At 35.8% G+C, this 59,232-nt stretch overlaps 1 protein-coding gene across 1 annotated transcript; it reads right to left on the bottom strand.

Annotated features, from left to right (window-relative positions):
- Nucleotides 1-5,804: 5,804 nt before the first annotated feature.
- Nucleotides 5,805-58,833, bottom strand: DPY19L1 (dpy-19 like C-mannosyltransferase 1). The gene is made up of 23 exons (XM_067291266.1): nt 58,507-58,833; nt 57,394-57,462; nt 52,907-52,931; nt 51,520-51,607; nt 50,764-50,901; nt 45,562-45,682; nt 43,776-43,869; nt 34,782-34,839; nt 29,795-29,886; nt 27,563-27,662; nt 26,235-26,312; nt 24,141-24,227; nt 23,694-23,753; nt 22,238-22,318; nt 20,743-20,844; nt 19,902-19,973; nt 19,312-19,361; nt 18,201-18,225; nt 16,500-16,619; nt 11,524-11,698; nt 10,620-10,719; nt 9,176-9,301; nt 5,805-7,751 (listed from the first exon to the last, which is right to left on the bottom strand). Exons 1-23 carry the CDS (start codon nt 58,793-58,795, stop codon nt 7,595-7,597), a joined length of 2,307 nt encoding a protein of 768 aa, XP_067147367.1. The 5' UTR covers nt 58,796-58,833; the 3' UTR covers nt 5,805-7,594.
- Nucleotides 58,834-59,232: the final 399 nt, after the last annotated feature.

The following is a 59,232-nucleotide window of genomic DNA, read 5'->3' as shown; positions in this document are numbered from 1 at the left end:
CTGCCACTGACTGTGCAAAGAGAGAGCAAACAGTAGATACAGGTAATTCAATAAGCATGAGAACACCTGTGGAAGATCTGGTGAGGAGTCAGGGACTGGCAGAGTACAAGGTAGCATGCTCAGCGTGTGAAACTACACACTGACCAAATTCCCATCAGGGCCAGGCATGCATATTCCATTTTGTCAACAACGTCTAGCTGCTTCCCGGGCAGTAGTTTCTCAGGGTTAGCACAGCTGAGATAAGGAAACAGTTCTGGTAGATTTAAGGGGCCCTTAGGAACGAGTCGAGTCCCGTCCACACATCCAGCCTGTGCGTTCGACCCCTGCCTCCAGCAGCATCCCGTCAGCGACCTATCCTTGCAGTTCCTGGGGCTCCCTGTGCAGTCTGTAGTGTAAGTCCTCTATTAAATCTATCCTGTTTAACCCCTTATGAACCTTGAGTGTCTCTCTCCGCCGGTATCCAACCCTCTCTTGCCCACCTTGCGGTCACAATGAGCCAGTAAGAGATTTTGGCTGTTTCACCTTTTACATCTTCAAATGGTCTCACTGCTCATTTATTCTCTATTATTAGCTCAGATGGCAATAGCAAAGTCTGGCCTGCAGTCACACTGTGCCCTAAGAAAGAAAATATGAAAGGGTATTGAAAGATCAGAAATTGATGAAGAGTCTCTGTACCCCTCACTTTCAGTTGTGAGTGGGCTGGTTTCATTCACTTTTACTGCTCATCCAGACTGCAGGGCTTGGTATCATGGCTCTTGGAGTATTTCAGCCTGACTGCATTGGAGCCTTGTCAGAAATGAACTATATTCATGTGCTTCCTTTGCCGTTGATTACAGAGTGAAATCTGATCCATCAGAAATAGATCAATGTTATCTGTTATCAGAAAATACCTTTTTTGGGGGTCACTTTAACATTATCAGAGGAAACTGCTTTGATTTGTGAAGCTTTCAGTAAATTCTGCATGGATCTTTTCTGTATTTGCTTTTCATAATTTGCAGAAGCAAGTTCCAAAGGAAAATATGGGCATTTACAGAATGACAGAAACATGCGGAACTACATCATTGGTATTATTTATTTGTTAAATGTAAATAGGGTAGTACAGAGCAGATAGCTTTCCTTCATAGTTGCTTGCTTTGCACGTGTGGACTTTAAAACTGCTTTAGTCACACGGGCTGTGGAGTGGATCTATTACACAAAGACATTTGAATGCTGCAGTGAGAGATAAAGCACGATGGTAATAAGGTAATGAAGGAAAGGGTGAAACACAGTGTCAGGTAATAGGGAACACTGGGGTCCTATGGCTCACCACACAGATAACAAAGATGACAGCACCCATATATTCAAAACGATAAGATTTACCCAAGAGAGTCAAAACAACTTGGAAAGATTTATGAAGGATTCAGAAAGCACACCAGTACAAAAATAAATGATGCAGCTAAGCTGACAAAAAACAACTCCATATAATAACATTGTGAACTGCAAATAATTCTAGTTTTCTGTTTACAAACACCCCAGACGTCATCTTCTGCTCCAAAGACTAAGATCAGAAGGGGTGATTTCATAGGTTGCATGTTCATTAAAGCAAGCTCTTCAGCAAAGTTTGCCAACTGAACTACTTAGAATAGCAAGACAACATCTTCCTGCTTCTTCTTCAGTGACTTGTCTCAATTTGTTTTAGCATCAATCTTAGAAAGGGGAGGGGGAAAAAAAAAGAAGCCTTGGAGCAGAAGTACTGTGCAATTCTCCAAGGGGCAGCAAAAAACAATCAGCACACTCTAGTCCTACGTTCAAAACACCCGTGAGTAAACAGCAACTTGCAAAAATACCCACTGAGGACAGAGATATCGATGTTCTGTGATCGGATGATTTTTTTTAATTGAAAATTCTTGTAACACTTCCAAGATATGCTGTAACTACTTACTGTTGTGCAGCTAACATGAAGTGAGTTAGTAAGTAGGATTTCTTTCTCTCTCCCTCCCTCCCTCCTTTCTCTCTCTCTCCCCCTCTCTCCCCCTTCTCTCTCTCTCTCGCCCCCTTCTCGCTCCCTTCCCTCTCTCTCTCACCCCCTTCTCTCTCAAGATTTGGGAGTTAAAATTTTGCTTTACATAGCTCATTTTGAGTGACTGTATTGACCAATCTTTCTTTCCAGAAGTTAGGCCAAGATTACATATCCTAAAGCGGAAGCACACAAAATCATTCACTGCTTTTGAAAAGCCAGATCTTCACCTCTTTTGTGCTAAAGTTTGTCTCATTATGTTCACATCATTAGCAACACCAATAATCCCTCATTTTTCTGCTACAACCTTGACAATCATCCTAATTCTAAATAGTCTTCGGTAAAATTGGTAATAAGGTAAGTTAGTTTGAATATTTTGAACACAGCACATATGGCAGGATGTTCTGGGATCTCCAAAGCAACTCCTCTGTGCTCTTTTAGTTAGTTACATACAGTAGACAGATTGGGTTACACTACTATGGAATACATCATGACACAGCATATGACATTTGTCCACAGGATGTTGAAGCTGCAGTCAAAGTCTGGGGGAACTTGACCAAATCACCACTCTGACATAACACAGATGTCAGTCTAATTTATAGTAGTTTCAATGAATACTTTGCTAAAACATACTTCTGGACTTACTGATTAAGTTCATAGCAACATACTTAGTCCTATTTGAAAATAAATCTAACTCCTACTAGACAGGCAGGAATACCAACAAGCATGGACAGCTCCCATTACCTATTTTATCCACATAAGCCAAGCATTTGGACAGACAAGCTTTAGAAGAAAAATGGTCATATTTGGAAGACAAAAGCACCTTCTCAGTTTTCAGCTATTCAGTTTTACTCCATTTTATTCTATTCAGTTTTATTCCATTTTCCAATATGAAAGGGAAGCAGAATCAGACAAAATAGAACACACAAAAACCCCACAACCCGTTCCAAGTAAGGTCTCAGTTTATCGAAACTGTGTTTCCTTTCAGCAGTTCTGCTGGACCTTGACATGGCAAATATTTATGCTTTTCAACTTATTTCAATTGGAACTTTATTGTTTCACTACTTCTTTATATGCAAGGATAATCCTATCAAAAAAACCATCAGTGCTGACATATTTCTTTCTAAACTCATTTATCAGTTCTGCTGCATATTGAGGGTTAAAAGGAATGGAACAGATGTTGTCACAGGCTCCAAATTCAAATGTGTCTTTACAATCCCTTTTTATTTTTGGTAAAAACCTAAACTTTCAACAGTTCAACCAAACAATCAAGAGCTTAGTTTAAAAATCAGGTCCAGTTTCTGACAGCACTACTTACTGAATAACATTTGATAGGTTTCTAAGCACTGAACATAGTAAAATCTAAGACAAAAGTGCTGGATCAGGAGCTCTTGGAATACAACTACTTTTGATCATTAACCTACCATTTTAAGTTCTCTTCTCAAAATATTTTATCTATTTAAATTATGTAATAACACAAAAATGGCCAAACAAAATGAAGCAGCCAGTAGCATGATAGTTGCAGCTAAATCAAACAAGGTTCTAGAACAAAGGAAACAAAGGTTAAGGAAAATATCTACTCCTGGCCTTTTTATGCAACTTGAGTTGAGTGACCTTTGGAATACTCCAGGAATATGAGAATTTTCCTCAACTATTAAGCTAGGTAATTTTCCCTCCATAATCAGCATAAGTCTTCTTGTGCAGCATCTCCGTTTCTTGGCCTCTCAGGCTCATGAACTCATCTCACACAATTCCTTATGGACAAAGAAATCCTTTGCCCTACCCATGTTATTACCTTGCTCATTCAGGATCTTCTGCATTACCCTCTTGTCTTTTTGCTTCTAACTTTAACTTCCAGTGCTCATAAAAATGAGCTAAACTTTACCAAACATAGATGCACTGTATTCTCATAATCAAAACCAAAGAATAAAAGCAATGCAGTAATTCAAGTACAATCATAAAGTTAATTCAGGAAAAAATAGGATGCATCCTATCCTAGGGTATTTTCAGTCTTTGCTACCTTTCATCAGCTAAAAAAAAGAAAATATCAATTTTTTAGAAATAGTTATATTATAAAAGTCAATACTTCAGAAGAGGCTAGGAGTTTTTCCTAGTACTCAGAGACATGCAAAGCACAACACTAACTGCCTGTTTTATGTTCCCTAAACTGCATCCTGAGATGCTCTAAGGCCTGGTAATCGGGGCAGCTGAGCACCCAGTTGCTCAGTAATACAAAGACAATACTGCTCAGGTGTCTAAATACACCAATAATTAGTAATAAAAGTAAGAATTTTTGGCATTGAAAATAAGCTTGGTCATGCCAACTGAATAAACTCAAATGACTTGTTTTCTTCCAGATGAACACCAAAAGGTTAGACATTTTCCCTTTAGAAGTTTTTCTGTTTCAGGCCAAAAGCTAGATCTCATCCTTCCTGCCAACCAGGGAAGACAAGTGCTGCTTGCACTCAAGAACCAATTTATACATTGGTATCTTGAGTAGATGGAAGACTGGCCACAGAAATACTCCCATTTGCAGGAATTTTACAGAATAATCAAGCAGTATTTTCTCACCTAACAGCAAAAGGAGAAGAAACTTTCTAATAAATGACTTCCTGTGTATTTCTGACATGGCTGGGGAGGCCATTAAGCTGCGGCAGCTGTAATGCCTGATCCAAAGTCCAGGGAAATTGATCTGATATTCAGGAGAAGGCTCAGTTGGCATCATTATGGTCTCTTCTGATATCATTGATCAATGTTGAAATGCAGGATATCCTACTTGAGGCCTCAGCCAGATATCAAGTTAGAGTTATTCATTCATCATATTTTCTATCTATACCCCATCATCTATTGGCAATAGATGTTCTATACATGCTCTGACAAGAACTAATAAAGTTGTTGGACAACTACATGATGAGTCCACTCAAAAAGCTGACATTTTCATACATTATTTGGACTTCAGTAATGGAGAATTATAGGACAATATCAGAAACAGAAGTCAATTTGCTGAGGAGACTACAGGGATTTTAAAACTGGGAAGTGTAGTTTTAAAATCATTTGGAAAATGCACATTGTCCTTTCAAGATAACACTAGCACTGTTTGACCTGATTTCCCTGTCACTTCACACATGAGCAGGGTGGATCAGTTTTTGAAAAAAAACATTATTAAAATGTTAACTTTGTTATTTAAATAAGCATCTGATTGTTCCTCATCTGTTAACTGCGCCATGTTTAGCAACTTCTTCAAAAAACCTATACTTGAACAGTTACGTTCTATCAAAAACATTGTTTATGGAAACTGTGCAACAATGGAATTTGAATACACAGGTCCCAAGCCATAATTTGCAATTCCTAATTGCTTTCAACAATGCTGATTTCCAAAAACCCTGTACTCTTCCTTATGTATTTACTTTTGCTGAAGGAGCTTCCTTTACTTATCTTGGAGTGAGACCTGTGCTGTGGAACTCGCATCTTAATTGAAAATCCAAGTGAAACTGACCGACTTAGTTTCACTGTTTAAGCTGAACTGCAAAAAAAGGCAAAAGCAAAACAATTTTTTTAAATGGTAGATAAGAATGACAAAGGGCCAGGCAGCACTGAATAGGTCTTGGCATCTTTGTCTCGCAAAGGTGCCTCATTTTATCTTCATACTAAATGTTACAGTTGGCACAATTATCAAAAGTGAGATACTGAATTATAAATTGTGCCCATTGTACTGAAGAAATTTATTGCACTCAAAGCGAGAAGTATTTCCAATTCCAACAGATAAATCAGGTAAATAAGAGCAGAAATGTAACATCAGAAACATGAAAACACTTTACATATTCTTTTTTTATTTAACCACATATAAGTACATGTCAACAGTTGGCATAAACCTCATAAAAATACAGTACCTCTTTGTGCTGTAACACTAGTCACAATGTTCATATAAAGATTTTTTTTCCTGCTTCCTTGAGTTCAATTAACATTTTAAAAAGCGACTTCCTGAAAGCCCTTTTTGTGATAGTTTCCTTATAGAAATTTTTCCAAAATCTACTCTGTAAAAGTTAAAAGGCTAATGCATTTTCAGCCATTTTCCCTCACCCTCTCGATAAAGCAGATTAAAAAAAATAAAAGTTTTTGAATACTGATCAGCTTTTATAGTAGTACTTTATCATAAGTTCTCATTTAATTGTTACTGTTTCAGGTGTGACAGATACTACTTCTATAGCACCTAATACTGCTAGATGCTATCAGGGCTGAAAAAGACCAGTCATGTCAATAGACTGGTGTCTGAACAAAAAACAAACATGAATGATATCCAGAGGATCTTTAAACTACTACAATCTTAGACTGTAGAATCACAATTACTGTAATGCTTCCAATGGCTATTTATACAAAAATTCTGTCAAGTTAGTTAAATACTACAGGGAGTCCTTGCACTGAGTATATTGGAAAGGAATTCTCTAAACCCTTTATAATGTTGGTTTGACACCAAGACAACAGAAAAACTGTAGAACCATTCTAATGTTGTGGAATGATTATGTCCACACCACCATTTGACTATACTCATATCACAACTGGGGTAAATTTCATTTTTCTTTAGAGCTGAAGATCCTTCAAACTATCTGAAAAATTAGCATTACATTACTAAAACTGGATGAACAATGTACAATAAAATCCAGGCAGGATGGATCTAATACATGGGGAAAGAAAATTGGGCATAAATTTTGAAAGTCATTTCTTATCAAGTTAGGCGCTAAAGGTCTAGTTAAGGCAGTGAAGAGTTTATTTTAGTATCTTTCTAAGGCTATGACAGATTTTTCCTGAATAAAGCATTTTCCCTTAAAAATTTCACATACGTTATGTCAGCTTATTCTGAATGCGTAAGAATGCCAAAATCCTTGAACACTGAGAAGCTAAACTATTGCTCACTGCAAATATTACCCTTGTTAGTCCTTTTTAATATCAATAAGGTTCCAGAAAGATGCATCTAAAGAATAAAGTTTCAAGATTGTTTACAAACCTTTCCATTTCAAAAGCAAGCTTAAAGCATGTGTTTAAGTGATCCAAAATGATCAATGTTCTTAATCCTCTCAAAGAAGAAATGTATTTCTCAGAGACATGACTAATGAAATTACATGACTTAAAAGAATTTCTGGCAAGTATCACATTGTCCAGAAGAGAGATGGGTAATGTTAGTGACATGAGAAATGCGATGCCAGATGCTATAGCACTATTCCTTTGCTCCTAGCTGATAGCACCAACACTTTAAACAAACTTGCTTTGCTAAAACATTCTGACAGTCCCATTTCCCAATAGTACTGGTTTTGCGAATGGAGTTTCTTTCCACAGCTACTTTTAACTTTTTTGGATCAGTGTTAAATAAAATGTGCAAACATATAATCATTTGCATAGCAAATCTCAAGGGACTGACCCTGAAATAGAAATCCAAACTGTTAGGTTTAAGATACTTCTATAATCAGAATTCATTTAAAATGGTAAAAAATAAAATACACATTTTTCCATTTCAAGTTTAGTAGAAAAGGTATTTCTGATTTAGAATTCTTAGAGTTACTAGTTTAAAAAATTGAAAGACTGGTGGTTCTTTGCAATGAGATGTTATTCCTTTGGAACTTTCAGGACTTTGTAATTGCTGTTCTCAAATACCATGATGAAATACGGTCTGGAATCCTTGCTCATAAGGTTACATAAAGGAATTTTGCCACTATTGGCAGGATCTTCCACATCCCAAATTTCAGGCATACTGCAACCAGGCCTAGAAAACATTTGAATATGTAAACAGAAATTAAGAAATGCCATCAAAAAACATGCAGCTCTTTAAACTCAGTTGCATAAACTTTCTTATGAATATTTGATTATGCCTTCTCTAACTTTTTAAAAGTTTGTTTTCAAGCTATAAATTCTTATCAGATTAGAGAATTAATAATTATATTAGTAATTCAAGAAAAAGTATTTAGAACATATAAAATTTGTCAGCTTTTGGGGTTACACAGTTAATAATTATTAATTTTGAAGAGGCAGTATATATTACAAAACAACTCTTAAATTATGCAACATACATCGCCAAAGACCCTTAAAACTTCCTAGAAAATGGAAGGCAAAGTTCACACTCCCAAAACTTCCAAAGAAAACTCAGGAAATAAAAAACCTTTTTAAAAAAAGTGGTATCTTCTTGCTTTTTTATTAAGGTACACAACCAACATCAATTCCTTATAGGGTTATCTTTCAAAGTTAAAATTACTGAAAATTTCCTAATTTTGTCAAAGATAAATCTATGCTATTTCTTAGATATTATTTCATTCTATCCTAAATACGTAGAAAATCAAGTTATCTGAACAAACGGTGTTTTAAAGGGTAAAAAGAAAAATTACGGAAAAAAGCATAGCTTTTTCTTGAGTACAGTCTAAACATGGCAAAATATTCAGGGATCTACAATGGTAATATTACGATTCTCAAATTATGTTTTATTCTGCATCTTTTAATCATACTGGACTTTTATTATACACACACATCTGCTCTTTCCACCACGGAATTAGAGGGATCTTAGGGGAGATCTTATCAATGTGTACAAGTATCTGAAGGGAGGGTGTCAAGAGGATGGGACCAGACTCTTCTCAGTGGTGCCCAGTGACAGGACGAGAGGCAACGGGCACAAACAGAAACACAGGAAGCTCCATCTGAACATAAGGAAAAACTTCTTTAGTGGGAGGGTAACAGAGCACTGGAACAGGTTACCCAGAGAAGTTGTGGAGTCTCCATCCTTGGAGATATTCAAAAGCCATCCGGACACAGTCCTGGGCAATGTGCTCTAAGTGACCCTGCTTGAGCAGGGGGGTTGGACTAGATGGTTTCCAGAGGTCCCTTCCAACCTCAACCACTCTGTGATTCTGTGATTCTGCGAATTATAACTTGTTTCTTTTGTGAATCCCCTCTATATTGTCCAGTGAAATTTAAAAATAGACACAACACAGCTTTCTAAGTGCAAATGAAGACCACAGTGTTATTAATGTGTTACTAATGTTAGTTATACATATTAGTGTCTGGAGAAGCTGGACTAAAATGTACTTGGGGCACTTTTAACAAAGCATAGATCAGTATTTCAAAACTACTGCTTTATGTGAATGCTAGACTACGTATTTGAGTGGCATACTACTCCTGTGAGAAAGACAGATTACTCACTTTGTTCTTCTTATGCACCATGACTCTTCTAGGATGTAGTAATCCACGCCTAGTTTTATCAATTTTTTTTTTACTTCTTTTGCAGGTTTTCGACTGTACATGGAATATACTATCTTAGTTCTGGCCCTTCAGAAAGAGAAATGCCATAAATGTTAGCTAACAACATGGCAAGAAAACTGTAAGCTTCAATTTTAGGCTACACAGGAAGGCTTATTTCACAAGGCAACTAGTCTAAAACAAAGTTTAAAATAAGAGTGTCATTTGCTTTAATGCAATGATTTCTTCACAAAGAGAATTATTCCAAGAACAATATATACAGTCCTTCCATTTTTCTGTAGCAGGAGACAACTTTGTAACAAGATCTGTGGTTACTGGGAACACAAAAGGTAAAGATGTCAAATCAATGTATTCAAAATGTAGTATTCAAGGCTAGATAGAAGACATCAGTACAAGCTTGCTTGGACTGGACATGATCAGAAGAAGTTGTTTGCTCAGTCCCCTTTGCCAAAGGTAATTCTCATTGCTCTTGTTTAGACTATTCTTAAATGTAGAGCCCAAGACCAAAAGTTCACTCTGAAGTCTGTCTATGCTGAACAGAGCAAAACTGTCACTTGTAAACCATGGTCTTGTTTGTATTACCCAGTAATATCCTTCCTTGATTGTGCAAAGCATGACATTGTTAACTCCTGTGCATTTTCTGATATCATCTCCAGCTTACTTTCCCCAAACATGCCCTGTCCTACATTTTGGACTTAACGCCAGATACAGAACTAAGGGCATAAGGCACGTAACGTTGGTGTCCCCATTACCTCCTTTATCCCTCTCTATCTTGTTTTTACCAAACAAATGATCTATGACATTAAAATTAAAAAAAAATAATAAAATCCAGAAAGTTCATGAAAAGTCAATTTTGATTTAGAAAACTTTCTGGATTTTGAAAATAACAAAGAACACAACTCAGTGCTTCAAGTTCAATGTGGAATGAACTGGTAGAAATTTCATTACAAATTTCAACTTCAGCTAGTCTTAGTATCTCCACAATTAGATATAATAAGATGAAAAATAACACTCAATTGCAGAAAGGTGAAAGGAATAAATAAAGTGGCTCTCTTGAGGAAAAAAAAATCTGTCTATCTACAATGTCATGGGAAAACAGAATGAAGAAAGGATATATTAGTACATGTTAATCCCAGTTCCAGAATCGTATTCAGATTTTTTTGGATATAAGTAAATTTGAAGCTGTATCTATCCTACAGTACATGCTGGCTGATGAATAAAAATCTTGAAAGAAGCTTCACGTGTTTTCAGTCTGACTAAATATCAAATCAAGTTTTACAAGTTATTAACAAGTTTTACTACATAACATGATGACAGTCCTACTGCATATTTCCAATGTTAAGAGAGCCAAGGGCTAATAAAAAAAACTCTCAACCTTTATATTTACCTTAATCCTGCATCTTCGTAATGAGGATGATTTACAATAGGACGAAGAGTAGACAGTTTAACACTTGCCATTGTAGGCATTGCTCCTGCAAAAACTGCATCTGAAACATATAATGAAAAAAAGTTTGAGATTAAGAATCAATCAGTAAAAGCAGAGAAGTGATCTTCAGATAACTAAAACAGTATTCCTGTAGCACAAAACAACAGAAATGCAAGGAGGGAAAGGTGCTCTTTTGAAAAGGCCTTATATGGCACCCACAGGATACACACAAAATTCACACCTTTTTATTTTTTTTTTCAATCTTGACCCTAATGTAAGTCATTAGATAACTAAACATCTGATAAGGGGTATTTAATGCATATTATTTTTCATTCTTGAATGGGTACTACAATTTATTCATTATGACAACATTTGTTTATTTGTCCCTTCTTACGCCACTGCTAAATGAGTTAAAAAAAGCAAACCCTTACAAGTCCTTACTGGCTGGAAAGTTATTTTCCCACTAAAATGGTAACTATTTTTTTCCAGCTGGTTTTATGACACTTTTATTCACTTTAGTAAAAGACAGGAGAAACCACAACACACAAACTTTGAATCCTTCTCTAGCAAAACAACAATCTTCTATCAGTACAGGATCAGTGTCATGTAAGTAAAAAAAATGTTTTAATTGGACTTTGCACAAACACTTCTGTTGCAGGAATACTACAACAGTGGTTAGAACTTCCAGACTGGTAGGCTGGAGTCTAACAAAACAAGCATTTTGCTATTTTTTCATTTGAGACAACTTCTGCCTGGGCGAGTACACATGACTAAATAGCCACGGATAGTAGCAGTAACTTTGCAGTCATTCTACCAAGTCCTATCACATCAAACAGGGAACATCAAACATTATTAAATAGTTTACCTTGTCTGGTATTGACTTTTATCCATTCTAAAAGTTCCTCCTGTGGCAAATTGCTAAATTCCCCCATGATGTTCCATTGAGTTTGAAGGTTTGATGATCCTTCTATTGTCATCAATGCTAAAATGGCAAAGACCAATATTTTGGGCTGGATTTTACAGAAGAGCCATCCAAACAACTGAAATAGAAGAATCAATTAATTCCTAGAGAAGAATTTGGTAACACTATAAGCAGGACAACTGATTTTTATTTCTCTGTAAGGAATCTAACATATATTACAATATGAAACTGTTCTTCTATTGCTTCTCCACTATAGTTTGATGAGACCTCATAAGAAGTACTCACATTTAATGAATGCAGTGCATTATACTTTTTAATACTACAAAAAAAGAAAATTGACTTTAATGCAGCTTCTAAAGTTGTAGTTCAGATGTCAAATTCTGCGAGTAAAGACCATTCAATAATGCTAGCTGCACTTATGCAGTATTTTATCTTCTCCTTATATCAAGAGTTTCTGGCTCTAGTATATGGATTAAGTAGACGTTATTATGCAAATTTCTGAAAATATATCAAAAAAGCAGAATTTTAGAATATGGGCTTAATATTGCTTTATATCCCATGCTTCCCTTTCCTGAACCAAAAAAGATTGCCCTTGCATTTTTCCCTAAAGACTATATGCTGGAGGCTTAAAGCAAATACTAACAAATCTGAGAAAAGTACCAAATTTGCTGTGTTCTTGTTCGGTTTGAGCAAGGATACTTTAACCCATCCATATCTGAACTAAATCTCAGAACACACTAAAATGTAAAATGTTTTTTAGCTATCTGTAGATTGGGAAGCTTTACATTTCAAAATATCAAACCTGCACTAAACAAGCACATTCCACTTGGAGTACTTTTACCCACTTTTTAATTAAAGTATGAAATAACAAAGTTTCCCAGTAAAATCTCCCACTAGTCTGATTACACCAATTAAGTAGCATATATTATTTTTGGTATAAACTAACCTTAAATTATTTTAGATTATTTAATTTCCCAAGCCACCTCCAAAATACAGTGTACTCCACTCTTATCCTAAAAGACTTTCTGCTGAACACTCTAGCAAAAACAGCAGCATTTTCCAAGGAAATTTAATATACCAAATATGTCTGACCCCTGGCACAGGTATGGAAGGATGGAAGAAAAATGAATTCATTTGTATGCTGGTCCACATGAGCAAACCTCCTATTTTAACAGCAGTTGCAATAATCTCAGTTCAACTAAGAACGCATTAGAAGTTCATAATTCTTCAAAAAGCTTTTCAAATCAAAGGAAATCACATACATACAATGCTTTTTTAAAACATCAATAACGTTAAGAAATACCTCAATTTAACAGTATTTTGTTTATATAAAAAGCCTAGAATGGCTGAACTCATATGCAGTGTAAAAGAAGCATTTCTTTCTCCAGGATGTTGTTTCTTTCTCTCTCTCTCTTTTTTTTTTTTGGTATCAAGGTTTTTTTTTTGTCAAATAAACAAATAAGTTTTAAATCTCTCTAGCTGTCCATCAGATGCCACAAGCTGCTACACTGAGATAATGGAAAGTATACAAATTCATGAAATGGTCTCAAAGAACATTATATGCAAAATTCCTTTCCATTTACAGATTACTTCTGGTATATCCTCTTTACAAAACTCCCCCTCAGACTGATGTTCATTAATAAAAGGATACATTTTTACTGGCAGCTGATTAACGTGTCTCAAAATAAAGCAGTTATATTAACATACCCCTTGCAGGTAAATTAAAAAGGCCTGTTAGAGGATAGGATAGTGCTGACCTCACTTAAAATGAGATAATTACATATGTTTAATTTGCTTAGAATTTTTTTTTTCATCTGTGAAGACGAATTGTTGCTTGTCAGCATATCCTCCATGTAAACATCTAAAACTTTAAACAATGAAAAATACAGCAGACTAGTCAATCATTTGGTCCCAAGTCCTATCTTCCCCTGCTCACCCCCTCAATCACAATAATTCCTCTATATCATTATTACACATACAGAGTCAGATCTTTCAATCTCAGAAAATTATTTCTGCTCAGAAGCCAGCAGGGCAGAAGAAAAACTTAGGAAAAACCAATGATATTTTCCTGAGCCTACAAAAAATAAAGAGTTTTCTCAGACCTTTGTTTGCTTAAGTCAGAGTAGTCTTAGAAGTGGTCTGACAGTCCTATGGGTCAGGATGTCAGAGTTTCTCTCTCATGCTCAAGCCGGTCACGTGTTACCTGGAAAATTATCAGCAGCTCCACACTAAAAAAAGTGTACATCAGTCAGGCTGGAGAGAATCTAGCTTGTCTTTTACAGGTATCAATCAGCATCAACCTAGCGAACATTTTAAAGGCAAAGAACCTTCACTGACAGCAACATGAGATTTTTTTTAAATTATTTTTATTTATATTACAGCTGGTCATTTACCTTCTTCTATACGGAACAACTCTCCCAAACTACAGCAACCTAAGCCTTATTTTTCCTAGCATTCAAGACCTAGTTCTTTCAATCCAACTACTCCTCCACGATGCTGCAAAGAAGGGGGAAAAAGTCACTGGGCCTGAGCCATCTGGTCCAACAGGAACAGCTCCCAGAATAGGTGATCATTTGGATTTGTACCGTCCAGAGAATCTTGCTCTCATTCTATGACCAAAGAAATAAGAGCAGGACAACCAAAGGACCAAAAAGCTTTTGGAAGCAGAATACACCTCGTCTTGCACTTTTTTGTTCTTTCCAATCTCTTTCTCTTTTTTAACACAATCAACAATCTTTCCTACTGATAGACTGGACAAAAGTTAGTGGCATAAACTAAATCCTAGAAAACTGATACAACTTGAAAGGAAATAAATACATATTGATAAATTACTCTGAACTTTTCCTTCTCTTAAATATTTACATAGTGCTAACACGGCCTCCTCTAAAATCCAAAAGGCAATGTTTACCGAAAGTACCATATTTCATTAACTGGCACAATGAACTTAGTTGCAATAGTACAACAAAAACACTGTTATCCAAAATGAATTTTGAATTATATTCAAAATGAATCCAAAAATATTGCTTTGTTACTAAAACAAACAAATAAATAAAGTTAAAACTTTTGCTAATTTGCCATGTACTAGCTAGCTTACTATATAAAAAAAGCAAAGGAGACAATCTATTACCAGAAACCTTCCTATCAGCTCATCTTTCATCATTACCAGTTACAAGGTACCTTTTCTTATCTTTCAGAGAATACTCTCTCCATACAACAGAAAAAGAGTAGTTCAGATTTTCTCAAGTAATACATTTGTCAATTCTCAGAGGTTTGACAGGGAGCATCAGGCCTTTTCCTGATGTACAGAATACAGAAATAGTACAAAATTGAAAGTTCACCTGCTACAAAATTACACAAGAGTTTTAACTCTTTTTATATTGTATTCTATATTGTATACCAAATGCATAATGGGGCAGAAAAGCCTACAAATTTTCTTTTAGGAACACAAACAGTTAAAACAAGAATTAAGAACAAATTACCTCTGGACAGAATTCACTTGTGTGATAATTTGTTATCGACAAATTACAACAATATGTCAGAAGAACATAAACAGATTTTTTTCTTTTTGCTTTTCTGATGTTTTAAAAGCCATTTCATTTCAAAATACTGTACACTGTCATTTCCACTGCTAGTATAAGACAGGGGCACCTTGTGAAAGTCCACTTAGAAAATTTTAACTGCAGTGTAACTCCTGTTAATTACTCCACAAACAACCAGACCCCCTAAGAGGACACCAATACTACAAGATCAAGTAACCAAAAGCTGGGGAGTGTCATAAGAGCACCTGCCTACCTTACAGAATGGCAACAGAACACAGGAAAAATAAGTTTCTATTAAGTCTGAATACTCAGTTCCAAGGTGAGTAAATGAATTTACTTTTTAAAGAGTATTTCACATGTTCATAGCATTTTATATGTTCAAAGTACAGATTCCTTTGATGTCAGCAAGCACTCAGCACTTTTGCATGTGAAGGCCCCAAGTAACAAAATAGGCACCAAGAAAGTAAGGAGCACAATATTAAACCAGATGGATTACTATGTAGCCTGTACAACATTATGGAAAAACTGTCCTTCCCTGGATTCTTTATCCCATTGATCCTCATGATGGTGCTCTTCCTGTAGACATTCCCATTAGTTCCCTGAAAGTTCAGGATTAATCATCATCTTTCACTCTCTCAGTGTGGGATATTTACTTCATATGATGTAAGTAACACTTTCCAGACAGAAGACTGCTTACCCTACTTTTGCAGCAGCTGCAAAGCTTCTGAAACAGCTACCCAGACACAGATTCAATCAAGTTCACTTCTCAAAAACACAACTACTGAAACATGGAAAGCCAATTCTAACAGATATTCTATATGTGGAAACCAATCTAATAACATTTTTGTGTTATGGATGATTTCAAGCTAGAAAAATTAAATCTGAGTTAGGCACATTTATTGTTTAAGTTTAAACTGTTTTCAACATGCAATGATATTTAGAAAAACTATTTAGAAAGGTCTTTTTAGAGTAAATTAATAAACAAAAAATATGGAAAGCAATCCAAAAAGCTGCGAAAACACAACGTAAATAAGCTTAAATACCTAAAATCAGTATTTGATACAAAGCTTGCAATGGCATAGAAGTGTTCAAATAAAACAAAATCTAGTATATGCCTCCCTATGCTCAAGCTCAATTCACAGTGTATTAATTTGTATAATAATGCAGTTGGACAAGTTGCATAACACAAGATTTTTGCTTTATTTGGGCTGAGGAGAGAGGGGAAAACGTGTAACCTTATTTTTAGACATACTAACTGGTTTATTTTTAACTGGTATACTCAGATTTAGCAATTACAAACACATAAATTTGTTTTAAAACAAATATCTGGGTAATCGTAAAAGTGCTGAGATAGTTACAGAATTAAAAAAAAGATCTTACCTGCTTTGAACACACTAAGGAAGCCATAACACAAAGATGTGGCGTCAAAAACAGTTTTAGTCTCATAATTAAAATCGCTAGGACACTGTATGCCAACAGCTGCAATGCATGATACACCAGCTGCAAAAACAAACATACCACACAGAAGCATAAGCTAGTGTTTGCATATGTTTCATTTGTATCTTAAATATACAACTTCTTTTTCAGTATAGCTTAAATGACAAGCTTATTCAAAAAAGAGTCCATGCCAAAATAAAGATCTTCACATTTCAGAGAGTGATAATGACTTTGCAATCTTCTTTTCAAAAATGTGTGTAGTATGTTAAGGTACGGAACAACAGGAAGGAGAAACAGTAACAATAAGACTAAAAGCAGCTAGAGAAATGACTAACTATCCAAAAGATCCTGAAGCATGAGACAAGCAATAATATATGCAAAATTTCTTGTATAATTTCTTTATAGGAGTGAATAGATCTTATTACTTAATATCTAAAATACTTAACAAGCATGAAATGAAAGAAGCAACTAAAATCATCCTCAGTAATCACACAACCACAGATCTGATTATAGCACCAGACTGCTTTAGCATTCTCAAAAGTAAAAGCTTAGGAAGTTCAACAAGCAGAGTTCTCACTCAACACTCCTAACACTGAATCTATGCTACCTGTGTAAGTGCTGTAGTTAAACATTAAGTATTGATTGCAAAAATACCTGTATCTAATTGATTGATTAAAATATTTTGAATGGCATGAGATTTCTCTCATAGCACAATCCACAATAAACTGCTAAAATACCCCAAACAAAATAGAAGCTCTTTAGGAAATCCTTGGTTTGCATGGGAAGTGAGAGTTCATTCCTTCCTATCTGAATCAATTATTGTAAAGCTGATTCAGTATTTTTGATACATCACTCCATAGTTATATTTTCCTAATTATTGAAATAATTCAGTAATTTCATACTCTAATGAATGAAGTATTTGGCTTTCCAAATGCCACCATGTGCATATTTAAAACTGATCTTCAGTGAACTGTTTGCTTATTCTACTCTAGAGTTATAGTAGGTTTCCTACTAAAGAATTTGAATAAATGGGTATGAAGATCAAAAAGGGTTATAAAAAGCCTTTCTTGTAAGCTTTGACCACATTAGCTGTTAAGTCAGCACGGACAGTGGAAATTTTTCTTAACTGCAAATAAAAAAGAAATCACAAAAGAAAGCTACCATTCAAGTATACTATTTAGGTAATTTTATTAAAAGAACCATAGGTAGAACTATTTTCATTGTAGCATATTTAAAAAGGAATTTTAAAAGGATAATATTATTTGTCAAACAATGACAAGCTTTGTCACCGCAGACAGGAAATTATACCATGAAACTACATATAGTAGCCATTCACCTTCTCAGTCTGTATGGGGAAACTGAAAGGCCCAGCTTAAGATCAGTGTTCTGTGCCTCTACAGCAAAAGCCCACAAGATTCCTCTCCTGCACCACCTCCGCTTCCCACTAGCTAGTACATTTTTTTGTTCAACATTCCAGAGTTATTTTGGTGATATACTGGACCCAATATAGAACAAGGGAACAGAAGTAGATGTGAATACTTAGCTTCAAATAATCACCTATCAGCATCAGACCACTGCAATTTCTATTTCAATATTGAATATTCACATTAACATAGGAACAGAACTGTGCAGAACGAGTCCTACCTCACCGTGGTTAAAACGTTCCTCTCTGAATAAAAAACAGAAAATCAAATTATTTATCTCATACAGAAGCAGTCGTTTTACTTTAGAATCATCTATGACAGTTCTAAACAATTGAACTAACCTGGTAAGCATGACTCAGCACCTGCATAGCTATTTTTTTCTTTATAACAAGCTTTGAAACATATTGCAAACCAGTAACTATTCTCCATCCCTAAGTCTATTTGCAATCTGAAAATTAATTTTAGTAGTTTTTTAATTACTTCCATGGATTATTTCACATATAAAACAGCTTATTTAGAAAATATCTCACTAACATAAAAGAGGCAGAACACTGTCACCAAAGAGTCAGTCATTTACTCAGTTACTACATATGTGATCTTTGGCTTCTTAGAAGAAAATACAAATGTGAATATAATCAAAGTTATGTATAGCTGCTGTTCTGCTAAAACATCTGTGAGGACAGGATAGTGAATCCTGCTCACATCTGTTGAAATTTTGATAAAGGCCATTAGACTATAGAAAGCAGAGATCACTGAAATGATTAGAGGTAAATAAAAGAAAGAAAATGCAGCAAAAGATACGTCAGGGAAATGAACAACACTCAGTTGGCCAAATTCCCCATTCTTGAGCCTAATATCAACAACTGATGCCAAATGGACATAATAGAGCAAGCATTACACATATTTAGTAAATAAAACGAATATGGTAGGGATTCCTTTCTAAAGATGAAACTTAAGTATCTTGATAACAGGAAAAAAAAATAATGGGGAGGAACATGTTTGCATTCACTGTTTATGAGAGAAAAGTGAATAGGAGCATAAATAAATACTGGTTTAAGAACATACAGCAGAAAAACATATTATGAAAAAAAGATTTGGGGCAGGAGGTTAGGATGTCTAAAACTAAGTTCAGCAGCTAAACTTAGTTTTAGACATACTATAAAAACATGCTAAATAGTACATCCAAGAGATTCAGTTATTGAACTGCAAATAATCTATACTTCAAAAAGGGCCACCACAATGTAAAATTCTAAATTATCTAGCATATATCAAACCAAATAAACTTCCAGCAGAAAATTCTGTTTTATATTCAAAAAGAAGACAACATTTACCTTTCACATTGGCCTTTTTGAGATAAGGCCCACACGAGATATTTAATTGCCTGAAGAAAGTGAAAGCCAACAAAAAGCATGAATAAACTTTCAAAAGCATTCCTAAAGCATTTTAAACATTTGCAAAATTAAATTGCACCTGGGCAATCCCATTCTGAGATTATACTAAGATAAAAACATGCTATATTTTAGCTAAAAATTCTTTGTTAGCATGTTTAATTAGTCGGGCAGTTTTCAGTTATTCCATCTGTTCTTGTGTAAACTGTAGGTTGTTTTTACATAAATTATGCATAATGAAATCTACAGAAACAGTTATAAACTATAGTTATAGTTCTCCTCAGCTAAAGGACAGAAATTTGTGTTTGGCGCTTTAACATCAAAACAAGTTTTGCCACTGACTTCTGGACTGCACTTCTGCAAAATCTATGTAAAGAGAATAGAGAATTTTATGTAAATAATTTTAAAGAATCATATTTTTAAAGAATCATGTTTTATCTAGCTTTCTCCTACCTCAAGATAAATAGAGGTCCCTTCGAAAAACCTAAAAAGCAAATTCAAGGTAAAGGCCATTCACTAAATCAATCACTTACCCTTTTAAGGATTACCGCCAAAACTATCAGAACAATTGGTAGTAGCAGAGTCTTGGTGTATCTCACTGGAGTCTATAACAGAAATAACCGTATTAACTGCTTTCCATTCATCCATCATTACTACAATGGTCATTTTACAGAAAATAATAAAAAGACATCCTTCCTCCAGGCAAATGTAAATTCAAACATACAACAAAAACAAAGCAAGCTTAAAAGAGACTAAAATTTCAACTCTACCCAGAAATCTCAGTAGGGATTGTAATACTAGGGTCATGAGCAAATGTTTCTCATTTCTTTGGCAAGCTTCCGTCAGGCTAAGAGTAGACTGTATGCCATGTGAATTTGAGTACTATGGTTTGAGGAACCTATAAAATTTCTAAATACATATCTGGATACTGATTAATTACCAAAGTCCACTAACAGCAAGTTAAAAAGCATCAGTGCTCCTCTGTAATCTAAATCCACCACATAGGACCTTTATAGCTCTAATTACATTTTCCCTCTATTCAAAATCAGTTACTGACAGCCACATAAAATCTTAAGTTTGCAAAACTGTAAATTTCCATTTGTCCCTGAACCAGCACTTCTTTCATTCAAGCAAGTATGTTTTCTAGAACTGAAATCAAAATATTCTTTTATTTTTAGTTAATTTAAAAGTAATAAAGCTAGCTAAATTTAGCTGAAGTCCATTTATGTCTCTAACTTCACCAGTAACCTCTTGAATTCAAAAAAGAAAAGTCTTATGATGCAAGCAGGAGACAGCTCTCACATGTTTTAAGTTACAAACTGATATAAACCAAAAATTTTCCAGTTCCACGGTGATCTGATCTGATCAGATTACCTCTTTTTCCATGAAGTCAAATTCTGCAGCACAGGTGTACATCAATGTATCAAAATCCTTGTAGCCAGTAAATTTAGATTTTAATAGATTACCTATATGAGCCTGGTAGGAAATAAAAAACAAAAGCAGTAGTAAGTAAAAATTGGCCTACGTTCTGCAATGAAGTAGTTGAAATGTAAATGTAAAGATTTTTAATTAGAACAGAAGTCTATAGGATTTACAATATTGTGACAACAGCACCAAAAATTTATTCAGGTAGATTAAATGAGGTTTTCACATATAAGAGAGCTTGGGCAAAATAAAAAGTGGAAAGTGGCAGAAAAATGGGGTTATCACTGGGACTGGGCTCAACAAGAGTATGGGTTTGCATACTCATTTTAAGCTATGAGCTGGCCACCTTTTGCCCCTTGATATAGCATCTGCACAGATAATGTCTAAACAGTAGAATCCGATAATAAAAGAGCCAAAGTGCAATGAGGAGTCCTAGTTACAACAAAGATTTCAAAACTGTCTTCTTAAAAATTAGCTTCACAGAAAAATAAACTAAAAAATTGAGCAAATACAGGAAAAGATATCAGAAGATATCAGAAATGCCCAAAGCTCTACAAAGCCACATTTACAGACAAACAAAGCATTTGTTAAATCAGTAGTAAAAACCTTTGTCTTTTCACAAACTTAGGTCATAGCACCTCAAAGTGATAATTCATAATGAATGGAAAGCAATTATACAATCTCTCCTCCACTTCTGCAAAAGTAATCTTGGAGTTTCAGGAAAATACATAAGATGATAAAAATCAAAATATTAAAAATTAGGAAGTTTTCTAAAGAAACCAACCTAAATAAATGAAACACATCAATATCTGTCTTGTAGCCTCCATTGACTTCAGCTGATATGCATTACTTTCTGATTTGTCATTAGTTGATTATTTATACAGTTTTATTACTATACCGTTTCCCTTCCCCAATGCTATACAGTTTAATATAACATCTTTCAAGTGAGTTTTTTTTTTTTTTTTAAACTAAAAAATCCATAATGGTAGAACAGAACTGTAGGAAAATAAAGGTTCCAAGTATAAAGCAATGCTCTTCCACAAAACATAAAAGAGGTTTTCAAACATAAATTAAACTTACTTAAAAGTCTGAGAATAGTTTTGTTAACTGAGAATAGTTTAGGCCTAAAATATCTTATTGGACATCTGTACTCCTAGGCTAAGGAAAATTTATTTTTTTCTGTGCTAACTTACCTTCTCTCAATATCACGCTTCACTGGCAAAATAATGTTAGTTTTTAACCTAACTCCCACTTCAGTTTCATTTAATTTAAAAAGGGAAGAAAACAGAATCATAAATGAGTTATCATATAAAATATTATCATAAATATCACTATCACATAAATCTACTATGAAAATAGTACTTAAAAGTGTTACATAATAGCAGACAGCTTTCTGAACAGAAATCAAAATGCCAGATATTAAGCTAAGAGAAAGAACACTTACATCATCAGCTATTCCAAATGCTAAAGAAGTCAGATATTTCAAGGTGACTGTCCCAAATATCCAGGCACATCCTTCAATGACCTTAAAAATATATTCAGAATTATATAAACATGTCTCAAAGGAAGTTTAAATAAAAACTTTCTTTTTAGAAAAGCTTGTTAAATTAAGCACTTAGTTAAAAACTCTCAGATGTCATCACCAAGAAGTGTAACCATCTCTAACCAAGTATGTTTCACCAAGTAGAGTGCACTGGGGTGTTTTTTGTTTTTTTTTTTTTCCTATTACAATTGAAACCATTTTTGTGCAACTGATTTATGTTATGACTGTATCACCACACACTACATTGTAGTAGAGGAGATACCTAAGCTGCCTTTAAACAGGGGCAGCCTAACTCTGAATTCCATTTGTTTTGCATACACTGGGGTAGTAGAATTATTTTCCACTAATAACTCCTCCAACATTATGAGGTTGTACTGTTCTACTAATTCAACCCTTTGTAGGAACTTGCTTATTTATAGTACCTTCTCAAGATAAACTCAAACTTTTAGTTATATATTAGGTTTACCCCTACACCAGAATGATGCAAAAGAAATTCTAGACAATCTAACTGAAGCTATCCCCATTTTTTTATAAAACCAACTGAACTGAATAGGACAACCTGGCTCAGTATCTCGTGTCTGACAGATACCAGCAGCAGATGCTTTCACAGAGAATATAACAACAAAATACAAACTGATCTTTCCTTTAACGTAATCAGAGGAGTAACATGACTGCTGGTTGTGTTCAGTCATCATATTTAATGGCTGCAAATAAACCTAAATTCCTGGAAGGTACTTAATCCTTTTCTAAATACTTCTATATTTTTTGCTTCCACAGTATCTTTCTTCCATCTCCTATGAACTTGCTGCTGCTAAAATAAGGGGCATCAGAAACTATAATAAACCATAAACTAAACATAAACTGTAATCATATCCTGTTTAATTATAGGCTGCTTATTGTTGTTATCAAAAAGACTCTAAAATAATAATTGTATAGGATAGTTTTATGTGAATCTGTAATGCAGTATCTTAATCTCCATATCTGCAAGCACTGTTACCCTTTAAGCTGCTTCTTCTAAATTCTCTCCTTTATTTTAAAGGGAATTTCATATGGATTTTAGTAGTTGTAAATACATTCGAGTTGGGAGCATAAAATTAAATGTGTTGCCATAGAAAGGATGTTATTTAAATTTTATGAAATAAATATATGTTTATGTTCCATTTTTTGTTTTCCTTAAATGAAGACTAATTTCAGGGAATATGGACAATTTACTTGAATACAGCAGTTCAGCTGTATCTCTTGATTTTAAAACACAAGAAACTAAACCAGAAACTATTTCTCTATTTCCTAAAAAACAAATAAACCAAAAAAAAGTAATAGTCCTTTTCTGAAATTCAAAATATATCAAAATCCTTACCCATAAACTGACTTCTCTTCTGCTCTTTTTCAAGAATTTTGGACTCAATTCAAGAATTCCCTAATAATAAAAAGAATGTGCATTTTTAGGTAAGATGTAGTAGCCACACAACATTTTCCAGTATCCCAGATTATTATTTTATTTTAGTAAGAGCTTATTGTACAATGCAACTATTATTAAAAAAAAAAAAAACACTCCTGAATCAATGCAACCTGAAATAAGAAAAAATATATTATTCTGCAGTTTCACCCTGCACAAACCAGACATACTAATATAAGAACTTTTACTGCAGTTTACATACAATGAATGGAAGACTACTCTAATCCCTAAATTAATCTTTCTGAACTATTTGGCAATGCAGTAATTTCACATTTTACATCAATGCATTAAATAATAGTACAGCATTATATTCTTAGCATCTCATGATTTCTTTCTTAAACAACTTACCCAGATAACTACTAAAGATGCAGCATAATAGGATGTCAATAACATTGAATTACCAAACATCAGAATAAAACACATTACAAGAGATACCTGAAATAAGAAAATAAAAGTAATTAAATTTAAAATAGAAAAGAATTGTCTAAGTACAGAAATTGCTTTTTAACAATTTGAAATTTAAAGAAACTTGCTTCGCAGCAAATGCAGGCTATATACCCAGCCTAGAGAATTGTTCTGAAAACACCAACTATAAGGATGCAATGGTTATAAGGTAGCCAAATGTAGAATATTATAGTAACTTACATTAAAATGTAAGTAAAAATGGACAAAAAGATTTGATTCTTCTAATTCATTCAGGACTAATTCATTTTATGTAGTATACCACTTACATTTTAAAAGTTACTCCTAACATATACATTTTTTCAAATTATTATATCTCTATCCTGTTTGTTGTCTCTCAGAATCCTAGACAAACATTAAAAATCTTGAATAAATGTTTGTTGTTGTTTTTATTTCTTACACACTAAAATATAATCATCACCAAATTCAATAAAGAAAAATTCTAATCTGACACTTTCATCATATACGCATAACTATTTCAGCTGATAAGGCTGAAACTCAAAGCTGAAATACAACTCTTATTCAGTGTCTTGATTTTCTGCTGTGCCTGTTCTAATTTTTCAAGATTTTTCTCTAAAGAGAAAGCAAGATGAAACAAATTTTCTAACTTGGAAAGATGGTCAATCTCTGGGCCTTTTCCTACATACAGGAACATTAGGAAAAATAATTCATTTATTTGTAAAATATGCAGCCTTTTGAACTTTTTTATTATTTTTCATGGTTATACTTCCTCATATTTCACAGAAAGGTGGAAAGAAAAAAAAAAATCAAAACCACAAAAGACTGGCAGTTTAGCTAGGCTCACTAAATTTTCTCTTAGAATATCACATACTTGTGTATCTGAAATTGGACTTTTTACGATACTGACAGCAAAATTATGATACGGCTATTGACAGAAAGTTCTAAATATTTCATCCTGTTTCTGACAAAAAAAATTATTAAACCAAGAGGCTTATTTGCAAATTTTCCTGACAAGTCTGACTTGAGACAACCACTTGGTGTCTCCGGTTTATTTCAAAAATGAGTTGTACAGAGCTTACTACTGCCTTTTATTTATGATTTAGAGCATTTCGTCATTCTGAATACATATGAAGTACAATCTCATTCAAAGCTGTTTTGCTGTGGTAGACATTCTCTTTTTGCCCATTGAGTTTCCTTAGCACAATTTTAGAAAAAAATTTTTTTTAAAAGCAGCCATATTCGTTCAAAAAAGTTTACTTTCTGTATATTTAAGACAATAATCTCTCTCCAAGAAGCTTGTAGTAAAACTTTATCATTATCAACCTCAAAAATGAAAATTAGATATATTATGCTGAATCTTATATGCCTTAGGCTTATTACCTCCGTAGCCTTTGTTGACATTCTCATCAATTTTTGACAAAATATTTTTTTTTCCTCAGAGGAATATTTTATCTTCTTTGACTTCCTTGCTACATATTTCCCCAAATAGTTCAACCGCAACATCTTCACATAGTTAAGATTAGAGTAGTCTTCAGAACCCTGTTTTACTTGTGGTTCTTCTCTTTCAATGATAAATAGACTATTCTCCAAATTTGACTAGCTAGCATTCCGTTTTTGGTTTCTATTAATCACGAGATAAGATGAGTTGAACGCTGCATTTTCAACTTTTTATTGTTCATACTTTATTACTTGGTATATTTTCTAGTTTGCTGTTTGAGACAGTATCTTCAAATTCATAGAATGAATAGGGACAAAAAGGAGAGGCAAATATTTCCACAATTCTTGTAAGTTGCTAACTTTCTTGAGTTCAAAGATACTGGTGTCCCAGAAGGATTCTAGTTTCTGACTCTGTGATCTAAGTATATGTCAGATCAAGCTGTTCAAATGCAGGCCCCTCCACCCCTTATTACTGCATCTTTTCAATCATCTTGTAACTAAGCAAAACACTAAAGACAGCGAGCTTCTTTTGATGCTCTAACCTGGTTGTCAGAATTTAGTTTAAAAAGAAAAAAAAATTACCATATGAGCAGAGAGTATCTTCTGTAATTTGCAGGAGTCAATATAACCCATAACATACACAGCAAATAAAGAAGCTATCTAGAATCAAAAGTGAAAGATAGTTAAAGCAATTTAAAGCGATGTACTCTCCCTAGCAGAATATGCATTCATACGCAAAAAGTAATTGTGAACAATCATACATCAATTTTTACAGCTATATATTTGAATATTTAAGAAATAAGTTTTCAGCTTTACAAAAAAATGAAGGACATTAAAATATAGTACTAAAATAACACCTTTCACCTTTGATTAAAAAAAAGCATTAATAATCATTGCAAAAATATTATAGTTAAGTAAAGTATGGAAACATCCAAAATTTGCTGACAAGGAAAATGCGATTCAGTGATTAAGTAGCTTGCTAAAAGTAAAACAGGAAATCCATGAAATTATGAATTGAGTCCATAACTTCAAATTTCAGGCCCAGAATCTTAAACAGGTATCTACCCCACCTTGTCTTACTGTTTCTGAAACAAAACAAAACCAAAACAACTGGAAGTTTATAATGACAGGTTTCTTAAAATATTTTATATACTTTAATGGCTTCCTCTTTTTTAGTTAGAAAATGTGTGTACCGCAGCACAGACTGATCGTTCAAAACTATCAACTCAAACCAAGCAGTATCAACTCTGAGTGGGATAAACAAGTGAAAAGGTATGGACACGTGGTTGGATTCTGATCTACAGGCTACAGTTCAATCAATTTAAATACTAAGGAAGAGTGCTGCATGTCAATATCCTCTTGCTCACATTAGCCAGTGCTGAAATATAGTAAAACTACCTCATCTATTTGAACTCTCTCAGACAGTAAAATTATGCTATTACTCACAGAATCATGAAAATCAAATACAAAATCATGCAAAATCATGCCAGATATTACATGCCATGCAAAAATTGCTCAGCTTAAAAATTCTGTGTTTAATTTTGTATAACCTAAAGTGATGCAAGACCACTGCCTTAATTTATTTTGTAATTCAATTTGCAAAGTTTTCTCTTGTTCTGCACTTGTTCTAATGTACGTATCTTAGGCTGGAGGCTGCTTTTAAGGGAAAGCTAAATTGTTTAATCCTGGAAACAGAAGATTGAGTGATGTAAATGGTCAACTTGTAAATTTTTAAGACCACTAGAAAAGGATTGATGTGACAAATGGTATGAATCTTTCCGGAGAGCAAGAGTCAAGTCTAGCTAAAAGGAAAGCATCAGCATAGTTGTAAATTCAGCAACCATCTGTAGAATGTAGTCAATCTGTCTAAATAATTCACAGATACTATTTGAAGTTGCATACGATCTTACCTGTGTGAGAAGAACAAATTGAGCAAACTGCCAGGGAAGCATGAAAAAGATATTAGAAACACACAGTGCAATCAAGCTTCCTGTATTAATATTCGGAATCCTTGGGAAAAAGAGACAGAATAGGTATCAGTAAGTTAAACTACACAGATATTTGCATATTATTCAAAAGTACAGCAGAGAACAGAATAAAAACAAGTTACCTTGAATGTTAGCTAGCAATACTGATCCACTATAGATAACATAGCTGAAGCAAATTTAGTATTAATTTTCCATCAGTTTCCAAAAACAATAGCTCCAATAGTTCTGAAGAATATCTAACTGAAGAGTGGCTATTTACCAGACATGTCTTTTCCTGGCAGCACGTAATATACCAGGCCAAACTATGTCTCTTGCAGGGGTCCAACTCCTTGTAATAACTTAACAATCATGTCACATCCATTTCTTTTTTCTGCCGAGACCACAAATATTCTCAGAATAGTCTGTATCTGATAGTGATTGCATTCCTCTAACATACTATCTCACAAGTTTCTTTCCATATTAACTTTCTGCAACTTTTTGCCAATGTCCCTTCTTGGAATCAAGATTTCAGGGCAGGAGAGAAAAACAAATATAAAAAGGAGCTCTTGAAATCGTCTTTAATAGTTATCTTTCTCTCAAAATTGAAACTCATCTTTAACTGAACAAAGCCCATTCTCCAGGTGCTAGTAGAAGTGCTAATTATTTATTTCTGTGTTAGCTTTGAATTTACTTCTGAAATAAGTCACATTTCAAATTTCACTAAGTGGCCTCCACTAGATGAGAGACCATAAATAGTCTGCTGAAAAAAAACCCAAACCCAACATATTATGGCAGTCTTGCCAAACTCTGTAAAGTTATTCATCAGTTCCCTTAGAAAGCCTCAAGATTAACATATGCTGGAAATCATGCTAAGCATGAGACTACTGTTTTACTTAATTGACAAAAGCAGTGGAGGATTTAAGTTCTAGCCTCTGTTCCAAAGACAGTTCCTGTATTATAGCAAAAGACTGCTATACATAAAACAAAGCTGCTCCTGAAGCAGGAACTATAACTGAGAATCAGAAAGTTAAATCATAGAATGTTTTAACACCTTTTTAGGACCTGGTGATGAAATGCCTATTTTAAATACCCACTTCTCACTGGCAAGTAAGCTTTAGTACTATTTTATATATCAAGATTTGAAGAACAGGAGAATCAAGAAGCATCATAATTATAGGTGCAGAATACATACACTCTGATAACCCTAATTAAAAGTGCAGTTTTCTCCTTTTTGTTTGACCTTACACTTCAGGAATAACCATTAAATGAAGCGGTGCCATTTTAATATAAAATATAGCAATCAGTCTATAAATTGTTGCTCAAAATATTTTTCTAGACAGTATATAACTTTAGTCCCACCTAAAAATGACAGATTAGTAACAACGAAGCAAAATATATTTTTGTTTTAATCATCAATGACTACAAATCAGCATGACCTAAAAAAGGAAAATCCGGGGTTGCAAATACAAAGCTTAGCTAAATCACAAGTAGACTGAGAATCTGATACCATGGAGTTTGGTGGAAAAGCCCTCAAGTATCATGCTTATTTTTCAAACCAGAGGCAAGATAGTCAAGTAAGGATGTTGTAAGCTAAAAGCAACAACTGCGAAACAAGGCATGTGACCTCAAGAGCATCCTTGCATTAATGTAATGAGATTGCTCTAAAAGCTTGAGCTAATAAACTCATACAAAGCTGCATGGACTTACTAGCTTGTAGGTGCTTATAGCATCCTCTATTGCATAGCATAGGCATATTCTAAGTGCAACCAACCTACCACTCCCAAAGAGGGTCAGAACTAAGGTGATGGAATATCAGCTTGTTTCTCATTAAGAAGTCAGTCAACTGAAAATTGATTTGTAGTTTAGATATGTATTTGCCAACATGTTAAATATGATTTTATTACAGCTATATCTTGAAACTGCAATGCTTTTCCTCTTAACAAATGAGAAATACGACTGCAGTTCTGGTGCAGTGTCTGCCATGTAAACAGCCACAAGGAAGTTTCTGTGCTCATGATACCGTTGTTGCATCATACAAAGGCACTGGAACTAGCAACAGCTGATAACGTACAAGAAAAAGCTCCAATCTGCAAAACAACATAGTATTCAAATAATGCCCTGTGACATTCAATTTTTTAAATAATTGTAAATAGCTAAGTATAAATTGAAAGGTACCTGAGAATATAGGTCAAAAGTAACATCTGAAGCACAAGGAATGGGTATGAGAAACTTTCACGAAGAGGCGGAGTCCACATGACACGAGTACACTAAAAATAAGAACTGCATTAGCTGATGTTTGCTGCTATATTTCCATAAAGCAATGCATTTGTATTTCAAAATGAATGACCACTGACACTTCAATAAAGCAAAACCAAACAAGATGAGCTTTTACTCATAAGCTAATGAAACAACATGCCAGGAAGCAGAAAAGGAAAGGACAAAGTAAGCAGCTTTCAGACTTGAGGTCTGTGATGCACTGTTTTTCAGACTGTTATTGTTGGCTCATTCTCCTTAAATGTGAAAATTACAGTAGATTATTGCTTTTCCAAAATTAAATGTGACAGATAACATGAAAGATAAAAGCCAGGACAGCAGCTGTTTGTCACTGTTTCTGCTGAAATTAGCAAGTCATTCACGTAACCAAAACCATTCTGAAATTCAGGAAGTGACTTCCCGCACTTACATGGAGAAAGGGTGTGGCAAGAGGATCTGAAGGATAAATCAACATGCTCCTCACTACTCTTCATTACGCTAGAGCTCTCCAGGTTATAAACATTTCATATTTCCAGCAGCAACAACATAGAAAGTACAAAATTTGTAGCTGTCCTGTAGGCCAGTAAAACTCAGCAATGAAACTAAGCTCTTACAGAGCTATACTAACTTACACCCTTCACTCTTTAACCCTAATGAAGCAAAGAATAATAAAATGAGATCAACTGAATAGTTTTTTCATTAATTTCTGGGAGTTCATAGCAAACAGCTCAGATACTCTCATCTTGAATCTTTGAATCTTGAATCTTTATATTCAATTTTTCTTAAAGGTTTGGAGATGGTAGTGACCAAAAAATTGCTAAAACTTTACATTTTAGCACATTACTTAACACTTCATTTCCATTTTAAATTAATGTATCTACATGATTAAATAATGCATTTCATATTTTTTCAACTTTATATACAATATTCGTTCAGATGCATAAGTAGTTTATCCAAAGAATATTATACTTTATATAGAATCTGTTATAAAAATTACAAGCCTGCATGGAGGAAATACAATCACTTTTAAATCCACGGTTTACAAGCGAAGCTGGAGAAAAGCTTTGATTACCACTATGTAGCTATTACATGTGGGGTTTTCACCCAATATTTAGGAAAAATACTTTGAACAAACGATATCTTTGGTTTGTATTTATTTACCGTTGCAACAGAGAGAATCATGCTTACAACTTTGCACTCAACATTTTTACAAAATTGCTAAGTATGCTTTGATAAATGAACTAAACATTCCTGCAGCTTTTTGTACATAAACCTATCTTATACAACAGTATTACCCATTCTCCTTTTTCTACTTCCCTGTTCATCATTAAGTGATTTGTCTCTGTAGAATAGGTGTCACTGAGTCTGCAGCCAGGAAGCAGGCAAGTACTGCCAGCAGGAGCTTAAAATTACTCCCCCTCACAATCTGAAATACTATTCAAGCCTGTGTCATGTCTGTGATCAGCTGGTACAATATATTCCAAAACAAATAAAACAATTAAAATGAGGAAAAAGAACATAAATCCTTGTACATTGTTTCTTTTACATGCAACACAAGACTGACTGTGCAAGTAACAGAAGGCAAAAATAAATGAATGAATGTATGAATGAACAAACAAATAAATAAATAAATAATGGCAATTAATAAATAAATAAAGGCAATTACGCATAGGCATAATCATAAAAAACACCCATACTTCAGGAAAGAAAATTATATCCTCAGCTGAAAGAAAAATGCATAGATGGATGCTAACACAAGCTCTTGAGAAGACTGCTGAAAAGGCAATTCTGTTTACAAATTTCAAGGAAGATCAACTAGAAGAGGTGCAGCGGAGGCCTGGTAAAAGAACTGTGTAATGGAAATCCTATCTCAAGAGTGGAAACGTGGAAGGGTTTGGCTTATTCAAACAACTTACGTGAAGGCTGACAGGGGATAAAATTGTGTCAGTAAGTATTCTGTGATATAAGCATTGTGGAAGGAAAATAAAATGTTTCTAGTAGAGGTCAACTTTGACATACAAACAAATCGGTTTGGAATGGACATCAATAGATTCAGGCTAAAAAAAATCACAAGAAAGTTCTTCACTACTACAGTACAAAAACATAATTCATTCAAATATGGATTGTGATGAATTTATGAAAGTTGATAGTATGAGATGCTGAGATAGCAGGGATTGAACTCAGTGAATAGATATCCCTTCTACTTTGATCCTATAATACTAGAAACATTTTTAAAGTGTTGCTTCACCAAAGAAGTCATGAGAAGCAGTATTAAAACATTCATTGCTTATCATCTTGCTATTTTACAAATATGTTAAATTAATAGTGTAAAATAAATGCAAAGGATAGAAGACAGTCACATTCATCAAACATAAACCTTAGAGTCTAACAGGATTCTCTCTGTAACATTTGCATCCTGATAGCCATTAAAATAAACTTTTCATTGATATAAAAAGTAACATGTAACCTTCAGCTGATTGAAAGACTATTACTTAAAAATTTTTATTAACAAAAAGACTACACTGTTTTAGAATAATCATGATTATGTTTGTTATTTTTCAAGGATATAGCAACATTTGATTTACCAAATCTTTGATAGCAGAGGAGGAAAAAAAAGGGGAAAGAAATGGTGAGGATGTACAACCATAAAAAGGAAGCATCACCTTAACAGTATATTGACTAATGTAACCCATGTTATTTTTCTATATTTGGAATGTAATACTAAATCATCAGTGGATAGTTTATCAAGGATGTAAGCTAACTTTATTACAGGTATAAATACGTAAGATCTGTTTGGGTTTGGCATCATTAAAACATAATAGCACAAGCATAGCACAAATAAAAACATACTGCCTTAGGGATCACCAGCTAAACTCCAGGTTAGCCACTTTTATGTGGCATGGAATCTGAGCTAACAAGACTTGCAAACCAAGTTGACTCTTATAGCTCAGTACTATCCTTTCTGGTAAGGAAAGCAATTTTTTAGGAATTGGTCTAGCTCCACAGTGGGTACTGATGAATCACATACAAAGTGATTCCCACAGACCAAAAAGCATATCAAATTCTCAAAGAGTTATCTGATTAGGTGTAGTAGAAATACAAAGAGCCAGCTGAGATCTCACACTCAATCTTTGCAAGTAAGCCCTCCTTCCTCTCCAGAAATCCAAACTACGCAGATGAGACTCAATCAGTCACAATACTCAACCTCCACATAAACCCCAGACTAGGTGTGCATACAGCCATGCAGGTGTAATGTCTATGCCATTGTCCCAAATATCCACATTATCTGTGTTTTCTCCCCCAGGTCCAGTCATCCATATAATGGAGAGCTGACTGTACCACAGTGAAGTAAATGCTTCTTTTCAATATTGCTACCACTATCTTTGACACTTCCAGCTTGTTCCTTTCTAAAGTTACAGTTTATCACCTTCACAGATTCATCAAAACAACACGTACTATATCAGTATCTCCTGGCAAAGGATAAAAATATTGAATTCACTTCCAGAAGAGTATTAGTAAGAATGGAAACCCATGCAAAACTCTGTAAGCACTTACAGCATGAAAAAAAGTTTAGAAACACTAATATTTATCTGACTTCTTCCAGGCACTTAATACCCTAGACAAAAACTCCGCACAAAGAATATTCAGAGCAAAACATTTCAAATGAAACTTAAAAATATAATAGCTATTTCACCAACAAGATTCTTGTTTTAGAAGAAAACCATCAAAGCTCATCATAAGTAAAAGAATCTTTCATTCTATTAGGTACAGCTACATTTTGTTACTACTCAGAGACCTCTATAAAGTTCAGCTCAGTAAACTAAGAAAACAAAAAGGAGATTTAACTCTTAACAAAATCATAGGGTATCTCATTTCCTTCTAGACAACAAGCTTTACAGTTCAACTATATTTTAAATAAAATAAAATGCGTGTTTTTAAAAAATAAAAGCAGAAATATTGCCCAAGGGCATACAAAAACAGTGACAAGAACAGCATTGGCTGGGGGCAGAGGAGGACATGTTAGGCAGCAGGGTTTTTTTTCCCTGATTCAAACAGCTTCCTAAAAATGTTTAGCATTAGACTACTGTATATATGTATGTAGTTTCTAAATTCTATGTATCTTATCAAGAGTATAGTAAATATCAGTATAGCATTTGAGAAGAGTACTACAACCTTTTTTCAAATATTCATGAATTTCTGATATAATGTATAGTAATCTAGAGAAAACCTCCTCCATTTTTGAAGTTTGTTCATATGGTACATCTAGTCCAGTTATGCCTGGAATGGGGACAGAAATGAAAGTTTTTGATGTTTTGAAACTTGAAGCCACTGTGCTAAGATTTCAATCTCAAAAACACACTGGAATACATTTCCTCCCCTCACTATTTCTTCTCTCTAAAATATAGGTTTCAAGGAAACAAAATTACATTCTATAAAAGCATACTTAATTTGACTTATTAAAGGGTTTCAATAAATTTGCTAGCATTCTGCTGGTAAACAATAAGAACACTACCAGTCAAGGTTTAGCAGAAGATAATTAGTTAATTGATCAAGTTAGGCTAGATAACACTAATTTTCTCTTAGGTTTCAGTATTTCTTCTATACTATCTCTCCTTAAAGAATTAGTCAAGACAAATTATATCAGAGCTCAGGTATGGGATTTACTCTGGAAGGTGCCCCAAACAGACATGTTAGATACAGATGTTTTCCTTCTGAATTTCATTTTTGTATTTAAGATGACACATTAGACAGTGCTATAAATTTTCAAGTCACTACTACTCTACTTTTGGTAATACCTTATTCCTTTCTTATTAACCCTTTAAATTAACCCCAAAATAGACAAGCAATGTCACTATCTCTAATGAAGTGACACCTAGCCTAATCAAAAAAAAAAAAAGACAAGACTTACCTCTCCATGGTTGAAAAAGTAACATATCACAGTAACCAGGCCTCCTAGACGGCTCCCACTGTGAAAAGAACATGAAAAATAAGTACAGCAGAATCTCGTAATAGCCAGTACTGCTTCAGAAACGTGGCTACATACAGTTAAGTTAGATTCTGTGGCTAGAATCTCACTGAAGTTTATAGGGGAAAAAAATATTATTCATGCATCAAGGGAAAGTAATCCAGGGTGTAAAACAAATATATGAACTAGCTAGTCAACTAGTGCTTGTTTCAGAACACACCATTCCTCATGTTTCAGCTCCTTTCTGCAGAACATTTCAAAATTCCAACAGAAACAACTAGCAAAATGGTTACTACACTGTCAGAGACTTTCGTTTTGATCATTACATCAGCAACAGCAGTGATCCCTACTTGTTATGGCCTTCATTTTGATGTACTTACAGCTTGGATTTGAGAAGTGCCAAGCATTTTTTTTTTTTTTTAATGCCAGGCAACAGAAATGGGATATTTCTTCCCTAAGCTGTTGAGCAGGAGACCTTACAAGATGCATGTTTAATCATCCAAAGTTTGGGCATCTTTGCAAATTTTGGTCTGAACCAAAGACTATGATAGGGTAATCAAATCGGGCAAACTCAAAAACATATTTAAACATGAGTTCATGTAACATAGTCAGTGTAAGATATAATTTAATTCTTATATGAAGCACTGTGACATTAGCACAAGGGTTTTTTAACCTTCAACTTCAGGATTTTTATGGGTTTCTAAACTGATCAAGTTTACCTGTCAACTAATTAGTACATTGGAGTCTACACTAAGAAAAATAGCACTTAAATTCTTCCCACCTCAAAACAGCACTAGATATGGTTCCCATTTTGTTTGACTAGATTTGTAGTTATCCATGTTCTGGGATATAAAGCCAAAGAAATTTCTCTGCAAACAAGTGCACTATTACTAAGCGACTGCATTACCAAATCATTACTGTGTATTAGAACACAGCAATATAATTGCTGTTAGCAGCTGCTCTGTTCCTTAAAACCTGCCCTTGAACACTGGATCAGCGCTTCCACAGCATCTTGTACCCCTGCTTCTTGTCAGAAGGCTATAACAGATATTGCTCCTGTTCCCTATACTGTCCATGCAACTGAACTAGGATTTCCTCCCCAGCCTCACTGCACAAACAAGTAAAATACCAACTCTTCGCAGTGCTGTATCCTAACTGTGTCTGCCACATACTGCCTCATTAATCTGATGCACTTCTTGTCCATTCGAGAGCATGCCTATATTGGAGGGTGCTCTCATTTCTACTCATTAAGGAAAGGAGAAGAGAGCTCTTGTACCACCCCTCTGCTTCTGAGCCTACAAACTGGTGACACTGTCACCCCTAAGCTTCCCCACATACACCTTTCCAGATTAGCAATATGGGAATGGAGATGGCCTGAAGGGAGCTGCATAGTCCTAAACTACATGAAAAGCTGTAAAGCCATAATCACATCCAGTAGCAAGTCTCAGCCATCGTATTCCTCTCATGCAGACCCCCAGACTGCTGAGTCTTGCCCTAGCATTCTGCTTCCTGTGCTTCTCACTTATCCCTCCAGAAAAAATGTATCCTTCATCTGTTCCTGCTGGTCCTGGTACTGCATCCTCCTCACTACCCTTCCCAACACCTACTTTTTCTTAATTCTTCCTTTCCCTGCTGTTTTTGGTAGGTCTCTATTTCACATATAGTTCTAAGCTCTGCCTAAGCTCTTAAGAAAGATGCTGTCCCTTTCACTGCAGACTTTGAATAGCAATGGTCAGAAAAACTGGAGGGGGGGAAATGGAAAAGTAGCAGCCTTTCTTCAGGTCTCTTTCCCTTACAGAACATTCTTGGCTTTAACCAAGCAATATTCTGCTACCTTACCTTTTTTCAAAAGCTGTTATGGTGGTTAACAAGAATGTGCCCTTACTCCTCTACACTGATCTTCCAGGCTTTAGGCTTTTTATACTTGATATATTGTAGCTTTTTATAATTTTTGATGTTATGTACTCTGAAAATAAACCATCAGTTCTCAGAGATGGTAAACTCAAACATTCCAATTAACAAATTAAGTAACAGTAAAATAAACTTCTGACTTACTATAGCCAACAGTCTAGTATTAATCTCACTGATTTTTGCTGCCTACAAGGAACATAAATTTCAAATTTGTAAATAAACTCCTTACAAGTGCACTGCTTTATATTTCCTGTTTACAACGCATACTTGCAATGGATGTTGCATTTTAAATTTGAAGACAGAAAAACCCAAACTCTGCCGATAACACATATTGCCAGATTTGCATGTTAGAGACCATTTTGCAATATGCACATTTTACTTGAACAAATTCTTGCTGATTTTAGATTTGCCCAACAGAAGAACAGAAGAGACTAATTCACTGTTTTCCAGCTCTATGCCAAAATAACACCATGGAAATAAAATTCAATGGTAACATCAGAATCACAGTACAATGCAATTGTGTATTCACTGTATAATATCAAGTTTTGTGCTGCATCCCATATGATGTGACCTAAAGTGAGTATTATTACATACTATTCAAAAGAGAAACTATGGTATACTTAACACTAATATTTTAAAGGAAGGAAAGGAAGGAATGAAAAATATATGACTGTATATACATTATCAAATAATTAAGTTTAAAATAGTATCATTGTTCCTCCCACGTACTAAAGCAAATTTCTGATACCGCAGTGTCCATTTTGCAAAGCTCAACCAAAACACAGAATCACAGAATCACAGAATTGCTGAGGTTGGAAGGGACCTCTGGAGATCATCTAGTCCAACCCCCCTGCTCAAGCAGGGTCACCTAGAGCACATTGCACAGGATTGCATCCAGGCGCGTTTTGAATATCTCCAGAGAAGGAGACTCCACCACCTCTCGGGGCAACCTGTTCCAGTGCTCTGTCATCCTCACAGTGAAAAAGTTTTTCCTCATGTTCAGATGGAAGTGCCTGTGTTTCAGTTTGTGCCCATTGCCTCGCGTCCTGTCACTCGGCACCACTGAAAAGAGTCTGGTCCCATCCTCTCGACACCCTCCCTTCAGATACTTGTACACGTTGATAAGATCTCCTCTCAGCCTTCTCTTCTCCAAGCTAAACAGGCCCAGCTCTCTCAGCCTTTCCTCATAAGAGAGAGGCTCCAGTCCCCTAATCATCTTTGTGGCCCTTCGCTGGACTTGCTCAAGTATACCAGGCATCTCAACATATCAAAAGGTATGGATCATTGAATATCTTGTTAAGGGACAAACAAACGTATTTAAAACTATATGAATATCATCAGCTAAAAAAAAAAGAAGTAATACTAAACTGAACTTTTTGACATCTTAAAAGTCCAGTCTTACTCCATTAAAATCAATACAGCTTTCTACTAATCCATTCCACTGGCATCAATGCAGTCCAGTAATTGCTGGTTTTGTTTAGCAATATTGTTATTCCTTACTTGACTATCAGTTTGCAAAAAAAAGTATTAACATTTTCAGTGATAGTCATTATGCTGGTGCACAAATAGAAGTCTGTTAGGATCTGGAGAGGCTTACCTAAAAGTTACTGGCCTCCGTAAAAGGCATAAAAATACGTTTAGTCTTTTATATGAGAGGGCACAAGCTTTCTGCTAATGAAGTAATGAAAGCAATTAGCCTTTTAATACATTAATGTGTTAGTCTGAAATGCCCACAGACAAGAAAAGTTTGTGTGTCAAGCGCCTTTGTAATCCCAAAGTGAAGTCAGGCTGCATCAACACCAAATACTTTGAGACATTCACAAAGTGAAACAAATAAATCATGCATTAGTCAATTCTAATGCTGCTATAATACTAAAGTGATGTAAATATAGTGTAAAGCAGCAAAATAAAGCACTTTATGGTATATAATTTGGGGAACATGCCCATATACAGCTCACAAATGAATGACACGAATTGAATTGAATTGTCTTGGTTTAGAAAAGAGGAATAAAAGACATGTCTAAGGATTTAGTTTTGGAAAAGCTGTTTTCCCCAAGACAACATCTGAAATCTGTAAATCAGCTTTTTCATACCAATCCCCAACAGGCTGAAAGAACGATAAGAGAAACTTGGAGAATATTTGTTGTCAGATGAAGATTTGTTGTTGTTGTTGTTGTTACTTGAGTGTTGTATTAAAAAACACCAAATTTCTGTTTTTTTATTTCAAAGGAAATACCATATAAAATTCTGTACACAACATCAATAATGGAAGACGATTAAGGGGCAAACCTAAAACAAGAATAAGGCCAGCTAAATTTTAACTTCATCCAAACAGTTAAACTGATACTATGGAACTTGCAAAATCCTAATCTACAGTCACTTGGGAAAAAAAAAAAAAAACTAACCAAAAATAAACAGTGCTAGAGCAGAAGAGTGTTAGCCTGATGTTTTATGATACAGTTTAGTATAGAAGCACTCAGTTTAAAATAATACAGGAAGAGTGTGTATTACCCGTAATATGTAAGATTTAATTTGTGGAGGAGGATGACAACACAGACATATAACAGCATTGCCCTCTCACATAACACCATAGCATTAGGATGTCTGTGTCTTAGTGGAAAAATGTTTACCACTCCATTATTCAGAAGCTGATTAAAAGAAACAACATCCTTTAGCTATGGTGTTCATTTAATAAGCAAAATACTATTCTAAAGTTAGGAGAATGAAAGCCAGCATGGTTATTATAAATACATTTCTTACATAGCTAAAATAATTTGATTTAAAAAGAGAGAGAAGGAGAGAGAAAGAGCGCGATAACACTACTGACTGCTGAAGTACTCCACAATGTATTTTTCAGTTACTAGGTTGCTACTGCATTTTTGTATTCAGAATTGTATTTGCCTTAGGGCTTTATTATTTCTAACAAATGGTCTACATCTTGGCTTCGTTTTAAAAATTCTAGTTTAAGTTGATAAAAAAGTAAACAGGATGGTCATGTAAATAAAAAATTGATGAAGAGTCTACTGTTAAAAGGTTAACACTCACCTAGAAAAATGATGACATTCTATAAACACTGAACTCAGGTTTTAATACAGGATATAACACATTCCCCAAAATGTCAGGTTAATGAAGAGAGGTTTTTTTTGTTGTTGTTGTTGTTGTTTTTTTTAAAAAGAGGCTTTTAGAGGTGGTCCTGAGTTCCCCTAAGTCCTTTAAGAGTCTGATGATAAAAGAACCTACAGGTAACAAGACACACTTTCAGAAGTCTTAAGAACTGAAAAAAAAAATTCCGAAACTTGCATCTAAAAAGAAACTATTCCTTCCTTTGTACTCTCTTCTCCAGGCATTTATCTAACATCTCTACTTTTGTGAATTTCAGATCAATAAAAAGATGCTGTTTATTAGCAGTGTATGACTTTATGTATTAGAATTACTTTCTTAAATCTGTCTCAGCTGAGACATAATTCTTATTATTCTAACTAATTAATTGTAAGTAATCTTCATTTTTCTGAGCGTTTCAATGCACAGTTAGTCAGAAAACAAAAACGGGGGCCAGACCTAGGGAAGTAAATAGCTTATTAGTTTTCAAGTTGTTACTGTTGATCTGTGTAATTGTTTGTTCCATAGCAATGTGCATGAAAGGTAAAATTGTAAATAAAAAGATAAATTTGACCCAAAATACCATTTTTGCTACTAAACAAAAATATCAGTCAGCTGTTAGATTTTAAAAAACCCTCAAATCCTTTCAGATCCTTCACCCATCACTAATACACAGGTCAAACAGTATCAGTGATTTCTGGGTACAATATCTGAGGATTAAAGATACCAGCTGAGTGCTAGAACAGTCTCCAGGGAAAGTGCATTCTTGCACATAACACAAAACCTTTAATTCCACTAATACTAAAAGCATCAACCCTGAAACCTAGAATGATTAAAAGAATGTTCCTAATATTAAGTCTTAGAGCAAACTAAAAATTTACACATGCACACACACACACACTCACAAAATATTCAAGGATTATGCTAAAGGTTAACATTCTGATAAAATCTTAAAGTCTAGCATACCAGGTCTTAATTGTATTGTGAATGCCTTAGAGATACTGGCCTCTGCAAGGCATCAGTATTTTACCACATGAGAAAAGATCAGAAAATCTGTGGGCAAAAATAGGGATGCTTGTCAGCATCATTTCCCAGAAGAGGAAAATACACATAGCATATTTCAGGGAGGGGTACAGGTAAGATTGAGCTAGAATCACTATTTGCTGACAGTGCAATGCTAACATGTAGGAGATACAGTAGTTAAGCCACTCTACACCATATAAAATATAAATGATAACTCTTCCTGTTGAAATTCTTGTACCATATTACAACTAGTGAAGTATATGCACAACTAAGTTTTATAAATTTTTTTAAAAAGTCCTTCAGCTGGAAGCTAAATCCCCCATGTTTATGAGCCTACTAATTATTTATTAAATCTTATTTTAGACTACTCTGTATTAAAGAACTGTAGCTGACCTGAACAGTTATACTTTGTCTGGTAGCATCAGCTCTGGAATAATAAAAGAACAAGTATTTTGACTCCCCAGGTACAATAAACTTATGCCTAAAAAAACTCTATCTTGGGAATGGTTATAAGATATTATTATTGATTAATATGCAAGAAACAATATTTAAAAAGTACTGTCTAGAAGAGATACGGAAAATCTACTGGCAGTTCCTTGGGATGCAGTATTTGACAAGCAGCTTAAGTATTCTGTCTCTCACTCCCTTGACTACAAGAATAGAGGGACTGAGGAGAAAAAAAATAAGAAAAAAAAACCCTTAGACTTTCATAAAGCACTTATCATCCAAATGCCATTCCTTTGTCCATAAAAAAGGATGAGTTCTCACCATACTGCTTCAATTATCTTTCTATGTACTTCAGTTATCAGAATGTTCCAGAGCTTGAAACTAATTTGCATCACACAAGAAGATTCCCAAGTGCCTTGCATAAACAAAAGTTTTAGTTTCACATTACAGCTAAGCCAATTCAACACCAGCTATTGTTGAAAGGATGGTTCTGCTCCCCTTCTTATCCTTGACCATACACTTCCATGTCTGGTAATCTTCTAACCTTGTGCGACACTGGAAGCTAAGGAAGCTAAACAGCAAAAAATTAATCCTACAAAAGCAACTAGCTTTCCGCTAGCTTAACTCCTTGATCAAGCTCACTATAGAGTACAGTGAGCACAGAGGCGCAAACACAGGCTAGCTTGGAAAACTAAGGTAACTAAGTGGTCTTCCACAGTCCTCTCACATTCCATCACTAGTCAAAGTTGTGAGGAGACTAACAGTAAGCAAAGGCTGAAATAGAAATAAAGCATACACTCCATGAATACATATGGTGAGAAAAACTAAGGAAAAACAATTATGTATGCTAGAGATGATTGCTGCCAACAAATTCAGGGCTAAAATGTTAGATGGAATATTAGAGGATGGTCTCCCATGATCAAATAAGTCAGGCTATGAAAAAGCCCTTCAAAAGGCATAGCAGAAACAAAACAGCTTTAGGAAGGAGATTTGCCACCATTCATGAGATTACCTACTTCAATGTATTAGAATTGGATTGCTCCAGAATGGTGTATTTGGTTCTTTTATTTTTCCCACCTTATGGAAAAGCCTAATTATCCTGCCATTCCTCAACTAAGAGGAGCCTTGGAACTGTCATAACAACTAAGCAGTCATCTATATCTGGTATCCAATTATGACTTTCTTCAGAATAAATAAACAACATCATAAAACTACTTGCAGGAAACTGTGTAGTCAGTCATTTTTTGTAACCCCAGATAGCTAGCGGCTTACACCTTGAAAGAACTGCATTTATATTCTAATCATCCTGACTACCTACACTGCAGATCATTTGTATTTAAAATTAAATTACTTTCAACACTTGATATTTATTTATAAGACTAATACTTACATTCAACACGGCCCAACTCACAGTACTGAGAAGTTAAGACAATACTGACTTTTCAATGACATTAGTATGAAATGTTGATTTCTATACATCTCCCTTAAGAGAAACATGACAAGTTAATGATACTAACATTCAAAGTTTATTTACTTCCCCAGAACATGAGGCATTCATTTCATATATCAAGAAACACAAACATATACACTTTATCCCCAAATGCCTGATAGTTTCAATTGGCAACTTCCTCTTTTCACTGTCACATTCAGTTCCTGCCCTGCACTATTCCTTATTTGAACTTTCAGCACTCTTTAGAAACAGCACATGCTTCAGAGAGAGCAGGAACAGAACACAAGAGAGTGAAGTCAAGGAATGAGGGGGGAAAAAATTCACATTTCTTAGAGGAAAATGTAGCACGATTTTTCATTTTTGCACAACTGGCATATGAAAATAAAATTGTAAAAGTCTTTCCACTTCTGTTTTTCTGCTGAATGCGGAGCCTATTTTCATATGAAAGTGTATTATGGTTCCTGAAATTTAAGGACAGATACTGAAAACAGAAATTCACAGAAGAAGAGAAGTGTATACAAATGCCTGCAAAAAAATGCATTATCTTAAAATATTTTTCCTTGTCAGTTAAGTTAAAAATGAAAGAAATGCAATATGACTTCAGGCAAAGCACCATCAAAACTCTAATTTTGGTTGTAAGTACAGCATCATTCAAACTTTATTTACAAATGTGTTGCACTAAAAATTTTAAGAGCACATCATATCAAAAGCTATTTAAAAACCGGATAGTATCTAGTTTCATGCACAACTCAGTGGTGTCAGTAAGATACCCACTTCACTGAAATTTTCCACAACTTTTCATAACATCATTAGTTTTAATCAACAAGCTTCTCTGTCCCAGTAGTATTTAGTGACAATATATGTGGTAATAAAAAACACTACTACTGTACAAACAAACAACATCCCATCAAAACATTTTATTACTCACTTTTTTAAATTTTACTATAAAAACAGGCAACTAGTACCAATTAAATAACTCAGTTTTAACTCAGTCACAACTGTCTTACCTCAGGTATGTGCCATATATGAAGAACAGTGACATCATTAATCCATTCAAAAGAAAAATCACAGAAACATAAAAGGAAGCAGGGTCCCCCAGCCCTAACAAACAAACAAACAAACAGTTAACACATATTGCCAAAATATATGAAACATTATATTGTTTATAAACCACAACCAAGTGAGCATAATATGGCGCACAGCATACTGCTATAATATACTACAGAAACAGAAAAGCAAAAAAGGTAAGTGTCACCAAGATTATTGGCGGGATTAAATCAGAGGACTACACTCCTAAAAAAGGGAGTGGAGAGAGGAGACAGCATTTGAGCAGTCAGCACAAACCAAGAGAAAAGCATTAACTTTAAAAAAAACCCACAATGTATTTAAGGGATAAGCATGACTTTAAGAACATTCTCCAAAGACCACATTTTGACTCCATAGAGTTTTTTTAAAAAGGGGTCGTACTCCCTATACTCTAACTTCCTAACCTCTTTGCAGGAGTAAAGCCATCTTTATATATATCACTGTACCACAAATGTTCTTTGCTTTGTTTCATTAGGAGCCGAGAGTTCTTCCAATAATGCAAGGCTTTCAATTCATTTATTCACAAACACTTCTATGTTCACATGCCTGTTATTCTTCTCTTTCCTGTTATTTTTTAAACCCTCCTGGTTCTAATCATTACAGCTATACAGCATAAAAAGCCATATTCACTACAGAGGATTTAGCAAAACCTCACAGTCCAGTCTGCAGAAATGATTATTCATTATTGCTGAAAATACAGGAGGACAGTTCTCTAAAGTAAGAAGACAATATGCCCACCAAACATGGAAGCCTTGAGAAAGTTCTTCCTCTCCTCCTCCCCCCAAACAGGAAAGATAAGTTACAATTTATCCACTATTATTGCTTCTGACAAAATTAGAGAAAGTGAATGATTCAAGTGCTAAGGAAAGTTCTTATAGCCTTTATGCAATGGAAAAATATTAACATGTCACCACTTGAAGACATTTTAAGTGACAAAATGAAACAGCTTCACAAACTATCTTTTATCATTTAGCTATAACTGACTGTAAAACAACACAATGGTGTTTCTGTGCAAGGTACTTTTATCACATAAAACTTACTCGACAAGCCAATATTTTGCAAAACATTTGCAAATAGTGACAAGCACTATTTTAAGTATGGAAAAAAATGCAAAGAAGTGGCAACATCCAAGTTTTGACATCAGAATCATGATATAAGGTTGAAATTCTTAGGCTGAATATTAGGAGGATTCTCCCAGCAGACTCACTACAAAAGATATCCTTCAAAAGGGAGCCTCATGTTTTCCCTTTCTTCCCCTCCCCCCCCCCAAGTTCTGGTTTGGGGAGGAAATACAGAGGGTAAGAATTTGAAATGTAAGATTCCAAAATGTATAGGAGATTCTACAGAATCTACAAAAATTTAATAAATCTCCAATGACCTTCAATTATATTTAGTGACACTTTGCTCTTTATAGCAGCCCAAGACTATGAAGGCTCAGACTTCATCTATAAAGATTAGAAGTGCAGTACAGGAGTTCAACCCAAATATGAGGAGCTATCTAATAGGCAAAGCCCACATTTTCACCCCAACATTCTTAGAAGTATCTTCTTCTGTGCTTCTCACATACATTGTTCAACTGCCAGAAACACAGGCTTAGCAAAATTAAAGCAAGTAGTGATAAAGACATAGGAATATTTATTCCTTCTGAAATATGTAAAGCCACAATTACATGCTTCCAGGAAGAAACTAGACCAAAACACAACTCACCCTCACAGCTTTCAACAGGGCTAAGCCCTGTCCCTCTGTTTACTGTCCAGCATATCTTTGTTGGAACACCCAGGAAATCCATAACAGTAGTATATATGCGGTACCAGCTCGCAAGGACCACCTATGTGGAAAACAGGATTTGAAGTTTCTAAAAAGGAACTTTGAGATTAGGTAACATTTCATGACAACTGGACCTCATCCAAGATTTTTTTTCAAACTTAAAATTTATCTAAACAACTAAGCATTGTTGAACACAATTCACTAAAGGCACCCAACACAGACCAACTACTGACTAAGAGAGTAAAATTATGCCTGCTCTAGAATAGGAATCAATTCAACCATCAAGCTGAAGTATTTGGAAAAACTGGTATATTTCAGTATTCTATGGAAGGTTCCCCATTGACCCATTTTTGTATACTGGAGGTTAAAATTCTAGATTTTGTTGACAGAGGACAGATAGCCTAATTAGATTAAAACCAATTAAGAAGTTCTTGACCTGACAAGAATATTAATGGATCAATCTTTAGGATCTCGAGTCAGATTAACTTTGATAGGTTAAATTTAAATATATATTAGAAAGGGCTTCAAACGTAACATAAAACAGCACTTCCATTTTCCATTCAAAGGTATTAATGTTATTATAATAACAAACAAATCTCAAAATTTGACACAGAAGACATCAGTATTTTACATATAGAAAAACTAGACCTCATAAATGAGTAAGGCAGCCATCCTAGTTAAGCTGTTTTGAAAGTTGTAACCCAGGGGTTATCAGTCTGATAATGTGTTTCACCACTGCAGCAACAGCTGCCCCAGCCCTGTGTCACAGAACACACACATACAGGAAGGATGATTCCTTCTCTTCTTTCCCCATATGATTAATAAAAGTCTTTATGTCACTTTTATCTTCAAAAAGGGCGAGAATGAAATCCAGGGAACTATAGGCCAGTCACCCTGATCTCCAAGAATCTGATGGAGTAAATGCTCCTGGAAACCATTTCCAAACACACTAAGAACAAAAAGGGTGATTGGGAGTAGTCAGCACAGATTTACAAAGGGTAGATCATGCCTGACCAATATGATAGCCTTCTGTGATAACTGGCTTGGTGGACAAGGGACAGCAGGGGATGTTGTTTATCTTGACTTTTAGCAAGGCTTTCAACCTGTGTCCTAAAACATCCTCATAGACAAACTGCTGAAATACAAAGTAGATAAGTAGGCAGTGAGGTGGTTTGCAAATGGGCTGAACTGGCTTGAAAGGTTGTGATCAGTGGCACAAAGTCCAGCTAGAGGCCAGTCACTAGTGGAGTACCCTAGGGGTCAATACTGGTGCCAATACTGTTTAACATCTTTATTACTAATCTGGATGATAGGATAGAGTGCACCATCAGCAAGTCTGCAGAATATAAAAAGAACAGAAGGAGTGGTTGATGGTTGTGCTGTCATTCAAAGGGACCTCAACAGGCTGGAGAAATGGGCCAACAGGAATCACATGAAGAGAAATGTAAAGTTCAGCACCTGGGGAGGAATAACCCTATGTACCAGAACAGATTAGGGGCTGACCAGCTGGAATGTAGCTTTGCAGAAAAGGACCTAAGCATTCTGGTGGACAACAAGTTGAATATGCGCCAGCAATGCGTACTTGCTGTAAAGAAGGGCAAGAGCATCCTGGGCTGCATTAGGAAGATTGTCACCAGCAGGTTGTGAGAGGTGATCCTTCCCGCTATCCAGCACTGGCGAGACCGCATCCAGAGTGCTGTGTCCAGTTCTCGGCTCTCCAAGAAAAGAAGGACATAGATGGAGTAAAGAAGATGCAGCCAGACTCTTTTCAGTGGCACCCAGTGACAGGACAAGAGGCAGTGAGCACAAATTGAAATACAGGAAATTCCATTTACAAATAAGAAAAAATTTTTACTGTGAGAGTGGTCAAACACTGGAACAGGTTGTCCAGAGACATTGTGGGGTCTCCATCCTTGCAGACATTTAAAACCAAACTGGACACAGCCCTGAGCAACCTGCTCTAGTTCTCCCTGCTTTGAGCAGAGGGGTGGGACTAGTTGATCTACAGAGGTTCCTTCCAGCCTCAGCTGGTCTGTGATTCTACGATTTATTCTTTCTTCAAACTAGGGCTCCAACCCTTATAACTCTTCAGCTATGGGTAAAAGTCAAACCTTATATTCTCAAAAAGTAACTACACCTTTCTTTCTAGACCCAGACTCCCTGCCTCAATACTGTGTCCTACAAAGTACACTGTCTTGAACTCCTGAAAGCTTCCTGAATATTTGTGCCAGGCATTTCTGACTATGCATGTATGCATACATGAACCAGATTTTTGATGCTTCTCCAGGTAAGCAACAATAGGACGGGGGAACCAATTTTAGATCCTTCCTCTAATCAACTGAGTGCGATTTGTAAGCTACCAATGGAATGCGTATGGCAGGTTGGAGACATCTGTCTAGTGTATCTGCATGACTAGCCCTGAAACTGACATTGCCCTAAACACATAAAGCATTCTGGCTGAAACAATGCCACATAAAAAAAATTCTACTTGATTTATCAACTTAACCTTTTCATGCCACTAGTGCTAACATCTCCTGCAGACATTATCACATGTGAATACTCTCTAAAAAAAAGCTACCTGATTATGTACTTCATACAAAGCAAAGAAATATTTTTGCCAAAAGCTACTTTACTCGAACAGTTAACACGGGAAGAAAAGTTAAAGCAAATCAGTAGTACAAAATTGCTATGTAAATTAGAAGACAATAGCTTTTTTGAAGTTTCTACTGTCCTGTGTTGGATAAGAAGCAGCAAGTACAAAACACAGAACAGACTATTTTGCAGATCCAGGAGATCCTCTGTAGGCCAATCCTTTGCTGTGAAAGAATATTTAGAAAAGTCAGTCTCTTTTACTAGTTACCTTTGAGTAAGCACCGAAGACATATGGGTATTTGGAACATTCTTCAGCCCAACTCAAATTTTCATCAGCATGGCCACATACAAATATATCAACTGTTTTGTAAAGGTGAACAGCCAAATAGCAAACTGCTTATTAGCATGAAATTAACACATTCTCTCTCTGCCACTTTACATCAGAGACCACAAACCAAAACAGCAACACAACTAATGGAACAACCTGACTATGCAGCAAACACCTAGAAAAATCAAGATTTTATTGGCACTGTAATATTGTGTAAGTACAAAGACTGGCTTGTGCCTTTTGAAATTTTTTTTTTCTGCTGTATATTTTTAATTTACACAGACCACGTAGTCCATGACTGCTAAGGATTGCTGTTTGTTGGGGTTTTTTTTGGAGGTTTCAAGGCTAGCACCAACTGTCCATCTAGGACCTGTTCTATTTTTCTTAATGGCTTCTGCATCCTGTTTAATATCTGGATTTCAAAGCTATTTTTGATGCAATTAATTTTGAACTCCATTAAACAAACAAAAATTTTTATTCAAATTCAGTCTTAATGCTAGTATTGGGCTGAAAAGGCTGGAGAGCTCCTAAATATTAAATAGGAAATGAAAAACTTTCATAAAAAATATGACTGGATACTAGGCATCAAAGGAAATACTTCATTGCCAACAAAGCAAAGAAATCCACAAGCATCTTCCCAGCACACAGGCCCATTATAATTACAGTAAAACGAAAGTACAAAAAATTTGGAGAACATATTTCAGATGTCATGTTGTACCTATTGACAAATTCTATAGATGCAGTTATGTAGAAACAACAGCACTCAAGAAACACCTTTTAAAATACTATTTACAGGAAGGCTAGACATCATGCAGCAAATGGCTGAAAGGAGTAGAGGAGAATATTTGTTTGCTTTGTGTGCCCACAGAGGCACAGAAATAATGAATGAATTCATATATTATCACAAAGTTCTATGAGCCAATAAGATGCTAGAGAACTCCGAATGAACAGACAAGCCTACACTTTCTGCACAGTAATCTACTTAATATTCTTACAGAATGTCAGCCATTGCATGGTTGCTCTTGTTTTGATTTCATCATCCAGTTTACTCAGGCATCTTTAATTTTGCTACTAATAATTCAGTTAGAGCAAGTTCATTTGATCAGGTACCTTTGATTTTTGCAAGTCAGACTGTAGTTGAAGTCAATACATTTTCTTTTTAGCTAAAGAAAATAACTTCATATTATTCAAATAAGGCAGTTGTTCCTAAGGTTACATTTCTAAAATTGAGCTCCAATCTCTTTTGCATACAAAAAACCAAAAAGGGGATAACAAAGAAGCAGTAGTCTGTACCATTTAGCCATTCCAGAGCAAAGAATTAAGAAGCAAATGAAACTACTATATGCAAGTTGTATAATATGCATACAGAGAACTCTTAAACATGTAATTCCTGGAAGCAGCTCTGCTCCATCAGAACAGGGGAATGAGTATAAATGCCAGTAACTAGCAATTACAGACATTATTATTCTGCGGTTCCTCAAAAACTAAGTTATTACTGACACATGGAGTTTCACCGAAGTAGATTAACCAAAGGAGGTTCCCCTTTTCAAAATGCTTGAGACACACAGGCAAAAGTGTGTGCACCACCACATTTCACAACCATAAGAGGGAGAAAAACAAATGTTTCTGTACTAGGAGAAGCTCTTTTTTAGTGTCAAAAACAGAATAAGAACTTAATTTAACCAGGTAACAAGTCCAACACCAAACAAAACAATAATAGTTAGTCTTTGAAAGAGAAATTTCTTCTGGAATATACTAAGTAAACAATAACCATTCATGGATTTTAGGGCCAGTGAACGGTGATGATTCGTTAGTTCATTGTCCTACACAAAATGCCAGCCAAAATAAGCTCTCAGTACCTGCATCATTACAGACATTATTCACATGCCTATGCCATATACTATTGATACTTCATGTGTCATATTTCCTGAAGTGCACAATGTCAGCAACTTACCTGCTTTCAGTGAAAAGAACAAAAAAAGACAGACAGAGAAATACAGAATTAGACTGCAACTTTAGGGCATGAATTATTAAGATGCAGAGAGCATTCATATTTGATTGGACATACCTGAAGTCTCAGAATGGTAACTATCCATAGCGGTTGATCAGCGTGTGAAGTAATAGAGCCACACTTTCCAGAATAACATTTCTTACAAACTTATAATCAAATTTAAAGAAACCAAAGACTTCTCAGAAGGTATACTTTTCAAAACATGGCTTACCTCCGGGTAAAGATTGAACCTCTGTAAAGTGTTAATCACTAAAGGATATTCAGTTAGTCTGTCATTCATAATTGCCCGTACTCCATTCCAAAACGATGGTGCCTCAATAATGGTCTTGAAGTAGGAATAATAAAGACCCTACAGAAGTGCAGAATTATTATTTAGGATTAAAGAGGTCACTTCTGCTTCATGAACTGCCATAGATGGGCTTCATTTTTAAATGCAATTTTGTATTATAACAAAATAGGACAAAATTATTCAAGATTACTATGCAGTTTTCCAAATATTTTCTACTAGTACCATTGAAAAAAGCAAAGGTGGGCTTCCTTCTACCTTGTCTCATAAGTGCATCTTAAAATCTCTCATTTTGGCAGGTAGCACTAGCATAGCATTGCACAATTCTCAAGATAAACAAAAGTTGCAAAAATTTATTAATGAAAAAGTGATTTTTAAAGAACTGCTGCATAACATGGCTGTGACTGAAAGCATGTTACAGGGTATTTGCAGTTTTGGATTTTAGGTCCTCTAGAATCGTATTTTTAAATTATATTTTAAGCAAATTATTTGAAGAGATACATTCACACGAACTATAAGACACACAAATGCTCTATAGGTGAAAGTGTAATGAAAGTTAGTTGTGAAATATCAATATATTAATTACATATAAAGTATTATGAAATTTTGGAAGGTCCACGATCACAAGATTATGGACAGAACTTTTCCAATCACTGAGTTTTTGTTAAAAGATAATCTAACCATTTCGGTGCGAAAAGCCATTTCTCTTTCTAGCGTTGACAGGTGAGAAAAATGACGGTCATTTTCAAAAAGAGTTGTTATATGACACCTGTTAAAGAAAAAAAACCTAATAATTAAAAATGAATAAAGAGTTTCAGAACCTGTACTATGTCATACATACCAAAAAATATCCTGCAAAATTTCACTGAAGACCTAAAGTCTACTTACAAACTGATATTTTAATTTACTCTTACTCGTAAGAACATTCTCCTCTATTCAGACTACTTAACTGGAAAAAAAACATGAAACCACAGACCATCTATTAAATCCTATTATATAATTAGTTATAAAACTTTTTAATGCATTTTAACTTAAGTGCAGCGACTTAACAATCAAAACTTTAATGCTACTAAAACTAACAAGTCTATACCGCAGGAAAGAAAATTCAAACAAAAACAAGGGCAAATGAAAAGAAGGACAGAATAACAACAGGTGGAAATACTACAGCGCACATGTATGTACTGCATGTTTTTTCCATAAAAGTTTTTCCTGACTTGTATTATAATGCAGTTATCTGCAACTGTAAATATATGTGCTTACCATCAAAATTTAAATAAAGATGCAGCTATGAAAAAATAAAAAGCCCCCCAAAATGCAAGTTTTGCCTCCTTAATTATTCGCAAATTCTGAGCTTTATCTCTGAAAAGCATGGAAAAAGAAGGAAATAGAACAGTGCACATGTCTCTGCTTCTGGGCAAGAATTTGCAAGAAACAGGCCACAACAATTGTTAGTTCTTTTTCAGATAGAAAACAAAACCAGAGTAGCAGGATCTGTTACTTTTTATCTCTGCAAGCACAGCTGGGGGAAAATCACTGTAGAAGCCATTCTACTCCAGGTCTTTACTACAAAAACAGAGGGTGAGGATGGGAATGGAACCCAAAACACAAGGATTATGCTGACAAGAAGTAGTTGAAAGGACACTCTTCTGCACACAAAATATTTGCCAGTCTTCTCTGACAAGATGGAAGGAAACATGATGCTAAACTAAGAAATTAAAGCAGAATGTAAATAATCAGAATGTAGGAGAAAGCTGAAAGGATTTAACCCTGGACCCTCAAAATCAGCTCAAGGGTAAAAGGTCTGCTAGTAGAAATGCACCTGAACTCAGATAGCTAGGCAATGTTTTCCACCTGGAAAGGAAGCTTCACTCTTGGCTGAACAGGCTTAGGAAAACTTTTAGGTCAGCTTCACAGGAACAGAATTATTGATCTTAGAGATGACAATTTGGTTTTGAGAGGAAAGATCTGAAGATAAATAATCCCCATAGCCTGTCTAGGTAAAAGTCAAAATGACATTTTTATTATTTTAAAATATCATATTACTCTCAAGCAATAAATATAATCTTACCAATGTAGCACTCCTGCAAAAGCAGCTGTAAAGAAAACAAAAAGTGCAAAAAGTTACTTAAATAGTTAAACCATAGTACATGAAATCATGTTTTTTAAAGCAATTACAGTACTGCTTCAGAAACTGGGCTTAGTGCACAGAAGGTACTCAGTCTCAAAAGAAGCAAAGATAAAGGAACACCTGAATTAACTTTTTTGGCCAACTCTCAGAACATCTAAAGTTATGCTGATGGCATTAAGCAACAGGTGATGGTCTCACCTGTACCCTGCATCACTCAAATAGATCCATCACAATCTAACCAATCTATTTCAGGTATCAAGAAACAAGACTGTGTTATAAGCAATTATAAGTTATACACAGCATATTTTTAGGATGCCAACACAAATCTAATTGAGACTATTATCTAATTCCTAAAAATGGTGGAACCACTAGATAATAACACACCATTTGTCCATTCTGAGACCATTTGTACTGTTGTCACTGATCACTGCGGTAAAGAATGAGTGAGGTAATTTGAAGAGGGAACAGAAATGACAGATGATGATAAAGCTGTGGGTAAACAGCCTAGGTCTCTGACTTCTTGAGCATGACAAGATACACAGAGAGCAGGAGCCACTCCATCTTGCTTGGGCACCATTCACAAGGTATCTAGAGCTCACATTCTGGATGCAAACCCAGCAAGAGTGAGGAATCAAGGGTAAGCATTAAAGATAGAGGGATCATGGTGCTCCTCCTAGACTGCAGGAGTCTTGGTTGCTCTCTAGACACACAGTGGTTCTCTGCCATAGGAAAGTCAGGTAGACTGGTTGCCTTCAATCCAAGAAAGTATATGTGGTTAGTGAAGGGTCATCTTAGTTGCAGAGGCTATACGGAGTGGAGAGAAAGCTGAGAGGACAACAACCCTTCTTGCTCATGCCCACCCAGAGCCAGAAAGGTGCTGAGCATCATGTCCCTCTCCATGGTGCTAATCTTCACAAGCCTTCAACAGCACACAGGCCCGAGGGCACAGCTCCTTTGTCTGTACACCACAGAAGGGGTCAGGTTGTGTGCACATCCATTTATTACAAGTAAAACACTTGCATACTGACACAAGAGACAGTCAGAGGGTTAGCAAATGTGCCTATGTTCATAATGTGTATGCATTACATGTGTATGGTGGTCCGCTTCTGGCAAGCAGCAGGAACAATAGAAAGAAAACACCTTTGCAAGAAGACTAAATTTATGTTGAAAGAAGAACATACACTTACTTTCCAGCCATACACTCCCCCAAAATATGTACCTCTGACACAGAGGCAGGAACTGTTGCTGCTGTCACCAATGGCAGTACCTGTTATCATTGTCATTGCAGTTGACAATGCAACAAGCTACATTTATGAATCTCAATTGAGAAACTCAATTAGAGCTTTGTATATAAAGATACGTGAACTGAACCATCAGGGGTGAAAAACAAAAAAGTATCACATAAAGGGAATAAATGAGTCTAGACTACCTGCTTATATGACTAAAAGGAAAACATTTACTTAAAGTTACATATTTCATATAGTAGTTGAGTTTACACACTACCACTTTGAAAATTCCTTAGAAGTTTTTCAGCTTCATTTTGGTCACTGAAGCAGTTTTCTCAAATAGAGGCCTGAATTTCAGTTAGAGAATGAATTCCACAACCTTATATTGAAAACTTTACATTTTTACACATACTTTCTTGAAAAAATATCACTGAGGATTGCTTGGTATACCTCCCATTTAAAGTTTCAGTGAGCTGCAGTTGTTTTACATTAAGGACAACTACATCAATTCTCATGGAGAAGCTGCAAATAGTTTTTTCAGTAGAGCAGACATGATGTATGGAATTCCAGGCAAGCACATTAGCTATATCAGCAATGTAATAATCCATATTTAGTACACAAACTTGTTTCAGAGTAACTGTGTGGACAGAAACAGAACAGTTCATTCCTTTTCTTAACTATTACTTATTGAATCTGACATTAACAGACAAAAGCACAATAATGCATTATTTTATTTCTCAGTAAAATTTTCAATATTATCTTCCCAATAAGATTAGATGCAGAAATATATATATATATATATATATATTTTTTTTTCCCCACACACACATAAACACATCCCAACTACAAAAAAAAAAATCAAATTCAAGACAGATTACATGTTAGGAAAGTATATACAGCAAGGACATGATGCACATTAACAACTAGTACTTTTCATGATCTCAAATTCAGGAGGCATCAAATCAAGACACACAGTATATTTATGTTGCAATTAAATTATATATTTATACTGAAATTACAATCCAAATTCAAAGGTGTCACTTATTTCATAAGGAAAATAATTTATTTAAATCTGATTTTTCACTTCTGCAAATGTTTTATTTAAAGTCAGTGAATTAAGTATAAATACCTTCAGGCAGATTCAGAAGAATTTCATACACATTTCTAATCAACTTCACAATATCACTCTTTATTGCAAATATATAAAGAAAACCTTTTGTAATCACAGAACAATTCATGTAATTATGTACATTTCAAGAGACAACATGCACCATTCACAGATTCATACTACAAGTACAGATCTACAGTCAACTTTAACAGGCTGTATCCAGACTCATAGTAAGCTAGTTTCTGAAGGAAAACATGTGGAACAGCTCTCTTAAATTACCATCCTCTGACCCCCTTAATCTTCTTAGTGGGGGAAGGAAGGGAAGAAGCGGGAAGGAGAGAAACACTATAGAGTCCTGATGCTACATAGATTCATACAACCACTATGTACTTGAATTTGCAAATGATATTTTCTCACCCAACAGAAGCATGCAATCAAATTTGTACAAACTAGGGCTGTTGAGTAAAATCTGATCTTTGACTCTTCAGATTTTCTATTTTTGCCTGTGTTCTGTTCTAAGAAAGGCAATGTGAATGGCATACAAGAAGCATTCTAGTTTTGGAAATTAAATACCAAAAAGAGAAGCCATTCTTAAAAAGACCTAACATACGGAACTTATTCATAAAGAGAACAAATGCTGAGATACTGTAATGCAACACTATGTGAAACATGCTAGAAACTGCTTAATACTTTGCAAGGCTCAAAAGTGACTACGCAGGAATACAGTAGGACTGGTAACAATGAAGAAAGTGTAAGGATTGACTACTTTTGCAGCTTACTCAAAATATTTCATTGTGAGATTCTGGAAAGGATGTCTTCAAGAACTAGGCCTCAATTCAATGGTCATAAGAAAACATCAGAATAAGTCAAAGTATTGTATAAGAATGTTCTTGAAAATCCTGTAACTTTATTGTAGTGCCTAAATTGGAGTTAATTTCTAGAAAAGAAAACAAACAAAAAAACCCACCAAACACTACAACAAAATTTACTCCAACTGTGGGAGCCTCTGTATTTTGAAAGCCTGGACTTGAAAGCTTAAACAAAACAACAAAACAGAAATCCAACCATCACTAAAAGTTACCAAAACTACTATTTAATATTTAGTATATTTCATAATTACATAGTTTACTATTTGCAATAGCTTTGCTACTAAAAATTGTAAATAGCTCCCTGAAGCATTCAATTGGTTATTGAGTTTTCACATCCAAATGTAAACTCCAGAAATTATAAGGCTGTCTGCCCAATCTGCTCTCAAAGTTCAATCATAGAAAAGTATTTAATTTTTGATCATTTGGTCTTTTTTGACTATGTTTTTGTGTCATTTAAATAACTACTAGTCTAAGAGAAGCAGCATAAACAGAGGTAAACAAAGCAATTCATGAACAGTTTATTCATCAGTTAGTTTGTAATCTAAGAATTATTTCTCTGCTACAACTTTGCAATGTAATTCATCAAACTGAAAAAATTCCCTTTGGCAAAATGAACTCCTGGCAGTGTCATTAATACTTCCAGCATATCTGGAATACATTGACAGTGTTTTTATATAATAACTTTAAGAGTATATCTAATTATGAATCTGCTAAATATGCTATTATTTAACATTTGTTAACTTTAGGGACACATTTTGTACTTACTTTTGCAAAAGTTATAGATGCTTTTTTCGATAGTGTGGCCATTAGCAATTTTATTATTTACTCCCAAATATTCCCAAGGATAATGACATTTGAATTTACATCCCCATTGTTATATCCTCTTCCACCAATAATCCTTACAAAACAAGCTGTTGTGATTACATTACTGAATAACAGCTGCTATTCAGTGTCTTTTCTAGAAGTTACTGACTGACTAGAATTAGAGATCCATAGACCTCATCTAGACATTCATTTTCCTACAAATGTCCTGGCACATCATCAACTCCTGTAATAACAGCTTTAAAAAAATTACCAAGTAGGAAGTTATTTCTTCTCTCTTTACAATATGAGCTACACTCTTTTTTAAATTATATTTCTAAGTATATTTTGATACAGTTTATGACTTCAGACCGAGAAAGGTGAAAAGAACAGGTTTTTCCCCAACACATCCCTTCTACTTACCCGAAATAAGTGTGAGCCATATCCTGCTATCAGCTTTTAATATGAAGGCCTTTTTGTCTTCAACAAACACTGTTAAAAGAAAACAAATTTTTAAGCATCTGTTAAGAACAGCCTCTCTAAAAGGAAATCTGTTCAAACTCTGCAGCATTAGTTTTCTGTAAAAATCTTGACCAGGCTTCAAAACTGCAGAAAGAAACTTCATACAGCAAGTTAGTAATTACACGTACAAGCTTTAAACAACACAAATAGACTGCTAAGGTGACTACACAATCAGCTTTTTTATTTCTGAAACATCTTTTACAAAATAATCTGTCAAAAGAAAATGTGTACATAAAGTGTACAAAAGTAAGTATGTACATAAAGAAAAACATACCCATGTTATGGATAGATTCGTACAAACAAAAAGTCAGACTCTTTTGAGAATAAACAACTCTCCATCCCTTCATCAAAGCACAGTCAAGAAATAGGCAAATAATGCCAACAGAGACAGCAGAGCTAGTCAATATGATGAGACTGCTAAGACAACTTAGGGCACGTTTTTCCTTTTCTCTCCCCCCCCCAAAGGACACAAAAATGATAAAAAGCCCTTTTCCTTCCCCGTACCCCCAGTTCTCGCTGATATCAGCGTGGGTCCTGTCAGCCTCTTTTATGCCCTCCAGCTGTAACAGGCTAGAGGACAGGCACGGGGAGAGCAACCAGCCGCCGACTGCTGCCCCACGCAGCGCACACAGGACCCTCCTGCCGCCGCTCCAGAGGGGAGATGCTGCGAAGGGGAAGGGGGTGCCCGCTCCCATACGGAGCTGCTCCTCTCCACCCCGCCCGCCCCGGGACCTCTCTCCAGGGGAGGGACGTCCCGAGCTTCCCGTTTCCAAGGCGGTAGTTAAAAGCCGCCCCGTGCGATTGGGGCTTTCGCGGCTCGCCTGTGCCGAGCAGTGCTACACACACCCGCGCGCTCAGGGAAACACCCGGAAAGAGGGGAGGGAGGCGAGATCAAGCCCCATCCCACTTCCCCCGCGGGGAAGCGCTGGCCCCCGCGCGAGCCGGGGCAGAGGGGCCGCACAAGGGGGCCGACCCGGGGGCGGGGGCGACTCCCTCCCCGCACCGCCGCCTCACCTCGCAACCAGTCTCCGCAGAAGCGCAGAAGCCCCAGGGGCCCGCGGCCCAGCGCGTCCCGCGCCCCCTCAGCCGCCGGCCCCTCCTTGCAAGGTCTCTGGGGGTCGCCCCGGCCTCCCCGCCGGCCGCCGCCGCCTCCCTTCCGCATAGCGCTGGCCCCCTGCCTGCCGGGCGAGTGCGGCCGGTGCCCGCGGCCGCTCCTGGGGCTGGCGCCCGGCGACTGGTGCTGCTGGTGCCCGGGCTTGAGCGGCGGCGACTCTTTGTTCCTGCCTCGGGTCTGGACGGCCATCTCCGCATAGTCGCCGCCGCCGCCGCCGCCGGGGTGCCGCGCCGGAGGGGCGGGGAGGGGGGGCGGGCCTCAGCGCGGAGCTCCCCCCACCCCCCAGGCAGGGCCTAGAGGCCGAGGGGCGGAGAAGGAGCTGGCGGGCCGGTAGTAACTGGCGGCGGGGGCAGAGGGGCGGTGGGTCACTACTCCGCCGGGCTGCGCCGCCGCCGCCCGCTCCGCCCGACTGGCCACGTGGGGGAGGGGGCGGCGCGCGGCCCCGGCCCTGCCGGGGCGGGTAACGGCTCCCACCATCGCCCGCCCCCTCCCCCCCCACCACGCGCGCTCACGCACGCGCCGCCCCGGAGCCCAACGGCCGCGCGGCGGCGAGAAGCCGTTAGCCCCTCCCCCACCGGCAGCGCACGTGCTGCCCCGCGCCGCGCGTCCGCAGGGGCCGCTCGGCT

The sequence above is a fragment of the Apteryx mantelli genome, chromosome 2, assembly GCF_036417845.1.
Source record: "Apteryx mantelli isolate bAptMan1 chromosome 2, bAptMan1.hap1, whole genome shotgun sequence".
NCBI lineage: Eukaryota > Metazoa > Chordata > Aves > Apterygiformes > Apterygidae > Apteryx > Apteryx mantelli.
This window is presented reverse-complemented; position numbering and strand designations above follow the sequence as displayed.

Bases quoted from the DNA above. Each gene is read 5' to 3' on its own strand.
- DPY19L1 (XM_067291266.1), bottom strand. From the start codon at position 58,795: ATGGCCGTCCAGACCCGAGGCAGGAACAAAGAGTCGCCGCCGCTCAAG. The intron at 51,608-52,906 runs GTAAGATTATAT...TTTCTTTAACAG, and splicing joins TTTGCAGGAGTGCTACATTG to GTGTCATATAACAACTCTTT. The intron at 43,870-45,561 runs GTGAGTTGTGTT...TTTGTTTGTTAG, and splicing joins CCCTGTTGAAAGCTGTGAGG to GGCTGGGGGACCCTGCTTCC.